Below are 57,821 nucleotides of genomic sequence, written 5' to 3'. Positions count from 1 at the left end.
CTACCCTTGCTCTCCTGGCCTATTACATAACTAGAGGCCAGAGTGTTCTTTCTTAAACAAATATAATAACAATAATAATGATGATGATGATAAAATCAGATCTTGTCACCTCTTGCTCAAATCCTTCCAACAATTTGTCATCACAGTTTCAATCCAATCAAAATTATTTACTGTGGCCTAGCAGACTGCCTGCCTCTGCAACCACACGGCTGTCCTCGCGAGTCTGTTCTAATGGGGCTGGCCTCTCACTCTTCTTCAAGCTGGCCAAGCACATTCTCATCTCAGGGCCATTGCGCGTGTTGTCCTTTCTATCTGGAACATTCTTCCCCAGACGTTTGCTTGGCTCACTCCCTTATTTCTTTCAGGGCTCTGCTTACATGTCACTTTTTCAGTGAGGCATTCCCTAACCAACCCATCTGATCCAGCAGCCCTCCTACATTTCTCCTCCTTTTACCAAACTTTATTTACAGCATGGATCACTTCTGACATATTTAAATATGTGTTGAATGAAGAAATGGATGGTCTAACACGCTTACTAACAACACTAGAAAGTGAATTTTACCATCTGAAGTTGTCCAACTTTCTATGACATTGCATCCTTTCCCTCTGCATACCGTATATATCCCGCAGACACACTTTCCCTGGCAGTAAAAGGAATGCATGCTTTGGAAACCAAGTCCAAACTAATCACACTAACATACAATTTCAAGAACATTGGGCTTCACTATGTCTGCCATTTTCAATTTTCAGAGTCTGTTGACTGTAATCTTGCTGCTTATATATACTTGTGCTTCTATCCGATCCTTGACACCCAGCCTCCTGGACAGACATAAAACTGGATTGCTGGGAGTGTTTTAGAAGTGCACTGGTGAATGGAAGAGGCCTTCTGCCGCAGTGTGCTGTAGAGTGATAGCCTTCAGCATCCTCTTCATACAGTAGCTTGAAAAATACTGCCATCAGATTTCAATATAAAATCCTAACTGCAGAAACTAATGCAAAAGAATAGCCAACTTCATCTCTGAACATTGAATGAGATAAATCCCCAGCTGCTGTCCTCTATTTTGTTAGTGCACCAATGTTCTATACAATTAGGATGTAACCATTTAAATACTCGAAGAGTATAACAATCAATCTCAGTACTGTCGCTACAATATTACCTTCTGCAAATGTCATTTTGTTGTGTCCAATACTAGTTTTTAGTGAGGTATATCTAAATCACGTAGTAAAAAAAAAAGAAATTATCCAAGTCCCTTTCACTGTGATTTGGAAATGATATCTCTGTATAGAATGAGACCTCATATTGGACCAGGGTTTTTACTGAAAAAAAAATTCAACTTGTGTTGATTTAAAAAAAAACCATGAAGGTACAGAACCACCAACCCCGTGATCTCAGAAGGAATGAGAGTAATAACACTGAGTCATAGATTCCCAAAGCATGCAAACATCTTTCCCCTGCAGCAGCAGAATTACAAGATGTTCCGTGTGATATAGTTCAAAGGCTTCCAGGGGTCCTGGGTGGAATAGGCAAAGACTCAGAACTGAGTTACACCTTTGAAAGTGCTGGAATGCTACCAACTGCTCCCCACAAGTCCTGACCTCAGTGAGAACAGGGACACTGGGTGCTTTGGATTCAACATCTCACTCAGTTCATAACAAGGGAGTATGAGTCACACTCCAGAGCCAGGACTAGCAGCTGTTTTAGGGCTGTGTGCATTTACAAGGTGAGAAAATAGGCACTGAAGGAAAAAGTAAAGGGTGGAGAGATGGAAAAGGGAGAGGGGGTGGCAGAATGGGAAAGGAAAAGCAGGAAAGAAAGAAAGGGAAACTTGATGAAGCGGGATAGAGATGGGGGAATAGTAGGTGCGTGTGGGATTCTGTCAGAACTCCCCTCCACCTCCAACTCTGCCCACCCCCTCCCTAATCCTGTGGATGGCCCCAGCTGGGCAGGTTGAGAAGCCAGAGAGCTTGAGGCCATGCCCATGTCCAAGGGGCTTCCTGAGACCTTTTTTGTCTTCACTGTAATTGATGTTCCTATTTCTCCTCTCCTTTTTTATTTCCTCTCTGCATATTCCTTGTCCCCTCCACCTTCCCTCCTCACAAACACATTGGTTTTCAATCATTTGGAATGCCTGCTAAGGAGACAATGTATTTTCTTGCTCCCCGGAAAAATGTATTAACACACAGGATGGACAACTAAGTCTCTGGAGCCACTCTGCTGCAACAGCTGCTGCTTTTCTTTCATCCCAGGTGGCTGGGACGCCCAAAACTACTTCCCTGTGATAGGTGCCTACACTTGCCAGCAAGACCTTTTGCCCAGACCCTTAGTTCTTCTTTCTGTCTCAGCCTGGTCACTTCACTAGGTTTGGGGTTTTTTTCTACCCCAGGGCATTTTGGGCTGGAATGCGGAGCAAACAGTACAACTAGAGCACCAGACAGGCCTGAGATCCAAGGCAAACTGTTAAGTGTCTCCCCCATGCATTCTCTCACCATCAGGAAATGTGGTGTCCTTAAGTATAAGCTCCTCGGTTTACTGTATTCAAATTCCAGTTCTGCCACTTTCTGACTGGACGGATCTTAGGTAAGCTAATTAAATCTGAGTTTCCCCTTCTGGGGAAAAAAAAGGTCAATAATTCCTTCCTCAAGGATTGTTGTGAAGATTAAATGAGATACTTTCTGTAAAGGGCTCAGTGCTACTTCTGGCACAATCAACGTGAGCTATCATTATTGTGCTACTCAGTAAAGGATCGTTGTGAACAACCTTTACGGAACAGTATTCTTGACTGCCGATGGGTGGGTGTAGTTTCTGTTGTTTCTCTTCCAGAGACCTTGACCAGTTTAAAGCCCCAGAAATGTAACCTGTTAGGACTCAGCACAGCTGGGAATCGAGAGACCCCAAGCTCCGCTGATAGGTGAAGGGCTGGTCTGTTACCAGCCAAAAGCAACAAGCGGGGATTGCTACAGTTGTTTTTTTTAGGAGTTCCGCCAGTTCAGATTGTGAAAGCACTGCGTAAGAGGCCGGTGTTTTATAATCAGGTGAGACAATAAAAACACCTTGTTTGTGTACTTTCTTGTTGACTTTGGTGTTGATGGGTCTTCCGGGGTAAAATAACAACAGGGAAGTATTAATGCCTTCTCTGTCTCCAACAGAATTTTAAGATTTCATATATCCTAAAATGTAATATATATTATCTTTCCTTCTGTCAATATTTATCTAATACTGCCTTCTACCCACAATCTGAGATAACGCAGCGCCTAGATAGTTTGGCAGGAGAGTGTGGATTTGATATAATCATCAGCCTGAAGACTCCAGCTATTGTTTAAAGAGGTGGGAAATGGTTTGCCAGGTCTTGTGGAGAAACCCTGTGGTGTTCTAGGGTCAACGATGGGTCGCTGGCCTTCTGGGTCATGCCTGCATCAGGCTAACTGAGGCAGCCTTGGCATTGTAGCCGTGGTGAGGCCTCATCTCTCAGCTCCCTCTAGTCTGCACCACACTCTTCCTGAGCTCCCAGATCTCATTTCTACAGGCCGGGGGCAGCGACAGGGGAGTGGAGGGCAGTGATTTCTTTCTACCTCATTTCTAGAGAGTGGGCTCTTAGCACTCCATTGTATAATAGGTCTGAGAGCCCCCAGGTTACCTAAGTACAAACTATATGTATTGTACTTATGTGTGCAGATGAACAGAGACTAGGAGACAATCCCATCACAGGTTAGAAAGCTCATTTTGTGGATGATTTTCTTTCTTTTTATTTTGTTCTTCTTGTTATGATATTATTTATGAAAAAACATTTAAAACTCAAGAAAAGGGATAAAACCAAATTCTCTCATCTACAATGTATGCTTCTTTTTATAGTGTTCTTTGGAACAGGAATTTTTTTCCCAGAGGCTGTATCTCTATCAGCTTTAGTTAACATGCACTTCTTATTCTCCCTTCTGAGACTGGTGATGAGCCTCTCACTCGGTCAAGCTGATTGGAAGGGTTAGGAAAATTTGGTAACAAGGGTTACACAGGCTGAGCTTCATAAACTCCAGGCTCCAAAAATCAGGCCCTGCTGATAAAGTGAGCCCCTGCTGGTTCAGAAAGGACATTCCAGAAAGAACCTAGGTTTGGGGAACTGAGGACATGAGTCACTAACTTGAAAAATCCAGATAGCTTATAAACAAAACTTCTTAAGAGCAGGACAAAAAAACACTGAGTGGAAAGAAATTTTTCAATTTCAGAATATATGGCACTTCCGAATGGAAATAGCAAAGATTTATTGTTTTTACAATAATAAGATAGTGTCCTCCAAAACAGATGAATAATTGGAATAGTTCATGAAAATGATCTGAAGGACATCATAATAAAGCTGGGAAGTTATTTCCTGTTTTTAGGTGGCTTGGCCTGAGGTCCTCACTGCCATAAAAATGAATGTAATGTCTAACTTTTTATCTAGCTCTCAGAGTCCATTTATGCTATAAACTCATTCCTCTTCAACTCACTCTTACCTAAACCAGATTATTCACAAGGAAGTTTATAGTTGTTGATCTTTCACGGGGTCGATCTTACCATCCACAAATTATTTTTGGATGTTATCATCTTCTATTTCTATTTTACTCATGTGCAACCTGTATTCTCACTGGAGCTGAGAGTTTGCTATTTAATTCTCCCATTTAATTACCTCTCTTCCTTCTTCTCATAAATGTCTGTCAGCTACAATTGCAAGCTCATTCATTCATTCAACAAACATTGTTGAGTAACACTGTTCTGGAGGAGTGTACACTCTGAGAAAGGAAATAATTACATAAATAATTATACACATTACACGAACAATTTAAGGCAGGATGTGGCAAAAGCTAGAGGAATTTTGAAGAGGATTCTTTTCATCTAGGAAATGAGTTGCAAGATGGGAAGAATATACTAAGTAAGAGGAACGATATGAACAAAGTCAGGAGGAAGAAAAGCACAGAATACATTTGGAGTAGGTGGTGAGCCACAGTTGAAGTTTTTGGCCTGAGTAAGGTGCATGCTCAGAGCATCTATTTGGAATTGATAGGGGAACTCAAGAGTTAAAGATTTTAGCTTCAGTCTTAGTTGATAGGCTTAAGTGATTGATGCATGTGGAAGATTGTTATTCTAGGAACTGGAATCCATGACCTACCTCCGTGACTCTAGGAAGTTGACAAACAATTCAACCTTTGTGCTCCAGGGGGTCTGCAAGTGGTGGGGATGGTATCTGAGCCGTTGTGTTCCAGGGAGGGAACTCTAAGATGGAAAGTTTTATGGGAGGGTTTGAAAGAGAAGTGACTTGATCTGATTTGAAATTTGATGGCTACTCTGGCTGGCTGAACAGTTTTTTACTCTAGAGATTTTGACTCAATTGTTTTAAGGAAGGGCCTTAGTTTTTAAAGTGCGCCAGACCCAGAACCGCTCTTCTAGAGCTTGCAGTGTGTTCTTGCATTCAGTACTTTAACTTGAGTCTCTCAACAACCCTATGCAATGTGTAGTTGGAGAAACTAAGCCTCAGAGAGGCTTAAGTGACTTTTAAAGACCCATGGCCTATAAGGGATATATCTAAGACATGCTGGAAAATTGTGGCTCAGCATTAATCATCACTCCTCTCCAGCCGTACAGGGTGGGCGTGGGGTGGGGGGACTGATGACTCATGAAGAGTATTGCTTTAGAGACACCTGATACCTACCTACACCTCCAATAGGGGAAAAAAAGGTGCTTCCCCTTACCTAAAGCTACAGTGAGAGGAGCTTTCAGGGAAGCACTTGGAGAACTTGACACAAGTCACCTGGAGCCTGGGGGAATACCGGGACCTGGGATCTGATACTTCCTGAGAAACCAAAGGTGAACTAGAGAGAGACAGAGACACTGGAAACAGGTTGCATTTTTACCAGTTGTGGGATACATAAATTTTTCCCAGAGGAAGCTGCACTGATGTTGGCAATTTACTTTGTTATGCACCACAAATAAGATGGATGAGTGGGCTGATAGAGGCATGGATAGATATGTTATAAATCCAGTGTGGCTAAATGTTCCCAGGGGCGGTGGGAGAGAATTCTGCCTGAAGTATTTTATTTTATTTTTTAAGGATTTTATTTATTTATTTGGGAAGGGAGGGAGAAAGAAAGACAGAAAAACATCAACGTGTGACTGCCTCTCACACACCCCCAACCTGGGAACCAGATGCAACCCAGGCATGTGCCCCAACCAGGAATTGAACCAGCGATGCCCGGGTTCACAGCCTGGCATTCAACCCACTGAGCAACACCAGCCAGGGCCCTGAAGCTATTTTAAAAGGGAGTCTAGCTAAGAAGGTGGCAGGGCACCCAAGGGATCAAGCAGAGAAGTGAACCCTCAGAGCCCAAGAGCTGAGGGCTAAGGCCACAGGTGGCTTGCCTGGAACGGCCTTCACGCATGTCCTGCGTCTGAGACACCTGAAAAGCTCCACCGCCCTTCCCACCAAACCAGACCTGTAGGAATCTAAACCTTGAATCAGCGAGTAGTTAAGGTGGAGGAGGTGGAGATGGAAAAGGGAAGAGATAAATAAAAGTGGTCTGTGCCTCGACCCCTCTGCAGCCTTCTGGCCTGAAGCAGGACTGAGTTGGGAAAAGGAAAAGCTTTACCTTGGAATAAAGTTGGCATGGCATTCATGAATTTTTACCCAGGATAGAAAAAGAAGTGTCCTCAGAGAATTTGAAGAGACAATGGATTAAATATACAACAAATCTTGTGCTCGCATCCTACTCAAACCCGCTCATCCGGTAACATGCACACGCCTAACAGAACCCATCCCTGAATGAAAGAACCCTGATTTATTGTCATGTCACATGCTCATTTATTCAATAAACACTTGTTGAGCACCCGCTATGTGCCAGGCATTGGTGTAGGTGGTGAGGATATAACAGTGAATCAGACAAACATTTGATATAAGTAGCGAACTTTTAAAAGCCACAGGGGGTAATGGTAACATTCTATATCTTGATTAAGATTTGAGTTACATAGGCACATGCATTTATGAAAGCCAGAGTTCAATATTTATTTACAGTTTTTTCTTTTGAGGTACAATTTACACATAATGACATGCACAAGTCTTAAATATGTGTTTGCTGACTGTTGACAAATGCATGATCATCACACCTCTGCCTCCTTCCATCGTCAGCAGATAACCTTGCCTCCTCCTTTACTGAGAAAATACAAGCCATGAGACAGGCCTTCCCTCAGCTTACAAATGTATGTACAGTCATATTATCCTTCCTTCCTTTTCTTCTGTTATCACGGACAGCATGCTCCTAGTCCCACTGGAGGCCAGTTTCTGCCCCTGGCTTTTATATCCTACCCCCTTCAACCTTTTCAGATGCCTTGCTCTATTGGATTATCCCTCTCATCCTGAACTCACATTTCAAGGAATGAGCTTCTACTTAGACTTACTAATGCTGGATTCTCTCTCTTACCTCAGAGTCCTCACACACACCATTTCCTTTTCTTGGAAACACTTCCTACATCATGTATTATAATTCTTACTCACCCTTCAGGCCTTTGCTTGAATGCTATTTATTTAGATGTGACTTCCCTGACCGTCTCTCCCACAGCATGGTAGAACCTACTGAACTTTCTTTGTCATGACACTCAGCTCACCTGTAATTTCTTGTTCTATGTGTGACTTGCCCACAAGACAAACACTGCCTTGTTAACTGCTGTATCTCCAGTACTTTGCTTAAAGCCTGGCATATTAAATACTTGTTGCTGTTCCCTGGCCGGTGTGGCTCAGCGGTTGAATGCCGGCCTGCCTACCGAAAGATGTTGGTTTGATTCCCAGTTAGGGCACATGCCTGGGTTGCAGGCCATGTCCCCGGTTGGGGGCGCATGAGAGGCAACAGATTGATGTATCCCTCACACATCAATGTTTCTCCCTCTCTTTCTCCCTCCCTCACCCTCCCTCTAAAGTAAATAAGTAAAATCTTCAAAAGAAAATTTATTGCTGAATAAAATAATTAATGAAAATTTAATCATATCATCTGTACCATGTAGTATTTTTTTAAATGCCTTCTTTTTCTTCATAGATTTAAATTTTTTACTCCAGTAGCTATTGCAATCTTTTTAGGGTTGTGTTAAAAAGAAGGGCACTGTAGCATTTTGTTCTTATAATTCTGTTCTTTAAATTTATTATTTATTTTTAAAATTTTTACTTACTGATTTTTAGAGAGAGGGAGGGAGGGAGAGAGAGAAACATTGATTTGTTGCTCCACCTACTCAGGCATTAATTGGTGATTCTTATACGTGCCCTGATGGGGAATTGAACCTGCAACCTTCATGTGTCCAGATGACACTCTAACCAGCTGAGGTACCCAGCCAAGGCTTGTTCTTAAAATTTACATACATGTCCTGCATATAAAAGATTCTCAATAAGAACTATTTCACAATCATAAAAATCCTATTCTGTGGAAAGATCCTATATTTCAATTTCCTCAGGAAGAAAACCAACTACTGCAGCATTTTTGGACTGAACCATTAGTGCATGATGATTATTTATTTACTTCTGCCTAGAGACCACCAGTGGGGAGACATTCTAAAAATTCAGAGTTCTTTCTGTCCGAAAATTGTGAAGGAGGATGATCATCAGTTAGTTTACATGACTAAATCTTATAAAAAGCTTAGTTTTGCTAGGCAAACCTAAATTCATTCAGTATTCATTTATAGACACGAGGGACCTAACATTACATGAATGCTCATGCATGTAACATTCATACATGCATGTACCACTTAAACACATAAAAATGTATACACCTACATCTATAATTTGAGGAGGCAGAAGAGTTAGAAAAATTATTTTAAAATGAGAGATCTCCTTACGAGCAGTCTCTACTGCCAGACTTGATGTAAATCTTGTTGACCAACTACAGCATCTGTCACCAGGTCAAAATACATCATCAACCCAAGTACAGTTAGGGGCTTCACGGACCAGCCTTCTTCTGGAGTTCTGTCCAAATAAAACCAACAACCTAGACTAACTGAAAAGGCAATTCAAGTCTTGACCGATGTCCCCTGAACACAACAAAGCAAACTTCTTAAAATTCTCTTTCCCAGCTTGAATCTCCACATCCATCACTGCCCCAAAGAGGAGAAGCTCCACTCTCCCCCCTCACTTCAGTGTGACTTGGCTTACACGGGGTTTTACGGACCTCCCTCGCCCTGGCGGGGACCCGCAGGCGGGAACTCTTCCGGGGAGGCGTGCGCGCTGGGGGGCGTGCCGGAGGAGACGCGCCCCGGGAGTCCGCCGGCTCGGCCCGCGCGCGCTCTCCGCGCAGTCCCTTTCCCCCAGGGGCCGAGGAACTGCAGATGGAAGGAGCAATGAGTAAGTGCAGTGGGGAAAACAGCAGCCCAGACTATACGTAATTATCTACGGGGCGGTACGGTACCGACTCTAGGTAAAATTAGGGACTGTGAGATAGGCGAGATCCCTACGGAGGTGTGCCTAGGACCTGGGCCCGGGCGAAGAATTATCTAACTGTGGAGCCTTCTGACTAGTGTCGCTCTGCTGGCTGCTCTGTGCTCTTTCCCTTTACAGTCTCGGCTGCCTCTTAGCTGGGTAACGGAAGGACCATTTGTCCAGCGGGCAGATAAAAACTCTTACGACTTTACTAAGAGGTGGTTTGGGATAATGACGTGGTCTCTGAGGTCCCTGAAGACTGGAGCCGGGTGGCCTGGGTCCCAAGTAGTCCGGTACCCCTCCAGTTTGACAGCCCACAGGGGCAGTTAAGTCCCGTGCGAAGCGTTGAGTGGCAAGGGCACCTGCACCCAGGACTGTGCACCTGGCCTCAGTCCCCAGGTGAGCCCGTCGGCTCCGCCAGCGTCCGCTCGGCCGTCAGCAGTGGCTCCGCCCACTGCCCCTCAGGGGGGGCCCCCTGCTCCTGTCCGCCCGCACGCCGCCATTTTAGGCTACGCCTCCCGTTCATTTCGGCTCTTCTCGGCTTCCGTCCCAGATGATCCCTCCCCAAGGGTGCCACCGCCTCCTCCATCTCCCGGAGCTGGAGCCTCCTCCTCGGCCAGTGGCGTAGCCGGACTCTGAGTCGGTGCCAGCAACCCAGGGGCGGAGGTACGGAGCCGGGTGTAGACCCGAGCGGGGGGCCATGGAGAAAGCGGCCCGAGGCGCTCTCCAAACTGACTGAGAGGGCCCGTTGCGGCTGCAGGCGCCATGGACCGAGCCCCAGCAGACCAGGTACGGGCCGGGGGCTAGGGGTCGCCGCTTCCTCCCAGGCGGGCCCTGGTCTCCGAGCGCGGGCCCAGACTGCCGGAGCCCTCGGGTTCTTGAGGGCGCAGACCTGCTTCGCCCGGGAGCCTGGAGGCGCCCGGCTCTCCTGCATTGTTCCAGATGCCGCCTCGGGCTTGGGGACGTTTTTCATCCCTGGTTAGCAGCCCCCACTCTAGGCTGGGAACTCGCTTTTGCCCCTCCTCCCCGGGTTGGGGAAAGGGGCCAGTAGACTCACTCCCGAGTTGTCCGTGCTCTCCCGAGAGGGTTCATAACTTCTAGCGAGTCTACCCCCAGCCCCTCCCCGTCCTCTTCAGTTCTGGAATGTGTTTTTCAGGGTGGAAAGGCTTTTGAGGGCTTCTCACCCAGAGAGACTGTCCGAACGTGCGACAACTACCGAGGAAGAGGGGGTTGTGGACTTCCTAGGTGTACGTTCCATTGAGCGAAGCATTGTTTTTACAATGGTTTGGGGGAGGTGTTCCTTTTAAGATATGAAACAGTACCGTTTCTCCTTGCCTTCCTGCCTAACCACTTTGCAAAAATTAGTGATTTTTAAAAATTAAGCTTATATCTTAAGGGTGTAGGGCCCAAAGCATGAAATCATTTCCGATCCCAAAGTAGTCCCATTAGTGTTCTGTTTTGCTTTTAATTGCACCACCGAATTCTTGATTATCCATGTTAGTAGGTGCTGAAAATCAGGGCTTTTACGTTGTCATCACAACGTAAAAAATAATCTGAGATGATGTTTTATTTCCCCCTAAAAGTTTTAAGTATTTTCCGTTCTTGAGACCTCTGAAATGACGTAAATCGAGGTCGAAGTTTTTTCACTGCATTCCCCTCTACGGTGGAAGGCCTCGTCCAATGGTGAACTAGGCTAACAGATGAAGGAAAAGGAGAGATTAGTGATTTGCCTAATTATTTTACAAATGGATAATTAGCATCTTAATAAATGAGACAGGGTTTCCCAAATTCCTCTGTATGATTGATTATATGTTGCTAATCAGAACCAGTTTTGGTTTTGAAATTGGACTCTTTCTGCAGGCAAAGCAGTTTCCTAGTTGTGTATATTTGTTTTTACAAAAATTCTGATCATAAAAAAGCTTTATGTGAATATGGCTCTGAAAACACAAATAAGTTTATGAAACAATACATGTATTTACCAAGTTTATGAAACAATACATGTATTACCAATACATCAGTTTACCAAAACTGATTGGAGCTTCTTGGCAAATAACATACAGACTTTCCTGTTACCCAGAGTATTCTATATGAAGCCTATATCCAATTTAATGAAAAACAAAATTTTAGGGCATCTATTTAAAATGCCTGAAATTTCAAAGCCTGACAAGTGAATAGGAAGCTTTCTTGAATGATTTTCTCGTATGCATGTCACTAATGAAAGGGTTAAACATTTTACCATGATGCCAGAACTATAACCTGTAAAGCTGCCACCTGTATACTTATGGTTCCTTTCATCCTAGAGGAAATGTAATTAACTATTTAGATGGTAACCTGTGTGTGATTATCTTAACAGCAAGTGCTGTGAGCAGATTATTTGAACTAGACAGCCTCTTCCTTTTTCATTCTATGTTTTCCAAAGTCCACAACCTAATTTAAAATCCTGGAGAAGTTTAAGAATTTAAAAAAAAAGTAGTTTTCCCTTGAAGAATTCTGCCCCCCACCCCAGTACTTCCTGCCTCTTCCCCAGCGTAATGCCAGATAAGAGAAAAATTTCAAATGAGTTTATGAAACCATACCTTGTCTTCCCTTCACACACACTCCCAGGAAACAGATCCAAAAGAGCAGCGCTACTTCGCTTAGTTCATTCTGTAGGCACTTAAGTTAATTCAAGGGTCCCTGGATGGCCTGGAAAGCTGGTGCTTCATTTTATATTAGCATTTTTCTGGGGCAAGACTCTGGTATTTTCATAATGTTCTCAAAGGGATGCATCATTGAAAAAGGGTAAGTCAGTCTACCATTGACTTAATGGTAGATTGAGGTTAGAACTGAGATTTCTCAACTTTGTGGAGTTCTCGATTGTTTCCACTATACCAGAGTAATGTAATGGTTTTCCCAGGTTATTAGAGATATACTTTTATATTTTTTTTTACCAATGAGGTGAATTTAGATGGGTAAAAGTCATGAAAAATGGGTTAATGTGATTATGTGTGAAATTTCCATTTTTCCTCGCAAAAACGTTTGTTTTTTCATTTTAAACCAGTGTTGGTTTATATTCAGAATTCCTGGGACTGCCTACAGCATTATAACTTAACTCATTATAATACTGAAGTGGTTAGCAATTAATATAAATTAGGGGTTTTTTAAAAGTACTTAATTCAAACTTTCTGCACTTCATCTTAATCTGAATGAAACCCCTGGAATATTGCACAGTGTAATTTTTTAAAAAATCTAAGTGTGTTTTGCCTGAAGGTATTCATGTTGCTGTTCTTGGATTACCTCTTTTTAAAAAAAAATATATAAAATCTGTGATTAAAAGGATAAATTGTGTATATTTGGTCAAGATTATAAAAAGTTGATCAAGATTATAAAAACTAAGTTACTAGGAATACTTGCAATAACGACTATGTGAAAGAATCTTATAACCAGAAGAGAATTTCAGGAATAATCTCCTTTAGCAAGACTGTTTTAAATAAAAATAAGTAGCTTATATTTAACTGCCAGAATTAGATGTTCTAAGAACAGATATGACTTGGTATAATACAGTTTTTTGTCCTTTAAAAAAAATGCTGGTGTAAAGGATGTGAAGAATAAATCATGGAGTTCATTTTGTTTATAAAGGCTTTAGTGTTTCTATTTTTAGGAAACTTAAGACAGCGTTCTGAGATTAAAAAAAATAAACAATGGCCTTGGAAGTGACAAAACACTTGAGGTTTATGGCCTCTTTTGTATTATCAAATAGTGTAAACATTGGCTTAATTTTTAGTGTATCCACATTGAATAGGTTTTTTAAAAAATTTACAAAATTGTTGATCACCAATGTCTTTAATTCTTATAAAAGCTAATGTGTAACAAATAGGTATGACTTCACACAAAGTACAATTTACCAATAAATACAAAATTATCTGGCTTATAATTCTTTCCTTTAATGTGTAAACTTCAAATAATATCAGCACTGTAACTAAACATATTCTAAATAAGTTACTACATAATGAGATACATAATACTTATAGTTTGCCTTTATAGATAGAAGCTAGTGATTTGTCTTAACAGATTTTTAAAATACTTTTATAATAAAAAAGGCAGTAAATAATCCTCATTTAGTGAAAATACCACTTGGGAAATTTAAAAGGCATTTTCCCCTAAACCCTTAATTCAAACAGGAATTTACAAAGTAGAACTATATGTTACTGAGAAGGTAATAATATACTACATATGAAAACCTATGGGATGTGGCTGAAGCTATACTCTGAGGCAAATGTATAGTGTTAGACATTTTAAAAGGAAAATACAAATTAAGCATTGAAAGCAAGGAGTTAGGGGGGAGAGGAAAAGCGAAAGAGGAAATAAATGTAAAAACAATAAAGTAGATAATCCAGAACCTAATATTAAATTTAAAAACTTTTTTAGAAAAGTGTCCTCTTATTTTAATAGGTTTAGTTGCAGTCTATTTTAAGAAAGGGGTGAATGTCTGGATAGTGAAGCAACTGGACAGAACCTAAGTTAAATACTTTGATGTCTTGCAAAACATACGTGTAACTGCTGCAGTGTATTTTGGCAAGTGGCTTACCTTCAGTATAAGCCATTCCAATAAGAAAACAATACAGCCAGCAGGTATTTTTTATGCATTAATTTTTTTTTCATTCAGCAGACATTTGTTTTACCATTGGCTGTGAGAGGTAAAATATCTTAATATTTGATATATTTCTACTTTAACATATAATGTAGAAGGTTTCCGTGGTCATATTTTTTTCTGTAGATTTGTGGTACATGTTGGAATTTCAGAGTGTGTTACTTTGTTCTAGTTCAGTTTTGATATTAAGTGGGTGTCATTCTTCTGTTGCTTAATCTAGGAAAATTATTTACTCTCTTTTGGAGGTTCTATCTTAGAGCAGTTTAGTATACATATGAGCTTAGTAGGAATGTTTGCATGTTTTCCCTAAACCTGTCATACAGTGCTCTTTCCAGAATATATGTTCAGTGCATATTTATTGAATTACATAGGCTGTCAGTGATCTGAATGCATTTGTTTAATTAGAAGCTCTTTTAGCCCCGGATGCTGTGGCTAAGTGGCTTGAGTGCTGGCCTGCAAACTGAAAGGTCACCAGTTCTATTCCCAGTCAGGGTGCATTCCTGGGTTGCTGACCTGGTCCCCAGATGGGGGTGTGCAAGAGGCAACCTATCGCTGTATGTCTCATACGTTGGTATTTCTCTCCCTTCCTTTCTCCCTCCTTTCCCCTCTCTCTCAAATAAATAAATGACATATTTTTTAAAAAACTCTTTTAAAGAAGATTTTTATAGTTTCATGTTCGAATAAATTCTTGGATTTTCTAGATTATTCACATCAAAGAGGTTTATTATTGACATTGGTTTTAATATATGCAAAATTTTAATTAGCATGGAACTGTTTTCAAATACATGTTTCTGGGAAATTATGATTTTTCATTGAGAAAAATCTAAAATAATTTCTGAGAAAGATAATTTTACTATGTAGTTTTTTAAAGCAAATAGTACAGCAATTTGTTCTTTGTAGTTTAAACTTATACCATATCTGTGTATTTTTTTTGCTTTAAGAAGACAGCTCCGTGCTATAAAATTTGTGATTCCTAAAAAATAGATTTTGGCAAAGGTAGAGAGACCAAACACTGAAATTGAAACTGAAGAACATTATATGAAGTAACTAGTCTAATTTTCTCATAATGTTTTTGTTTTCTACTGTGTAAGACATTTTTCTTTGATTTTATACTAATAGTTGAAATACTGCCAAAATCTGTTACTTACTTAACGTATTATCTGTATGGGCTTTATTATGTGAAATTTTAAGAATAACTTGGAGTCTTAACAGTACTTTTCAAGCCTGCGATCAGCAGATGCATGTTTTGATGTATGAAACTGAAGGTCCCAAAGTCACAGTAAACAACTTCTAAAAACCATAGAGTTGTAACTATAGAGGAAAGTTTGCCAGTCTGTTCCTGCTAGTGACATCTTCTGTTTGTACAGCTGTTGACTGTACAGCAGCTTCTCTTTTTTGCTGAACACAAAGGATCAGTTTAGTGTTTGTGAATTTTATTGTTGAACTCCCATATCTAGAATTGCACTGAGAATAGAAACCAATACAGACTTTAATATTTAAGGGTGTAGAGAGGTAGACAAAAGTAGGTTTACAGTTTGTGAGTACACGGAACAGCTTATTACCGTATTAGTATTTACTTACTCGTTATTGTATTATTTATTATTACCCTGTTTTTGCCCGCTCCTGTATACTGTATATTTGTAGACATTAGTTATAATTGATGATGACACTTTTAAAACCGTGACTTCCCTAAGTTCCTAAAACTGTTAAATAAAAGTACAGATGAAACTGGGTATTAAAAACTTGGAACTTTTGACTTGAGCAAGAATTTGAATTTGTTGTTACAAAAGTAATTTATGACTTAGTATTTTTTGAGGGGGGTGTCAAGAAAAGTACTATTTAAAATTTTTTATTTCTTTATAATGTTGGTTCTTTTTTCACATTAGACAGAGAACTTGATGTAACCATATTCTTTGCTTTAAAACAAATCAGTGTCTTCTTGTCCAGGTTTATAGAACTGTTCAGAGAGTTCTCATATGTTCAGAAGGAATTTTTGATTTTAAAAAATCCTAAAAAGCTATGTTTTTAGTATAATTAAAGGGTGATTTAAGTTTTCTTATGTATATGTATGAACTACATAAAGCAAGTTTCAGTTATCTGTGCCTTGTTGAAAACTGGCTTTTTTCCTTATTAAGGAAACATTTTTTATCTTGGTTATTTTATGCCTCATATAAATAAGTTTGGTGTTCTTGTGACTATCAGTGAAAATTACTGACTTATTCTCTTAATATTTGAAGTTTTTGCCTCCTGTGTTGACATGCAAGAAGTTGAGTTTAGTTCACAGATATTTGTAAGTACAATTACTGTATCTACTTCAGATAAACGTAGACTTCAAAGTTCAATCAAGTGGGAGGCAGGATAGTGAATTAATACTGCGATATAGTTCAGATGATTTTCTCCCTCCCTCCTTTTTACAAGCACTTCTGAATTTACAGTGGAATCTTTTTAGAGAAAAAATTTTTTGAATTAAGACTATTTATTCAGTATATCAAGTCTTGTCTTTAGATTTTCTTGGATTTTTTTCCTGAGAAACATGCCTGAAATTTATTCTGAGAACCATGCCTTGGTGAGAGCTTCTAATAAATGCCATCCTAGTGTGTTTGTTGGAGAAAAGTTCTTTTTAATGATTACATTTTTAAAATTTGTTGTTATAAATATAACACATGTAGAAAGAAAACTGCCTAAACCCAATGTACAGCTAAGTGAATTATTGTAAGGTAAATACTTTGTAACTGTCACCTAAGTTAGGATATAGAACTTAGCCAGGTACCCCAGAAGCTCTCCAGGAATCTCCTCCCAATCACAGTTCCCTCTTTCCTAACAGTAATTCCTATCCTGATTTATGGATCTTACTTACTTTTCTGAATCATTTTGTCACCCATATGTGCATCCTTAAATACTTCAGTTTTTTAATATATCTTTTAAATCTCTAGATTTATTATAAGATACAGAATAGGCCCTGGCCTGGTAGCTCAACTGGTAGAGCGTCATCTTGATAAGCCAAGGTTGCAGTTTTGACCCCTGGTCACAGCACATAGTAGAATCAACCAATGAATGCATAAATAAGTGGAACAACAAATTGGTCTTCCCTCCCTCCATCCTTTCCTCTCTGTTTCTTAAAATCAATTTCGAAAAAGAAATACAAAATAAACTAAAATGGAGTACATATTCAGAATTATTTTAGTTTGCTCCGTTTGTCTCCTGGGAAACAGAAGTACTTATTTTTTTCCTAGTTTAAGTGTGAACCAGAAGTTTTCTCCCCCTTACGTCTTTTTTTAAAAATTCATCTTAGACATTTTTTTTCCTTTTAATTTAACCGTACTAATGTAATTTCCTAAAATGGGCAGAAAGAGACTATTTTTTAGACTATTCTAACAAACATAATTATCCTTCAGAATGCTGTTTAATCATTTTTCCCCCCATAACAAAATTAGTTAAAAACACATTGTTTCATATCCGAAGGGCTAGATTTCTCACCACCAGCTTTTTTTGGGACTTTGAGGAATGACTGATTTCCTTGTACTCTTGATTGTTTTAACAGCTTTGATTACATAAGATGTAAATTTCATAGAAATGAAGTAACCTTTGATAAATTTTTTCCCTGTTTTATTTAATGACTTTGTCTAATCATATTTAATTACTTTAATTTGTTGCTGTGTTCCTTTAGATGTTTTGTGAGTACTGAGGAGACCTAACTACTGTCTGTAAAGCCTGACTTATATTGTTATACTGTGAATTTATGTTATTTAAGTATTTTGCTCTTTTGTTAATAATGTGTTTTATTTTCTCTTTGAAGAATGTCAAGCTGTCAGCTGAGGTGGAGCCATTTATTCCCCAGAAAAAGAATCCTGATACGTTTATGATCCCTATGGCACTCCCACATGAGAATGGAAGTGTTTCTGGTGTAGAACCAACTCCAATTCCCAGCTACTTGATTACCTGTTATCCATTTGTACAGGAAAACCAGTCCAATAGGTAATTTGTTGATTATTTTCTTTTTTAGTTGGGGGAGAAATGGGTAGGAAATATAGAAGTTGATAAAACACACTGCTTATTTTTTTTCCTTTTGTAACTTGTAAATATGAACCATTTTTCTATTTTTTAAGAGTAAATAAAATCAAATGATGTGGAATTTTGAAATTTATTAACATAGTTTATTTGCTCACTCTTTCAAAGGATGTGGAGTTCTTTGGATATACCATATTTGATGTGTATGACGAACACCCATGGTTTTGTGCACATTATACACGGGGTTATTCTACCCGTGGTACGTAATCACTGTACCTATGTACAGTGCACGTCCTTAGTTTTCCCTCAAAGATTTGGGCAAAAAGCGCGCGTTATACACCGCAAAAAAACAGTATCTCGTAATAAGGAACTTAAATTTGTTTGAAATAAATTGACTTAATGGAGGAATGAATGGCTCAGATAGAGGTAAACAGAAACCCCTTTTTGAGATGAGGCATCTAATCACAATTGCTAAGATAGTTTAGCATAAGAAGAAAATACCAAGCGATAAGTCCTTAACTTTGAAGCTTTTTTGCTTAGTTAGCATATAACTCTAAACTCAGATTCTAGTGCTATAGTCTATAGGATGATTTAGCAAAATGCTTGCAATTCAGGTAACGTGTGACCTAGTAACCACTAGGGCATAGCTTGAGATAGTCACAATAGCCTTTCTAACCCTGCTTAGATTAGCCGACTAGCGCTTCACTGGTGTACTTCGTTTTATGGCTGTATAAAAGTAATTTTAGACTCTTTCAAGTTATATCACACACAGAAAATTGTACCTCTCCTCTAGCACTGTGGAAAAAATGGCTGAGACCTCTGCCTAGCCACCCCTGAGGGCTAAGGCAATCAGTATTTCTTCATGTCTGTAACCCGTTGTGACACACTAGTGTGCTAAGGCACATTCTTTGAGAAATTATGGGTATATGAGATATGAGATCACTAAACAACTTTGTCAGAAATTAAATATTCAAGATAATCTGAAAGTTTAAAAAAATGAATAGATGTTATTTTTTAGAGAAGTTTCAAATTACAGAAAATTGAGCAGATGATAACAGAAAGTTCACATATGTTCCTCCCCACCCCCATAGTTTCATCTGTTACTGACATCTTGGTTGAGTGAGGTACATTTGTTACAACTGATGAACCAAAATTGATTCATTAATAACTAAAGTTGGTAGTCCACATTAGGATTCACTCTTGGTGTTGTACAAGGGGGGACCCAAAAAGACCTCAGAATTTATTTGTAAAAAATTGTGTATCCTCACATGCTTCATTCGCCTTCAAAGTACTCTCTATTTGATGCAGTACACCTATCGAGATATTTTTTCCACTGCTCAAAATAGGTTTTCAACTCATTGATTTTGATGCATTTTAGTCCTTCTGCTGTGTTTTGTTTCACCTCTTCCACATTGGCAAAATTTCCCTTTAAGAACTAGGGTGGGGCATGGAGGTCATGCCATTTTTGGTCAAAAACTGCTAAACACTGTGTGGTATGGGCAGGTGCACTTGTAAATAACCCATCGTGAAGTGGGCAAACATGTTGAGTCTCCAAACACATTCACTAAAGCCGAATACAGCCTCTCACAATAACGCCAGCTGGTACACTGATACAGGTGGGTTCCTAGAACAGTCACCTAGCAGGAGGAGCCTATACGGTTTTTTTGGGTCCCCCTCGTACATCCTGCAGGTTTGGACAAATGTATAATGGCATGTGTCCCCCATTAGAGTTATACAGTATAACATGAAATAGTTGCACTGTCCTAAAAATCCTCTGTTCCACCTAGTCATCCCTCCCCTCCCAGACCCTTGAGACCACTGAACTTTTTACTGACCCCCATAGTTTTGCCCCTCCCACAGTGTGGCATGGTTGGAATCATACGATGTGTAGCCTTTCCAGATTGGTTTTCACTCAGCAATATGCATTTAAGATTCTTGCATATCTTTTCGTGATGTGAGACCTCATTTCTTTTTCTTGGATAATATTCCAGGAAGGGACATTTTTGCATCATATTCATCATCACTCTGGCTGCAGTATGGGCTCATAGAATTCATCCCTTTTGGTGGTTGTGGACCCTGTAATCTGAAACTCTTAATAGTTTTGGGGATTGGACAAATAGTAGAAGCTAAGGGATCTGTCTCAATTAAAAATTCCTTGAGTTATATGGATTGTGTCCAAAGTGATTTGTAAACTAGTAATAGTATTTTTGTATTTGACAAAATGACCAAGTATGTATCATATGGTAAATTTAATTTTACTTTCCTTACCAAATAATCTTTTGAGAATTCATGTGTAAGCCAGCTAGCAGATTATTTAAAATATTTTTAGAATCATGGCAGTGAACATTTTTCCATTTTGCTTTGTCATAGGAATAGTGAGGAAAAGCTCTACGCTCCAGTTCCCCATAACCCTTCATTCGTCAGCAGCAACCTTCTGTGAGGACTGCTGAGACAAGAATCTTGCTGGTGCTTTGTAGGAACTGTGCTAGAGGAAGCTCTAATACTAGGAATAAGATGGCAGGGGATAGGCTTGCCTTTTCTCTTCTTTCCCTTGGATCTGAAGCCTGCTTCCATTGCCAAGGACGGAAGCCAGGAAAAGAGCTGGACTTGGCCAAGTGTCTAGGGGAGTATGGGAGAGGAGTAGGAGATCCTGGGACTGAGCTAAAGAATGAGATGTGGAGGAATCAAATCACCCATTGTAATGATCACCTTACACAATGATCATCTTACCCTGCTCTTTGTAGAAGGCTGTCACAGTTACTAGCATTGGATAGGAACGTAGGACTCTTGGCAGATCCAGCAGGTAGGTGTTTAACTTTTAGGCAGCAATATCTTGAGAATGTTGAAGAGATAGTTACAAATAAGAATGGTATATACTTTTAAAAGTCTAGAATGCAGTAAAACTATTAGGTTGAATTCCTTTATACTATCATTTAAATTGTCTTTACATATATATAATAATCTCTATAGCACAGGTGGCAAACACAAGGCCCATGGGGCGAATCCGGCCCTCCACCTTGTTTTACCCCGCCTGGCACCTTGTTTCTAGCTGGTGGCAGGGGCAAGCTCCTTGCCCCTAGTTAAGGAGTAGTTACATTTATACAGTACTAAAATTACATTCAGCCCTTTGAAGGCAACTGCAAGGCTTATGTGGCCCCTGGTGAAAATGACTTTGATACCCCTGCTCTATAGCAAAGAAATTGATAAGATCACAATTTTATCTCGTTTTTCAGAATTACTATGAAGCCACTATTCTGTTGTGTTTTCTTTATTAAAATGAATGAGTTGAGCCATTGCCAGTGTGGCTCTGTTGGTTGGAGCACCATCCTGTAACCAAAGGGTTGTGGCTTCAGTTCCCATTCAGGGTGCATGTCTAGGTTGCAGGTTCAATCCCTGGTCTGGGTGCATATGATCCCCAGTCCAGGTGCATGCAGGAGGCAAGAAATCGATCTTTGTCACATTGATGTTTCTGTCCCCTTTCCTCTCCCTTCCTGTCTCTCTAAAAAGCAGTGAAAGAATGTCCTCAGGTGTGGATAAAAACAAAATGAGTTGAGATTTTGCTTTAGCATTACTTTCAGAATTGTCAATAGAATTGTTCTCTTTTGATTTGGTTTTACAGACAGTTTCCATTATATAACAATGATATACGATGGCAACAGCCCAATCCGAACCCAGCTGGACCATACCTCGCCTACCCCATTATATCTGCTCAGCCACCTGTTTCTTCAGAGTATACATATTATCAGCTGATGCCAGCACCATGTGCCCAAGTTATGGGTTTCTATCATCCTTTTCCTATACCTTATTCCAACACCTTTCAAGCTGCAAATACTGTAAATACTATAACCACAGAATGCACTGAGCGTCCAAATCAGCTTGGACAAGTCTTCCCATTGTCCACTCATCGAAGCAGAAACAGTAACAGAGGACCAGTGGTACCAAAAGTAAGTGACTGATTTTGATTGGCTTTTATGTTTGATATTTCTGTTGTTAATAATAGTGTAAGTGATCTGCACTTGTATTGGTTAGCTTTTTATGTTGAAATTACTATAAAACATTTCATTCACTATTATAAAATAGTTAAGGGAATAATATTTATAAAATAATTTGTTTTTATTATTTTGTTTCCTCATTCTTAATTGGTGATATGATTTATAGTCTTCAAGTTCCTTCAGAGAGTTTTACAGAAATACAGTGCACAAATACTTCAATTCAGTTATAAAAACCACATAGTGCCACCAGCATTAATATGTGCTTAGTATGGATCCCTTGCTGGCAGTGTTGAATGGCTAATGCACTTCAAGATATTTCAGTCTCCAGAACTTTTGTGATTCTTTAAATCTCTTCAACTTTATTGTTTTTATTCTGTGAATTTTTAGGAGGAATACCATTTAGTTATTCAAAAGGTTGCTTTTCTATTGAGGCCATACTATCAAAGCAAATAGGAAAAATCATCTTTCTTAGCACTTTTGAGCTAATAAAAGGCAGTGTTACTTCTTAGGTGCATCTTCTGTATCATCAAGGAGTTGGTGCTTTGCTAGATTCCACTAGCCCAGCTTGTCCATTGAAAAGTCTTTGCTGTCGTTTGGCATACTCTTTACAAATTAAAGTACAAACAAGCAGTGGAGGTTGTTTTGAAAGGCTTTTAGCCTTCATTAATGGGAATACCCTAGGTCAAGGGAAGTTTTGAGGCACCTCTAAAAATGAAAAGAAATAAGTATTGGGAATAAGATAGTAGTATATCCTTTCAGATGTTGAAGAGACATGATTCTTAGAATGAATTTCCAGCACTTGGAATGTTAACTTCAGAGTTCTATTTTATAAATTGTGATTAGTGATAAATACTCCTATTTTTTAAAAATGAAGGAAAGGATCAGGTTTTAATGTTTTCTTTGTAAACTTCAAAGCAGGAATTTCTTTTATACTTCATGTCTATCATGAAACCAAAATTTAGTCTTTGCATAAGTTACTACCCTTTAATTTATCCTTTTAAATAATAATTTACAATCCCTTTATGACATGACTGTATATCTATAGTTTATTGAGAAAATTAAAAATGCAAGTAAATTAAAAATGAATTTATATTTTATTTGTAGTAGTGTCAATGGATATTTTAAAAATAATGTTTAAAATGTGTGTACAGTACTTTGTTTAGCCTATTATGATCGACTTCAGATAATTTCATGAAATCCTAACATACTAGTCATGTTTCCCCATGAAGTGGGAGCCACTAAGTTGGAGTGTATATTTAGGTATATTATATAATGGATGTGTATTTTATAATGTTTAATACATTGAGTAGAATCTTAATTTTTTTTTTTTAACTTAAATCAGCAACAGCTTTTACAACAGCACATAAAAAGCAAAAGGCCACTGGTGAAAAATGTGGCTACTCAGAAAGAGACAAATGCAGCAGGTCCTGATCATAGGTCAAAAATTGTGCTTCTGGTTGATGCTTCACAGCAAACAGGTAAGGCAGGGGTTCTTACATACAATGTACATCACTGGTCTTTATCTGTTGTCTTGCGTTGACTTTATAATTATGGATTATACCACTTTTCATGATTCTAGACTTTCATCCGTCCATTATCCTGCCACTTTGTTGAAATTCTTCAGGAAGGATAAAACAGTCCATGTCCTTAATGTTCTTTCAACTTGCTTGCTGGCTTATGCACAAACACTGGCTTATTGAGCAGGGTTTCAGGTTTCCTTATAAAGTAGTGGAACAGTTTAGAAATCAGAGATGGAATTTTTCAGAAATTGTAGAAATATGAAAGTCATTTCAGTAGAAATCATAATTCAACATGTTTTTATAACTAGATCAAACCTTTTATAAAATACTCTTTAACATTCCATAATACTTTTTTTAGAAAGAATTAACAAGTTTTCAGTGCATATTCTAGCATAGATCTGAACCAGACCTATGAGCTCAAACAAGTAAAGAAGATTTTTAGAGGATGGTATAAGCATTAAGTAAAAAAGCTTTATCCTGATAATAGATAAGAATTAATAGTCTTAAATATTTGAGCTATTTTCCAGTTTACATCATAAAATTCCACCTGACTGCTATAGAGTAGATAGATGTCTATCACCTCACACCCATTGTCATTGACACTAGTTAAAAAAAAAATCCTTGTTAATGATCCAAAGCCAAGAATTAGATCTGTTCAAAGGCACATTTGCTTTTTACACCTTAGCAGCCTCCACTGAAATGCATTCTGGCTTAAAATGGATTACATGGTGCATACTTTCTTTCCTTTGGGATGTACCTTTTCTTTTGGACTTCTATTCCGTTATCCTTTTTCGACTGCTTAGGTACATTAAGAGTAAGAAAGGAGCTGGGAATCAGTTAAACAGTCTTGCTGACAGTACAGTCATCGTGTGGTTTGTAGGGCATAAAGCAATGAGATCAACAGACTCACAAATGCTGGGGTGCTATGGAAAAGAATCACAGTGTAACATATCACAGAGTTTTCTGTGTTTTGGTTGTCCCTAATCATAGTGACTTATTTGTACATGCTTTCAACCTTGGGACTGCATTTAAAAAGTTTGTGTACTACTTTAGTTTAATCATCGCGACCACAAAATCAGCCTTCTGAAGTATAAGAATTAGAAAATGAAAAGATGAAGATATAATTTGAATAGATTATATCTTTTATTTATATTATTATGCTTTAGTTTATTTTGGAATTCTGAGGATTGTGCATTCTATTTATGTTTGTATTCTTTAGTTTGTTTTTGTTTTCTTAGGATTAATTGGTATCATTCAAAGGTAGAATGAAATACTGTAAAGGAATTTGTAACAGATTTTTACTCTTAAACACAAGCTTTTATTACTTAGTAAGAGTTTAGTGAGGCAGATATAATATAAAAAAGTGAATTATATTTAAGTGTGTTACCAATAAACAAATTTAAGAAAAGATGCCATTTACTGTAGCAACAAAATATAGTTTCTGGCAATGAGCCTTATATAAGATGTATAAAACATTTATGCAGGAAACTATAATTTTATTATAAGACATTTTAAAAAATGTAAATATTAGGCTCTTGCAGGACGATTTGATATTGTAAATGTAATGTTTTCCCTAACTTAGTCTGTAAATTCAGTGCAGTTCCAATCAAAATTCCAATAGACATTTTTGGAGAACTTGACAAACTAATTATAAAGTAAAGGAGTCCTGGTCTAAGAAGACCGAAGACATCCCTGGAAAAGAACTTTTTTTCTAGATTTCAAGACCTAGTAAGCCATTTTAATTCTTAATACTTATACAAAAATTAAACAAAACATAGAGCCCCAAAACAGACTCACAAAAAGTGGAAACACATTCTCAAATATGAGAAATGTCAGAAATAGCATTACAGATTTTAACTTGTACCCCATGCAGATCTATTCCAGATGGATTAAGGACTTAAAGGGGAAAACCACATGCAGAAAAAATGTAAGCAGGTATCTTTATGATCACAGGGAGGAAACTATGAGTAATATTCAGAATTTCTGCTTATTAAAAGTGAGTGAAAGAATAAGCTTCAAACTTGGAAAAGGTTTTTACTGTTCATATAACTGACAAAGAATTAGTATGAGGACATGTAAAGACTTCATATGAATCGATAAGAAAGCAACCCACCTTGCCCTTAGGGCCCCTAGGACATGCTGCCCAGGGGCTAAAACAATTTGACAGAAATACAGGAATTTTTCCTTTGACCTAATTTCCCACTCCTGTGAATGTGTCCAAATAGAATCTCCCCCTAGAAAGAAAAGGGACTTTTTTGACCCAATTTTTCCACTCCAGTGAATGTATCCAAATAGAATCTCCCCCTTAGAAAGAAAAGGAACAACAAAAACACTAAAAACTTCCCAATGTCCAGTAACAGCTGACAAGTCCAAAGAAGTTCAGGATATCTGCTCAGTGGAATAATATGGAGCCTTCTTACATTATAATTATGAAGAACATATACTTTATATTAAACAGCACAACTCAAAAAATATCGAGGCTGTATAAAAGCCTGTTATGTGTGGGTGGAAATGTGGGGAAAAAGAAAATTTATGATTTGTTGTATTGGTAGAAGATTGTTAGTTTTTTGTTTTTTTTTTTAACTCCAGTGATTACAATTTGTGAAATACAAAAATAAGAAAAAGACAACTCAGTAGAAAAATAGGCAGAAGTCAAGCAATCCTAAAGTAAAATTAAAAGATATTTCACAGAAGGGAAAACATGAGTGGCTAAAAGCATCAGTAGAGATCTCAACCTCTTTGAAGCAGGAAAATCCAAATTAAAACTTACAGTGAGCTATCTTTGTATACCAGACAGTTGGTAAAAATTATAGCCTAGAAGACAGTATCAAGTATTTGGTGAATATGTGGATCAGTGGGGCATATTTATATCCTCCTGTTGGACTCTAAACTGTTTTAATCTCCTTTGAAAATGATTTGACATTACCAGGAAAAGTTGAATATATGTATCTCCTAGGCCCAGAAGTATTTACATTAGAGAAACTTTCACATACACACATACGTTCATTTGTCTGTGTGAGAATGTTTATAGCATTATTGTTCTTAATAATAGCAAAACCCTGAAACAACCTAAGTGCCCATCAGTGGTACAGAAGATAAGTACATTACCATATAGTCACACATGGGTATTCTAGATTCCAGGGGCATTAATGAATTACAGCCACATGCATTAGAATTGCAAACCTAGTTGTTGAGGGGATGGTGGGATGGGAAGCAAGACCCAAATATAGGCAGTATAATTTTATTTTTATAAAGTTAAAGTTGCAATGTTACATGATTTATGTTTTAGGAATACAAAAATTCATGGTAAAATTATTTTAAAAAATGAAGGATTAATAAGCCTAGAATTCAGAATTGAAGTAACCTCTGAGGGAGGAAGAGGATGCAGTGGTAGAGAGGGCACACAGTAGACCTCAGAGGACTGGTGATGTTCTCTTTCTTAAATGGGTAATAAAGGTTTGTTTTATTTTATTATTTTATTATTTTATTATTTTGTTTTATTTTAATTATACTAATATTTTATTCTTTTCATGATAAATGCATATTATAAACCAACTTGTCAGGAATATCTTAACTTTTGATGATCTTTTCAAAAAGTTTTCACCATTTACAAAGTTGGATGCCTTTATTTTCTTACAACCTTAATAATAATTTGACAAGAATTTATCAATTTGGCCCTTACAAAAGAGTTGTCACATTTTTCTTGCCTTGTAGATTTCCCGTCAGACATCGCTAACAAGTCTCTCTCAGAGAGCTCTGCCACAGTGCTTTGGAAGTCCAAAGGCAGGAGGAGGAGAGCATCCCACCCTACTGCCGAATCCTCGAGTGAGCAGGGAGCCAGTGAAGCTGACATTGACAGTGACAGTGGCTACTGCAGTCCCAAACACAGCAACAACCAGCCCGCCATGGGGGCTTCACGAACTGATTCTGGCCCCATGAATGTATGTACCATTGCTTTGATTTCTTTATCAGTTATCTGTGTCAGTATTATTCTTGTTACCTCTGCTAAAGTTTAAGTAGCTATTTTCATTAAAAATTCCTATAGTAATATGGTTACAGACATTTTAATGTTTTATTAATACAAAAAATATTTATGAAGAAGTATATTTTTTCTAAGATTGTAATAAGCATCCTTCATACTAGACTAGATTATGAAATATTTGCAAGGTATATGGTATTGAGTATTGATTTTGAAGTGGAATATAATTGTTGTTTTTGTTTCTATTTCTAGAATGTGGAATCATCTGTATGTACAGGTACTTACTTTTCTGCATAGTGTTTTTGCTATACTTTTCTTCTTTGTCCATGTCAAAGTTTTACTTTCAAGCACGAAGCTTGCTGATGTTATAAAAAATTAGAAATCTTCTAAAGAGATTCAAGTTAAATTGAAAGTACAGTCTTACTGATAACATTGAAAAAAATGCCTCCCAGAGGTATTCAGAGGTATGACACTTGAATTACTAAGAACTGGAGTACCACTTAAAGTTTATAGAAACATGTCCACTATTATGTTTATAGTGACTGGATTTCAGCACATAAAGTTAAGGAGCAATTTGGGTTTGGGCATCTTATATAAGGAAATCATATTTTAAATCTTATTTGTTACAGGTGGTGTAAATCGGTCCAATGTAACTTGCCAGGCAACTCAGAAAAAACCTTGGATGGAAAAAATCCAGACATTTTCTAGAGGTGGCAGGCAGACTGAACAAAGAAATAATTCACAGGTAATTTGAATTAGGTTGGACAAATTTGAATACTGTGATATGAATTACTATAAACGATATAATGGTTTTGAAGGTCAGTATCCTTAATTTTTAGAGATGCATATTGAATTACTTAAAAGTAAAATATATCTGTAACTTTAAAATGGCTTAGCCAGTAAAAGTATTATGAAAGAAATGAAACAAAATGGCAAAATGTTGAAAGTAAGTGGTGTATATATGACCACATATTGTACCATTTCCTACTTTTTTAATTTAAGAAATATATTTGAATACTTCATAATTGTAAAATAGAATACCCTTCAGTCGTGCTTCACTTTGCTGACTTATCCATATAAAGAATTTTAATGCCTCAAATATCGATTCTTTGAACTCAGGACTGCAGCAGTGTCCATGTGACTTTGCTTGACTGTAAACACATGAGCCACACTCTGCTAGTTGCAGTGCCATAGTGGTGACTGCCTCTCTGTGCTGTGGCCAGATTGGGCCGCTTCCTGACCTTGGGGGGTAGTGAGGTCTAGCTGCAGTAGGGCTGAGCAAGTTATATACTGTCACAAACTTCTGGTAACTGTCTTCCTGCATTGGTTGCCTTTGAAATCAGGGAGTTGTATATTGGTCAGTATTTTTCCTTCTCAATATTTAGCTACATAGCTGGTTTCCTTAAATCTAGTCAAGGATTTAAGGTTATATGAATAGATCAGTGGATGAACTGAAATAAGAGAGTTATTAACAGATTAATAGACCAAATACTTGCCTATTTTAGCCTCCCTAAAGTGAAGTCATACTTCAGATGTGCCCTGACTTTAGGGTGTCAGGAAAGCAAGTGGAATGATGCCCTCTTCCCCATGGTTGTTGCAGAAGTAAGTCGTTAGTAGCAGGCTTGTGAGGCAGTCTAGCTTTATTTGATTGAAAACAAAAGAGCTAAAACAAGAATTGTTTAAAAAGATTAAACAAAATCTATTAAATGTTTGGTTAAATACTGGAATTTTACATCAAAATTGTATCTTCTACACCTGCCAGTTTTGCAGCCTCAGTACTGTTACTTTTGGTATCAGTAGCCCACTGGAGAGGAGGTAATACTAATGTGGAAAAATATTTTCTCTCTGCCTCAAAAGTGGTGAGAAATGGTGAAAGAACAACAACAGAAAAAAGCCTGTGGAAATACATGTAGTATGTTAAGTTTTGTTTATTTTGTAACTCTCCATTTCATAAGACCTAGAGACAGATGTTGTATATAGTGTTTGCTTTCTTTTCTACTTCTGATGCTTTGTTATATTTTTCTTTAAAAAAATTTTTTTTCAAAGATTTTATTTATTTATTTTTAGAGAGGGGAAGGAAGGCAGTAAGAGAGGGAGGGAAACATCAATGTGTGGTTGTCTCTTGTGTGCCCCCACTGGGGACCTAGCCCACAACCCAGGCATGCGCCCTAGACTGGGAATGGAACCAGCGACCCTTTGATTCACAGGCCTGTGCTCAATCCACTGAGCCACACCAGCCAGGACTGTTATATATTTTAAAGCATGTATTTGTTTCATTTTTGACATGCAGAATCTTTTTTAAGTCAAAATATTCTCTCTTTCCTGATTATTTTTAGACTTAAAACATTTTTCAGAAATCAAATACTCACTTGTATTTTCTGTTTTTGTAGACTGATGTTTCAAGACTTTTTTAAAATCCAAGATTAATAATGTTACAACCCAGATATTGATACAGTCAAGATACAGAACAGATTCATCACTTATGTTGCCCTTTTATAGTCACACTCCCTTCCTTTCCCCAACCCTACCAGGCTCTCCTTAACTCCTAGAATCCAATAGTATGTATCCACTTGTATAGTTTTGTCATTTCAAGAATGTTGTATAGCCCTAACTGGTGTTGCTTAGTGGGTTGAATATCATCCTGCAAATTGAAAGGTTGGTTCAGTTCCCAGTCCAGGTCTCCGGTTGGTTGATGTTTCCCTCACACGTTGATGTGTTTCTCTCTCTCTTTTTCCCTCCCTTTTCCTCTCTCTAAAAATAAATAAAATCATTTGTTTAAAAAAGAATATTGTATAAATGAACTCAACAGTCCTTTTAGGATTGGCTTTCTTTCACTTGCCGGTTCTCTGGAGACTTATCCAGGCTGTTGGATATATTGATAGTTCATCCTTTTTTGTGGCTGACTTCTGTTTTCATAGTGTGGGTGTACCACAGTGAGTTTCACTTTTCCCCAGTGAAGGACATCTCAGTTCTTTCTCGATATTGGCTATTCTGAATAAAACTTATGTAGCTGTTCATGTTTGGGGGCAGGGGGAGTGACATGCATTGTCGCATTTTCATATTTTCCTTATAAAGACCTTATTTCTCAAAACTTTCAAACTTTTATAATTAATTATGCACCTTTTGAAAATTCATTGAGTTGTACACTTCTGTATATTTTTCTGTATGTTATACTTCAATAAAGTGTTTACTTAAAAATAATAAGACATGGTTTTTTTCCCATGTTTTTTTACTTAGGTTGGATTCAGATGCCGAGGACATAGTACGTCCTCAGAAAGAAGACAGAATTTGCAGAAGAGACAAGATAACAAGCAGTTAAACCCCAGTCAATCTCATAGAAGTGACCCAAATTCTGAGTCTTTATATTTTGAGGTATTTTTTCACACTCTTTGAAATCTGTTATAGCAGAGGTTCCCTTTACAAAATTAATTTTCTTCTATTATAATTCCTTTTATGTCTTAACATGTAACTCTGTTAGATTATAAATTACTTAGAAGTATTGACTTTATTTATTTATTTATTTTCAGAGAGAGGGGAAGGGAAGGAGAAAGAGAGGGAGAGAAACATCAATATGTGGTTGCCTCATATGCCTCTAACTGGGGACCTGGCCCACAACCCAGGCATGTGCCCTGCCTGAGAATCAAACGGGTGACCCTTCCGTTTGGAGGCCAGCACTCAATCCACTGAGCCACACCAGCCAGGATTAAAAGTTTTGACTTTTTTTTGTCTTGGTTATATACAGGGTTGGGCAAAAGTAGGTTTATAGTTATAAGTAGGTGAAGCAGTTTATTCTTGTATTATGATGTGTTACTGTATTATTTTCCATACAAAAATAATACAGCTGTAAACCTGTCTTTGCCCTACCCTGTATAGTTAGTCTAACATTAACTTCATTAATTTTACTTCTATAAAGTTTTGCATGGGTATTCATCATTTTGAGATAACATGTAGGGGTAGAACTTGATTTTATATGGATTTCACCTAGTATAAGACTTTCTCCATAGTTTTTGTTATTGTTCAGTCTTTTTGTCAGTTTCTTCAGATTTGAATAAGTCAATCCAGTTCATTTGTGCTGCTTGTTAGGAGAGTCTTAGAGAAGGAAGAAGAAAAGTTATTTTATTTTCTCTAACAGGCAGGAAGTTTATATTCTAATTCCAGTATTTCTGTTTATTCATCTAGCTGAAAGCCTATTTGTATGTGTGAAAGTAAGCTACTCTGAATGATACATTGAAGTGAATAAACGTACTACCCTTACGGAGGTTGCTTTGTAGTAGAGAATGTAGATACATATAGTCCTAAATATTTGCTTGAGTGTGGTTGGAGCTCAAAGGAGAGATGAGTCCCTTTGGACTTACGGCAGGGTAGGAAAAACATTTGGAATAGATTTGAAAGAATGAGTTGTGTCAAGATGCTGAACAACATGCCAGGTAACTCATTTGAGTAAATCATTTTTATTGGGTCATAGTTTCTGTAAAATAGGTTAATAGATGAAGATTAAGCTGAAACATGCTTGAGCCCAGATTCTAGAGATGAATGTTATATTAGATAAGCTTGGTAATTGACCTAAAAGACTTGAGAATGCATCATAATTATTTTATCAAAAACGGTACATGTGGCAGATTTATTATTTGCATTTAACCATATGATTGGTTCCAAACCTACATTTAGTTAAAGATACTAGAAATAATCTTCAGTGTAAAGGAAGACATTGGTTAAGAAATTACTTTGAATGGGAAATTTAAATTTTCTTTATTTTTTTTAACTTTAAACCGCGGTGGGTATCTATAATAATATAGGACAGGTAATATATTAATGAACTTCATATTAAGCCATGTGTTTAAATTTTTTCAAAGTTATCTGAAATGTGATAAGACCCTTTTTGAATTTCTATTACCCTATCGTATCAGGGTAGAATTATTAATAATAAAAATTGAATAGTAGATGAACAAATCCAAAGGATGGATGTGTATGGATATGCACCCATCCTTGAATAACTAAATCAGCTATGTTTAAGACTGTAAATAATTTAATATTAGTACTAAAAAGGTACTTCCTCATTTTTCATTACTCTTCAGCATTATAAAAAGTTTTTCTTAAGAGTTTATTTCTTTGAACTGTTTTTATTTGAAATGTGAAACCTTCAGGATGAAGATGGATTTCAAGAACTAAATGAGAATGGAAATGCTAAAGAAGAGAATATTCAACAGAAACTTTCTTCAAAAGTAGTGAGTGACTTTTTTCAAAAAATATAAGCAAAATATGTGAACATTGTTTGAATTATGGCTATGTTGAAAAAAATGTTACAGGTAAGTATAAGGACGTGAGGCAGCATAGTATATACCAGTACCTTTAGTATTTTAATATTTCTTTTCAACGTAGCCAGAAGAAGACACTTTCTTAGGAAAGTCATGTTTCATTACACATGAGAAAATACCATTAATTAAATGACATCATACAACACACAGTCCATACTGGAACTTCCCCAATTGTTACAGAAGTTCACTTTGGAGTTACTTTGGTTTCAGTCCTGGGTGCAAGACAAGCATCACCTATTGCATTAAGCTGTTTTGTCTTTATTATATCTCAGTCTAGAATGGACCCACCATCTCACTCTGTTCTTTATGACATTGAATTCTTTGAAGAGTCTAGTCCAGTTATTCTGTAGAATATCCTACATTCTTGATTGTCTTTTCTTGTTATTAGACTTTCATGGAGTCACTGACAAATGATTTTCTCTGATTATTATAGTTGGATGACTTACCGGAAAACTCACCAATCAATATAGTTCAGACTCCAATTCCCATTACAACCTCCGTTCCTAAACGTGCAAAAAGTCAGAAGAAGAAAGCTTTAGCAGCAGCCCTTGCCACAGCTCAAGAATATTCAGAAATAAGTATGGAGCAAAAAAAATTACAGGTACACATATTCATTTTTATGAACAAATGCAAGAGTTTATTGAGTAGGCTTGCAGTGATGGAGAGTAGTGACAAATGCAGTCATCTTAAATTGCCACACTTTCATACAAAAAAATAAAAAAAAATTTTGTTCATTTACCTTGCAGGAAGCTTTGTCAAAGGCAGCTGGAAAAAAGAGTAAGACACCTGTGCAGCTAGACTTGGGGGACATGTTAGCAGCTCTGGAAAAACAACAGCAAGCTATGAAAGCACGGCAGATTACTAACACCAGACCTCTGTCATATACAGGTGATACCGTTAGTCTGAGCAGTTTGCTGTTTGGCTTTGGCAATTTATTTTGGATATTGTTCATCTAAATAATATGTATATAAAAAAGTCCAGAGTCCTGTCACCAACTCCTCTCCTGCTACCCTAGTAGCCCCATTGTACTACACTATAGTAGCCTCCTGCTTATCACCGACCTTTCCCCCTAACATCAGTCTCTTTTACAAGGAGTGATCTCTTAAACATAAGCTGGATTTTCCCTGGCCGGTGTGGCTCAATTGGAATGTCATCCTGTAAACTGGTGGGTCACTGGTTCAATTCCCAGTCAGGGCACAGGCCTAGGTTGCCAATTCTGTCCCTCGTAGGGGTGCATATGGGAGGCAACTGACCGATGTTTCTCTCTTAACATTGACATTTCTCTCCCTCCTTCTTCTCTCTCTAAAATCAATAAACATCATCAGGTGAGTATACTGTGTATATATATTACACACACATACACACACACACACAGGATTATATCACTCCATTACTCTTCATCTCACTTGGAGTAAAGCCAGAGCCCTGCTAAGTCCATGTCTTAGTTTATCCTATTATTTTTCTACCCTCATCACCATTCTCTACTGGTATGCTGTTCTAGTCAAGTTAGCTCTCTCACTGTTCCATAGACACGCCCAGCATGCTCCTTGCTCATTATCTTTGTGAGTGCTCTTTTATTCACCTGGAACTCTCTCTCCTCAGATATCAGTATAGTTTGTTCTCTTAGGTATTCCAGGTGTCTGTTCAAATGTCAGTTGATGTATATTTTGAACCAACCAACCAAGTTTGTGTGTTTTTTTAAACATTGAAATAACAAAAGTAATTTGGTTCTCTAAGTTTTAAATTGTGTGTGTGTGCGTGTGTGTGTGAGAGAGAGAGATAATATGAATGAATGAATATGATCTAGCTTGCTCCTGAAACAGTAGCTTATATTTTAGCCAAACCTTGTCAAGTTCAGAGCTCAGCAGCTCTGATGTGCTTCCTCATTTCTTTTGATAGTCTTTGTTTTAGATAGGAGGTATAAGGTAAAGGGAAGGTAAAGGCAACCAACCAAACAACACGGATGCTGAGAGGCATGATGGAATTTTCTGTTTCTTTGAAAAGGATCTATTGGTTTTAGATGAAAAGATAAGTAGCGGTGTATGACTTTAATCCTGTTTGCAAAATGCTTAAATCTATAGTTCGTCACCCATCCAGGTTGAAACTTAGCTTTTAGGAACTGTTAGTAAAAATAATATTGAACACATACTAAGCTTTAGAGTTGCATGTTGTTGAGATGGGGAGTGGTATTAATATCTCCCTAAGAGAAAGGACTGTAAAGAATGGAACTGGTTAGCAGTGCTCTGGAGGCAGTGTGCCTAGTGGCCACAAGCAGGGCTTGAAGTTGAGCTGTGTGGGTTTAAATTCTGTTTTTCCATCTGTTTCTTTGGCAAGTTATTTAACCTTCCTGTACTTCCATTTCCTCACATTAAAATGAAAGTAATGATAGTACCTGCTTCAGGATTGTTTTGAGGAGTAAATGAGATGATATGTAAAGTGCTTAGAAATGTGTGTGGGTTATCATCACTCAGTAAATGTTAACTGATTATTAGGAAGATAAGATTGTTGACCTGTGATACTTCACATGGCTTACTGTTACAACTTTGATTCACTTAGTAAATGTTAATATATTCAGATGTAAAGATCTGCATGCAAGCATGGGGTCAGAAAATGAAATTACAGATATTAAAATACATTTATATTCTTGTCAGTGAGAAAGACATACACAAATGACGAATAAGAAGTAGCTCCTAAGGAAAGATACCAGCAAAGTTTTAGGAACTTTTAGAGGAGAGAGTAATTTATGTCAATAGGAAGGAAGCAGGGGATGTTACATTAAATGACTTCAGCCCTGGCTGATGTGACTGAGTGGATTGAGTGCCAACCTGCGAACCAAAGGGTTGCTGGTTTGATTCCCAGTCAGGGCACATGCCTGGGTAGTGGTCCAGGTCCCCAGTAGGGGGTGTGCGAGAGGCAACCACACATTGACGTTTCTCTCCCTCTCTTTCTCCTTTCCTTCCTTTCTCTCTAAAAATAAATTAAAAAAAATATTTTTAAAAGAAAAGTATATTTTAAAAATAATAAACATAAATGAATTCATATATGATAGCATTTGGACTGGTCCTTGAAAGGGGAGAAGGATTCTTGACCAATAGAAGTGAGGTTAATCTCTAATCTGTCACCAGTGTTTAAATTGGAAAGTGTTAATTACAAAGAAATCAACTTTCTTGGAAGCCCCAAAACAGGATGAGATGATGTTAGAGCTGTGAAAGGATTGTATATTGTTGATAGGTTTTTTTGTTTGATTTTTTTTCCTGATGGAATGAACAAGCATGTCAAAGATGACTCCAAACTCTCTGGCTTGAACAATTGTGATAGTTGTAAAGACTGTAATGATACCTAACAAAAGAAGGATTATGAAACTAGAATTCTGTTGGGAACAACAGACTCTGGCCTTGTTGTATTTGAAGTGCCAGTTAAAGACATCCTGCTGGTTCCCATGTAACTTTTAGTTATGTCTGTATGTGCAGTTTAGATTAGAAGTTAGTGTGTTTCAAATAGAGACAGTTGTAGCTGTGGAAATATTGGTACTTAAGATTGTTGGGGAAATAAAAGTTAGAAAAAAATATCTTCAGGGATAAAGCCTTCTGGAATGCTCAGATCTAAAGGACAAAAGGATGACGAACCAGAGAAATAGGTTTGAGAAGCGTAAGAAAATAGGAGAGTTAGCCTTGGCTGGTGTGGCTCAGCAGACTGAGTGCCAGCCTGTGAACCAAAGGGTTGCTGGTTGGATTCCTAGTCAGGACACATGCCTGGGTTTCGGGCCAGGTCCCCAGTAGGGGGTGCTCAAGAGACAACCACACACTGAAAATAGGAGAGTGTTAAGTTACAGAAGACAGACTTAGAATTTTGGGGAAGGGGATGTCATTTTGGGTACCAAATGGTGAAAAAAACAGGAATAGAATGAAGACTCAAGAGAATGAGATTTGGCAATGGCAAGGTTATATGTGATCTTGACAATAGCAGTTTCAAGAGAGTGGGTAGGACAGAAGCCAGATTGTAATAATTTGGGAAGCGGTGAAGAGAACACAGACCATTGATAATTTTAACAAGGGAGGAAAGGGGAGTGATGGTACCTTAGCTTGAGGGAAGCTAGTCAGGGGAAGGGTTTTACTGATTTACCTGTTTGGTGGTTTTGCTTTTGTTTTGTTTTTTTTTGATAGAAGATATTTTATTTTATTTTTTAAAGATGTTATTTATTTTTAGACTGAGGGGGGCGGTGGGAGAAAGAGAGGTAGAGAAACATTGATTGATTGCCTCTTGTATGCCCCTAACCGAGGGACCTGGCCCACAACTAAGGCATATGCCCTCACCGGGAATTGAACCGGCAACCTTTGAGTTTGTGGAAGGACACCCAACCCACTGACTCACACCAGTCAGGGCAGATAGAGGAGATTTTAGTTTCTTTGGGAGTTAGGGAAAAGAGTTGGGGGTTAATAAGGAACTTGAAAGATGTAAGGGAAAAGGGATGGAGCAAGATCCTGGAGGAATTAATCCTAAAATGGGATTATAAACTCAGGTGGTTGGTGGGTTTTAGACAGGGGTAAGGATGTCTGCTGCCTCTTCTCAGGTGGCTTGTGAGTTTACATTGGATAGTGTTGGGTTGGCCAAAAAGTCCATTAACATTTTTTCTGTAAAATAAAATGTATATTTTTTATTTTCATGGGTAACTTGATTTGGATATTTTGAGCATGTCGGCTTTCTCCCGCTATTGGCTTCTAGTGGGTAGAGGCCAGGGGTGCTGCTAAACATCTTCCAGTGCATCAGACAGCCTCACAGCAAAGAGTTATTTGGCCAAAAGGTCAGTAGTACCAAGAAACTTCACAAACCACTTTTGATGCGATTTAACAGTCACAGCACCTTCTCCATAAACTGCATAAATCTTTTTTTTTTTGCGTTTAAGTTGTATTTACCTTTCTTGAAATAATGAAGTATAATATGCTGGAAATATTGTGTATCTTCTTCCATCTTCAGTATTAAAATGGCTGCACAAAAATTCAACAATTTTGATGTTAGTTTTTTAAATGCACTCTGGTATGACAGCTGTCACAATACAGTCTCACATAATTGTTTCCAATGAAGTTAAAGACAACTATGCACTACTAGAGTCATTGTATGGATAAAACATAACGGACTTTTTTGGCTGATCCAGTATCTTCTCAGAACAGTAGCAGGAAAAGCTTATCTGTTAGAGTGACAGGTTTGAGATTAAAGGTGTAGGACTGCCAAAGGATTTGGGGGTAGCCACTGGAGAATGTAGTGGGGGTAGAGGGGCTCATTCTTCTCTGACAGACTGAAAAGAGGAGAGAGGAGTAAGAGACTACATGTAAGGGTGATTCTTACTGAAGGCAGATTCAGTAAAATGAGGGGACATGCAGGGTTCTCAAATGTCAGGGGTGGAGCGATTCTGATTGGAAACCAGTTGCAAGAATTGAGATGCTTAATGGTTGCTGCAGTAGAGTAGAACTAACAATTTAAATACCCTTACTTTGGATTGCTGAATTAATTAATTGCACTGGCTTTGCCTTGATCATATGGAGACTAAAAGAAGGGGTAAAAGCTGTGCTGAGGGACACCACACGGGCATGTGCTGCTCTGATGATTTGATGTGTTTTTCCACAAGAAGAAGATGTCCTCGTGTTTTAGATTTAGCATTAGAAAATTTCTAAGTATGGAGAGTTGGCTGTAGTAGTAAAACTAATGTTCTTGTTTGTTTTTAGTGGTCACTGCCGCTTCTTTTCACACTAAAGACTCTACTAACAGACAACCTTTAACCAAAAGTCAACCCTGTTTGACATCCTTTAATTCTTTGGACATTACTTCCTCTAAAGCAAAAAAAGGAAAAGAGAAGGAAATTGTAAAACTAAAACGGCCTACTGCACTTAAAAAGGTAAAGCAACATCTGGGATGTTTATTTTACAGGATAAATAAGGGTTTAAGTCTGTTTTGCAAAAGCAATGTTTTAGCCAACAGATTATTGTGAAATGTTTATAGGCATCATCGTAAAGGCCATAACTAGTTAATTTGAGATTCGGGATATGTCATCAGCATCTTGCATATCTTTTTCTGTGTTGAACCAGGGCTCTGGAGAATGAATTTTTTCTATAGGAGGATCTTTTAAAAAGTTAAAACATTTAGCACCCCGAAAACATCAGACCCTAGGAATGAGAAGTTGTGGATTCTAATATTAACTTCAGTGCTTGTTATGTAGTTTTAGGCAAACTTTACCCTCATCATCTTCATCTAAGGTGATAAATAACAACACTGCTCTATTTAACTCAGTGTTGTTATTAAAGGGACGTAATCCTGTAATTGAAGGCTCTCAAATGTAAATCTAAGGGAACTGTATGACCCGGTTTCCAGACTTATTTCATCCATTTTCAGGTAAACTCTCGGTTTTGTGAACCAGTATAAAGACTGAAGTAGATAGGGTAGATAGCTATAGTGTTATGGAGCATAATTGCCTCTCTTTATTTTGGATATAGTACCTCCTTCAGCTATGGTGATTAAAATTACATTTAACTTTTTGCCAGTCAGTTTTTATGTAGCCAACTAAACACATAGCCATCCAAAATCCTCATGTCCATTTTTAAGTGAACCACTGTACCTATGTAATAGTGAACATTTTAATTATTTAGTAAATACTTAAAGAGTGATCAGTAATTAAAGACTGGTAATGACTTTTAGGTTATTTTGAAAGAGAGAGAGGAAAAGAAGGGCCGTTTAACTGTGGACCACAATCTTTTGGGATCTGAGGAACCAATAGAAATGCACTTAGATTTTATTGATGATTTGCCACAGGAGATTGTTTCCCAGGAAGGTAAGATCACCCCTTTTCCCCTTTTTATGGAATGGTATAGAATATTTTGCTTGATAGGTAAGCCATTACCAGTTATTCTCCTAATTGGGGGATTTGCTTTGTATTTAGTTTTGAGAGTGGTTTCTCTTAAAGATGCTTCTATAGGGCTATATGTAAAAAGCAGGGAACGGTGTTATATGGTAGGTTTTGGCATTTTTGAGACTTACATCCTGAGTTTGTTGTAAAACTTCATAATTATAATCTCACCTATGCATCCTCTGCACTGTTGCAGTTCTTTTCATTTTGTCTTCTTGTGTGTCTGGAACACTAGCTCTCCTTCACAGGACTACTTGTAAGTGAATTGTCTTCTTGATTGTCTTTCTTGGCTTTCATGAGTTAATGCGTGTGCCACAATGAGTAGAGAATTGCAAAGCCTGTCATAGTGCACGGTCCAATTGGTCACTAAGATTCTCCCCCCTACAGTTGCCAGCATTTATGATTCTAGTTGAGACCTCAGCAAAACTATAGATTCCTTCTAAAATTACACTACTGTGGAAGAAAGATTTTAGGAAAGACCTGGCAGGTCCCTTTTTCTGCTGTTATATATTTTTTCCTCAACATTTTTCAACCATTCAAATCTGAGTTATATAGAGATTAAGTACCAATGTTCCATTGGGTTTAGACAAATGAATTTACTTCTAAGGATTGTTCAGCTAGGACATATTTGGTTAGGATTCCCCTTTACTCTAAATTAAATGTCATTGCTTTTGTATTTAGGCATATTTACCCATCTGTTCATCCAGAAGGTGTTTATTGAATAGTTGCTGTGTGTACTTCAGTAACAGGGGTGGGAATGGGAAGGTCAGAAAATGTAGTAGACTGGTCTTGCTACAAGAAGCTTATCACGTATGGAGATAAACTATATGTATGACTACTAATTAATGGACTGAATATACAAATACAAACTCATATCCTGACTTTAGGTGTTCAGGAAAGAAGTAGTAACTGACGGAGGCAGTTGAGTTAGGAGGTGGCATCCAAAAATATGGCTGCCTGAGCACAGAAGCAAAGACCAAGAAAGAGAAATAGGGATGGTGGCTGCAGTGGTGTGGAGAGAGTAAGTGAGGTAGAACCTTCATTGCCAGAAGCAATGGGAATATTTATACAGTTTTAACAATGATTTCTAAGAAATAGGTGGGAAAATAGAAATGAAGCAGATAGGTAATAGGATCTTCTGGTATAGAAGCTAATGCCTTGTTCTTCCATTTAAATTCTCTGGGAATATATGTTTTAGATAATTTGGCATTCTCTCTTCTGTGAAGACCTGTAGGCCATGCTTGATTTTTTTTTTTTTTTTTTAGTATATTTTGAGAAGGTAATAGGAAGTATTCTTTTTTGTAGAGTATGTTATATAGAGAAATGTTTACTTGTGATATGAACAATGTCCAACTTGTTAGCTTCTGGAGAATTTAGAAGTGATACAAAATACAACTGCTGTTCTAAGTCGTACTGATTATATTGATTTTAATACAGAGTTTTTCAGTGTTGGAAGTTTCTAAAGTCTTTACTTTCACCCTACGTCTCTGCAGATACTGGACTGAGCATGCCCAGTGACACTTCGCTCTCTCCAGCAAGTCAGAACTCTCCGTACTGTATGACACCTGTGTCACAAGGCTCTCCAGCTAGTTCTGGGATAGGCAGTCCGATGGCGTCTTCAACAATAACCAAAATCCACAGCAAAAGATTTAGAGAGTAAGTATTAGTCTCATTATTGATGTTGAATAGTTTAAGTATCTTCATTGTAGTTCTGAATATAGCATTGTCATTATTACTTGGTAGGTTAAGCAGACAAAACACTAAAGACCTTTACGTTGTTTAAGATACTGTTTAGTAGCTGGTTTCATGATATTTAAAGCATTTGCCTTCCGTCAGCCATCAGTGTTCGTGTGAAAATGAGTGGACTGCAAATAGACTTTTTATGTCAGATTGTGTTTATAGCCTGGAAATTTGGCCTCTTACATCTTATATATAAAATGCCAAACTATGAAGTTTTTCTCTCTCATAGTTTTCACTCTCTAAAGTGCTTCCACTGTTTTATTTATATTACTGGCACTTCAAAAAATAATCATATAAACAATTTGTACCAAGTTTCTAAGACCCTGTTACATGAAGTGAACCTATTACATAAAACTATTTGTTTTTGAGCAAATATTTCTTAAGTTTTCAATTGCCCATCATTGAGAAACCTTGAACTAACAGTTAATGCTCTGAAGGATTTTGGGATTTTAACATTTGTGCAGATGAATTAATTTTACCGTTAAAAATGACATATGAACAAATCTCAGGATGAAAGTAAAATCTGTGTGAATCCAAACCACATTGGTTTTTTCTGTTCTTTTCTTTATACTGTTCTTTTGAGCAAATACTTCTTGTCCTAATTTGGGAAGTTAATAAATGTCAAGTAATAGATGTGAAGCAAAGGAATCTCTCAGAGAATAAAACACTATATATATATGGATAAACAACTTAAAAACAGAATGACAAAAATTGCATTTTTGGTGTTCTGTTCTTTAATTTTGCATACTTTAAGTAGTTAATCTTTCCTCAGTCTGTCTCATTTTATCTTCCCTTCTGAAGTAGTGTCATACTTGTACTTATTTAAACATCTTTCACATAAACATAAAAAGAAAAATCCCAAAGCAGAGCTCCCCCCCACACACACGTACATGCAAAGGGAAGGCCTAGATTTTTCCATTCTATAATGTAATTTACAAGTAGAAATTTGCTTACCTGGTTATTCCTAGATTAAAAATAACACAAATTTTCCTTGGTAAGTACTTGCTAATGGTCAAGATTAGTGATTAGAACTAGAAAAGTAGAGTATATTAAGAACGAATAGCTGTGAACAGTGTGGTTCATTAGGTTCGGCATCATCCAGGAAACCGAAAGGTCGCTGATTGGATTCCTGGACAGGGCACATAATTGGGTTGCAGGTTCGGTCCCTGGTCAGAGTACATATGAGGCAACCAATTGATGTTTCTCCCTCACATTGATGTTTTCTACCTCTTTTTCTCCTTCCCTGCCTCCCTCTCTAAAAATAAATAGAGAAAAGTTTTTTAAAAATATATAAACTTGGATGACTTCCTTATCCCTGAAATTAAGTACTATAGTGGTGTCACAATTATTTCCTTTCTATTTTTTTGCATTGTGGCCATAATATATCACAAAGAGCTTCATTCAGTTGCTTTGCCTCATGTGTTTTGGCTTGAATTTAATCACTGAGTTTATCCCGCATAGCTGTAGATTTTTGGAGTTAGAGGGACCTTTGAGGCCATCTCAGTTAACTCTGTGTGATTTGTTTGAGGAAAACAATGCCTGGAGATTGTGACTTACCTGAGAGTGGAGGATGAATTGTTGGCATTAGGGTATTCAGTAAGCATCTACAAAGTTACATTTTCTTTCCTACTTAGAAGCATCTTTAATATTCATTGAAATGAAATAACCTTATATCTCCTTACCAAAAACATTATTTGTTTTTTTTAATCTAATTCAGCAGGCTAAGATTTGATTTATATCCTTTGGAATTCAATAATTGGGAGTTGGATAGTATTTCCCTGACGTTGATCTATCTGTTATATAAAAGCGAATTTGTTGTAATTCAGAAAAACTCTTCTGTTTTTCTAATTGACTAAAGGAATAAGAAATTTTAAAGATTTAATTTTTTATGAAAACCTCTTACTAGATCTGTTTTCTTCCAAAGTAATTTTATAATCACAGAAAAGTAAATTAGGATAAACTTACTTATTTTTGGTTTCCTTTACAGGTATTGTAATCAGGTTCTTTGTAAAGAGATTGACGAGTGTGTGACTCTGCTTCTCCAAGAGCTTGTCAGTTTCCAGGAGCGCATCTATCAAAAGGACCCTGTGAGAGCAAAAGCAAGGAGACGGCTGGTTATGGGGCTGAGGGAGGTTACCAAACATATGAAGTTAAACAAGATTAAGTGTGTTATAATTTCTCCTAACTGTGAAAAAATCCAGTCCAAAGGTATGAATATTTTACTTGAAATGTTTTGATATTTACTTAGTATAATTGAATTCAAAATTCACATAATTTTGAAGTGGAATTCATATGACTTAGCAGAGTGTAGGTATAAAACATAATATTGAGCATGAAGGAAGAAAATCTGTTTCAGTACGTGAAATTAAGTAATAAAATTGAGATTGGATTGTAAAGAAAACCCCCGCCTGCGGACACTGGTGAAGGGGGTAAGTTGGGCCAAGCTCATGTGCCCTCTTGTAATGAGAGTGGGGACCAGTGAGAGTGCATTTCTTTACTTCTGCAGATACAGTCTCCTTTTTTACATTTTCATGTTACCTTTCTTTGAGGGCCCTCTTTTCTTGGTTATGGTGCAGATTTCCCCCTCAGAAACCTATAGTTAATACAGAGCTTCTTGCATGAGCTGGCAAATAGTACTTTGTACCATATTGTTTACCCTTATTTGTCATTTTTCATGAAATAGCCACTTTGGGTAGGCATGTGCATCAGGTAGTACCAGGCATGTTCTCCATAGGGGAGCAATACCAGTAAAAACAGTAACATATAATATTAATACATATGATAGGTTGCTACTTCCACCGAGAGATTGGCTAAAGGAATCAGCCACTATTAACAATTCTCATGAACTTCTTTTAACAAGTGTTTATTGTATTGAAATTTGATTCCTTCTACACTAAATCCTATGGAGAGACAAAAATACTAGGAATTTGGAATTTAATTGGGGAGAAAGAAAATATGTACGTATGTCCATATGTATGTAGTACAAATTCAAATAGGAGAAGGTGTGGAACAGCGTAAGTGCCACAGGCCTTCATAGAATCCTTTGCTGCTGTGTTTTATGCTTTAACTATTGGGTGCCAAAATAGCACTATTTGGGAAGTAGTAAAACCCCTGTGTGTGTGTTGACTTTCTCAGGTGGCCTGGATGAGGCGCTCTATAATGTTATAGCCATGGCGCGGGAACAAGAAATCCCTTTTGTGTTTGCCCTGGGAAGGAAAGCTCTAGGACGCTGTGTGAACAAGCTGGTTCCTGTCAGTGTAGTGGGAATCTTCAACTACTTTGGTGCCGAGGTAAGACTTTGGAAGGCACATCCTCCTTCACCGCGCCCCTCCCTGACCCTGCCCCCAGATAGTACATTTTCTGTTGACTCGTGCCAGTGCTGTGGTTAAGCATTTGAACAAGTGAGATGATGACTTTCCAAGAATAAGTGGAAAATTCTTGAGTATTGTATTTCCTTTTTTAGTGTTGAAACCTTTACATAAGTTAATCCTACAGTATTTTTAAAAGATTCTTAGCTGTTATTTCTGCCACAGTGTTTTTTTCTTCTGGGTTCAACTATGTAATACTTGATCATTTATTTAGCTTATTAACACAATGCTTTAAGACTTTTTTGTGAAGTTGACTCTACAGTATTTTGTGACAGCACTGATGAACTATTGATAAACTCTACAAGAACTTTTAATATCACATTTAATGATTGAATCAGGAAATGTCCTCAGTCTTGTGAGAATAAAACAAATAATATATGTAATTTGCAGAGTATTTTATAAGGTTCTGTGGTTGCCATACTGTTTGAAATTTGTACTGATTGAAAGTGTATCTAATTCTGAAAAGTGGAGATGTGTATTGCTAAAAATAGGAATAGAAATTGTAACAAAAAATGGACTAGTGAAAATCTCTTTCTTTTTAGAGCCTATTCAGTAAGTTAGTAGAACTCACTGAGGAAGCCAGGAAAGCATATAAAGATATGGTTGCAGCAATGGAGCAAGAGCAGGCGGAGGAAGCCTTAAAGAATGTGAAAAAGGTGCCCCACCACATGGGGCATTCTCGGAACCCCTCGGCAGCCAGCGCCATTTCTTTCTGCAGTGTTATTTCTGAACCCATCTCTGAAGTAAATGAAAAGGAATATGGTAAGTTGTTACATACCATTTTAAATAAGTTCAATTTTGAAATAATTTTTTTCATTAAGATCATTTGAAAATGACTTTCATGCTATCTTAGTGATTATTCAAAGTTTGCTTAAAATTTTAGTTGACAAATTGCAGTAAACTCAGCCTTTAAAAATTAGGAGACTATTTGGGGCTGAGGCTTTCTGTGAGACCCTGAAATTTAGTCATATTTCCATAATCTTCAGAACGAAAGAAAAAAATCCCAAAAGGATTTAAAAAGCAAAATGTACCATACTCATGACCTATAACTTAGTAAATTCTGGGACATTTTATTGTAATATTTTATACTCTATTACTAAAATTTTATTTTTACTAAATAAACAAAAGACCTGACCACTATTCAATGTAAGCTTACAAAACCTAGACATACGACACTCCTGTTAAATCTTACTGTAGTCAGAAAGAAACTAAAAAACATTTATGTGATATGTTTAAAGTAACATTAACTGCCTTCTGTATGTTACCAATTCCCTTGCCTTTGAACTATAATACTTCGTTTCTATCATACTTTCAACTCTTAAATTCTCTCTACTTTCTTGAACTAGTTTCTGTTTTTTTTTCTTCTTAAAGATAGTACAGCCTCCTCTCTCAACTTGGTTTTTCGTCATTTCTTCTTTTCTCTTTTTAATCTATTTGAGAATTTACCAAATAGTTGTTCGCACCTAAAATTTAACATGTAGAAAATCAAGTCGTCATTTTCCTCCTTTCCTCTCACACTCTCATTCCTGGTCTGTCTGTCACTGTAGGGAAATGTTTGGGATGCTTTGACGACACTGCAGACCACAGGCAATATAGCAAGTTACTGTGGGCCCCTAGGAAGCTGTTGGTCCGACAGTGGGTGGGACTGGCTTAGAGGCAGCCGTGTTTCTTTGGTGGAGTGATACTAGTTGAAAATAAAGAAGGTAAAGTGCCAACTTCTTAAATGAGGTCACTTTATATAGTGACATGCCAGATCTCGAGGACAGACTGCAAGATAAATTCATAAAGCTATGGTCTTGGGTAAATGACAGTGATTTTCATTTGGGCACATAGAAAAGTTATGAAAAGAAATCCTCAGGTTTAGGAGATGTTTTCAAAAAACACCAGATTTTAAGTGTTTAATAAGTGAAGCCTCGGCTTTTCACACTCTGCCTGGGGGATTTAGGCATAATTGATTAATTTCTGGGCCTCAGATTCCTTTTTAGTAAAATGAGAGTTTTGTCTAGGTCATCTATAAAATTCCATTCAAAGTGGGAACTGTGAGCTAATGGTTGAATCCTAAGAAAGGATTTAGAACCTTAAAGATGAGCTGATTTATCAGGACACTAACAACATTGAGTGAAAGTAATCATAATAACATTTAGACAAAGCATAAAGTTATTCTATCTGTATTGAATGCATTCAGCAACAAACAAAAACCACTGATGTGGCTTAAGAAATTAGAATATTGAATTATGTAGCAATGTCATCAAGATCTCTGGATCTGTCCTTCCTTCTGTTCTTTCATTCTCAGTCTGTGGGTTCTTATGCTTATCATCTCATGCTCAAAACAGCTGCTGCACAACAGTAGTCAAAAGCAGAGGCTCTGGCAGTATGCTCCTAATATCAGTGAAGGAAAAATTTACAAAAGACTTCCCCTTTTGTTTTATTTGGCTAGAGCTAATCATGTCACTACGTTTAACTGCAAGCAAGGGAGACTTGGGCAAGAGAATATTTGGCAAAGGGGAATGGGACAACCATGATGGTATAGGAACTATTTTAGTTCATTCCCTGGGACTGGGTTCAAGTCCATTCCAAGTTTGGGAGTTCCGTCAGCCAGAAAGAAAATGGGTAATGACTGTTCAGTAGATAGCAGGCAGTGTCTTCTTGTCGTCCTGGTGCAAAATTTCTAAAATGTGTTCTGTTGATTTCCATGTTTTAAAGTAAAAAATCTGGGAAAGAGGTGCTAATCATTGGTGGAATAGAAAGGCCTCTATGATAATCTAGTCTTGCTGTCCTTTTCGTACCCCTGGTTTTCTTTGCTTATCTTTTCCTTCCACCTGAGTTGAGTTTACTTATGTGAAACAAAGTTTCAAACATAAATCCCAAATAAACTCAGTTCTTTGAGAACAGGAACTTGGTACATAATAGGCACTTGATATATGAGGTCTGTCCAGAAGGTATTCGGCCATGTAACATGAAAAATAGAGTTATTTATTGAAGAAGATAAAAGAAACACTGTATATAGGACAATGACACCTCATTCCCCTTCAAAGTGGGCACCTTGGGACCTCACACAGTTTTCTCCCAGTTACCATCAGCTGCCCCATCGTATTTTCCTGAATCTCATTGACAGTCTGAAACCTCTTCCCTTTCAAAGGTGATTTTAGTTTTGGGAAAAGGCAGGAGCTGCAGGGCACCAAGTCTGTGCTGTAGGGGTGCTGAGTCACCTGGGGGATTTGATGTTTTGCTAAAAAAACTCTGCATAAGATTCAATGTATGAGCGAGCGCGTTGTCATGATGAAGCTGCCGATCACCAGTTGCCCACAGCTATGGCTTCTGAATCATCTGAATAGTTTCCACGGAGGAATGTTCAAGTTTAATGCAAAATTTGATGCAGATTTGTTGTTCTCCCTTGGTCATTTTGAATGCTACGGCCACACAGTACATACACTCACTCAGCGGCATCTGCTGCCCCCACTGACTAGTACAAGTGAAATCGCTGTTCACACAGGTGTGTTCCAGTCCACTGTCCTTGGCTGCCAGGTTACATTGATGTTGCACAAATCGTTCTTGTTACATTAACAATGCTCGAATTTTTCCAGACAGACCTTGTATAATAATAGCTCACTTACTAAATTCTTACCATGTGCTAGGCACTTTGTCAGCGCTTCACACTTATTAAGGCATTTAATCCTCTGAACAACCTTATGAGATAAATACTATATCACATTGTATAGATGAGGAAGCTAAGACAAAGGGAGATGAATAGCTTGTCACAGTAGTAAGTCTGACTCTGGAACCTGCACTGTTATCCACTCTGATGTTCATTTCCTGCCTGTTGAATGAGTTCTCAGTAGGACCAAACAGTAGGTATTCAGTAAGCAGTTACGAGGGGAGGACAACTTCAGTGTCTAGGCCATTCATCCTGAGTTTCCTGCTCATTCTGTGCCACCGCTTCTTCCTCTGTAGGCTCTTGAACTCACTTGCTTGTTCCTCTACCGTATACAGTTCTGTAAGATGGACGGCTTGCTTGCGCGTGCTGACTGAAGGGAGAGATACACACCTTATCCTCTGACAGACCCACTAATGACTGGAAAGGTTTTAAAAAAGATAATATCACAAAGCACCAGTAAACAGAATAGAAAAGCATAGAAGGGGTTAATAAGCAAAGAAGAGCTTTACTGAATAAATTTTACTAAAATAAAACATTCAGAAGCAGGGTAGGTTTGGATCAGTACTATTTCCAGATTTATTGAGGTTGTTGATTCTGCCTTCAACTTGCTTCCTAGTCTCTTTTTCAAAGGGGAACTTCTAGATGTTCTCTTCTGGCTTTACATTGCATTCAGCACTTCTTTGTGCCTCCACCTTTATCCTCCAGTCAGATTGCTCCTGTCCCCTAGAGAAAGATGGCACTCTTACACCTGCTATGCTTCTCCCTCCCATGTTTATATGTTTGCGTGTTCATTGATTGTTGATCAAGCTCCACCTAATACTCTGAGGTGGGAGCCTTGGCTTTCCCCTGTGTGTATGTAATCTCAGTGGCTCTTTGATCACTGGGACAAGACTCTTGATGGCTAATTGCAGGGTTCCTTATCTCTGTTTTTGAGGCTCTATCTCCCTTTCCTCTCCAAAGGTGGCTTTCTGCTTAACCTACCTAGTAGGTAAATGCTCAAGACTAAGTCTTGAGAAAGGGCAGCCCTGCTCAGTCTACTGACCTCTTTCATTTTTCCTGTTCCTTGACTCATTGTCAGGGAGGAGGTGGGACTTTTCCAAGACCCCAAGGGAATTCTTTCAGTACTTTTGAAGGAGGATAAAATTGTTGGAAGGGTGTATAAATGTGCAGCTGAAGTTATTAAAAATGTTATGCCTTTTAAAAGTTTTTTTTTTGCATAATTCACATGTGAAAATTTTTGTTTAGTCTTCCCCACCCATCCCAGCACTTACTATATGCCAACCATAGGGACACACCAATGAATGAGCAGGAGTGGGAATGAGGAGGGACGAAGGGGCGCACAGCAAACACAAGACAAGTGCTTTGAACTGTATGTGCAAAAAGTGTTGTCAGAGTCCAAGGTAGTGACTGTCTCTTGTAGGAAAGTCAGGAAAGGCTTCACAAAGGAACTGACATTTAAGTGTGGTTATCAGGGATGAGTGGGAATCTGAAAGGTAAAGGAGCAAAAATATCTCATATGGAAAGAGTAGCTTATACAAAGCAGAGAATTGTAAATAGAAAGAGTATGACTTCTGGGAGCAGAGAGAGATCAGTGTGATCCTGAGCATGGAATGCATGGCTGGGGGCCAGAATGAATGGGGCCACAAAGATAGATTAGGGTTACACATGAAGGACTTGGCTACGGCCAGCAAAGGAGTTTGGGGGTAAAAGAAAGCCTGTTAGACAGTGGTGTGATCAATTCACAAAACCAGTTAGGAAGATACTGTAGATGTACAGCAAGGGAAAGAAGACTTAAGCTAAGGCAGAAGTGACCAAGTTTAGTAGTTTTTCAGCTAGAAGTGACATGGTACAGTTATGAGTTTAGTGGAATGAAGGCATATCGTAAGGGAGAAAGGTAGGATGAAGGATTACCGTAAGATTTCTTCTGCTTTGAGACTGTGAAAAAGATAATGTTATTAACTGACAATGAACATGTAGGAGGAGATTTTGTTTTTCATGAGGTAGGAGAGAGAGTGGAAAGGATCTGTTTTACACTTTGAAGTAGCTGCAGAAAAGGATGTTCCAAACCACGTGCCCTGATTTCAAGTATGGAAAGTGTGTTCTGTATTATATAGTTGATAGAGGACAATCAAGTTGAATATATTAATTAATATGAATGGGCTTGTGTTATCACTATGGCTGGATCACTATACCTGTGAAATGTAACAGCAGCTATAATGCAAATGATGGGGATTTTTATTTAAAAAAAAATAAAAATAAACAAGTCGAAAACAAAAATAAACAAGTGGAACTACAAAAAGCTGCACAGCAAAGGAAATTAGCCACCTGCAAAATGAAAAGGCAACCTGCTGAATATTTGCAAATCATATGTCCAGTAAGGGGTTAGTAATTCAAAAAATAAAAAGATCTCATAAGCAATTCAATTGCCAAAAAAAAAAAAGACTAAAAATATTGGGTAGAGGATCTGGACGGACGTTTTTCAAGAAAAGACATACAGATGGTTACCAGGTACATCAAAGGTGCTCACCATCAGCCCTGGCTGGTGTGGCTCAGAGGATTAAGCATAGGACTGCGAAGCAAAGGATCACTGGTTCGATTCCCCGTCAGGGCACATGCCTGGATTGCAGGCCAGGTCCCCAGTAGGGAATGTGTGAGAGGCAACCACACATTGATGTTTCTCTCCCTCTCTTTCTCCCTCCGTTCTCCTCTCTCTAAAAATAAATTTTAAAAACAAAAAGATACCATTATCAGTCATCAGGGAAATGCAAATCAAAACCACAACGAGATTATCACCTCATACCTGTCAGAATGGGTATTGTCAAAAAGACAAAAAATAACAAATGTTGGTGAGGATGTGGAGCAAAGGAACAAAGGGAATCCTTTGTAAATTGTAACGAAGGTAAATTGGTACAGCCAGTATGGAAAATAGTATGGAGGTTCCTCAAAATATTAAAAATAGAACTTTCATATGATCCAGCTATTCCACTTCTGAGTATTTATCCAAAGAATACAAAAAACTAACAAAATGATATATGCACCCACATGTTCATTGCTTCATTATTTACATAGTTGAGATAAGGAAACAACCTAAGTGTCCATCTTTGGGTGAATTGTTAAAGAAGATGTAGTATATTTATATATACAATGGGATACTCGGCCATAAAAAAGAATGGCTGAAGTGAAGCCTTGATGTTTGCAGCAACGTGGATGGACCTGGAGAACATTATGCTAAGTGAAATACACCAGACAGAAAAAGATAAATACAATATGATCTCACTTATATGTGGAATTGAAAAAAAAAAAACAAAAAAAATAACCCCACCAGAGAAGGGGGTTGGGTGAAGTATATAAAGGGGGTCCAAAAGCACAGGCTTCTAGTGAGAAATGAGCCATGGGGATATAACTTATAGCGTGGTGAATATAGTTAATAATACTGTGTTGCGTATTTGAAAGTCGCTAAAAGTAGGTTTTTAAGAGCCCTCATCACAAGAAAGACAATTTTGTAATTATGTCTGGTGATAGAAGTTAACTGGACTTACTGTGGTGATCATTTTGCAGTCTATACAAATACCAAATCATAATGTTGTACACCTGAAACTAATATAATGTTATATATCAATTATATTTCAATAATAAATAAAATGGAAAAATATAAAATGGGGTAAAAAGAAAATAAAGAGGGGTAGGAGAGCTGTCCTTTGTCTTCTGATTCCTAGTACATACATTTTTAGTTCTAAACTGACCTACTGTCATTAAAAATAATTTAGACTTATCGCACTATATTATAGATAATAATACTTTTTTTTGTTTGTTTCTCAAAGTCACTTGGTAAGTCAAGCACCATATATTATGAAACAAATTTTTACAAATGTTAGAAATGCATGGATGGCTTCTGTGCTTGTAAGGGGAAACACTAGTCCAGTTTCAGGCCAAAAGATAGTTCTTAGGTAACTTGCTAAGGGAGCACAGTACAAGTCTGTCAGATCGGAACTGTTTCCGCTGGACATCTTGGCTCTGCCTTCTGTGACTTGTGGATCCTTGAGCCCAGTACACTCAAGGCCAAAAAATAAGTTAGGCACTCATTGATTTTCATGAATACAGGAATGTGGTACACGAGTGTCAGTGAGCTCCTGTTGATAGATCTTCTGCAGTCTCAGACATTAATATACTTGATTTTTGCCTCCTTGTTTTTTATCTTCAGTGTACACTTTTGAGAATTCTTCTCTCGCCCTGGCTGGTGTGGCTTAGTGGATTGAGTGCCGGCCTGCTAACCAAAAGGTCACTGGTTCTATTCCTAGTCTGGGCACAGGCCTGGGTTGCAGCCCAGGTCCCTAGTTGGGGGTGTGCAAGAGGCAACTGATCGATGTATCTCTTGCACATCATTGGGGTTTTTTGCCTCTTTTTCTTCCTTTCTTTCCCTCTCTCTAAAAATAAATAAAATCTTTTAAAAAATAAAAGAATTGTTTTCCCTTTATAACATTTAAACTGGTACTAGAACAATTTTAAGTTTTTAGTTTTTCCAATCAGTTGATGAGCCGGTAAATTTCTTCCCTCTTTTACAGGTTGCATGGTTATGAAACAGTGTTCTGGTTTTTTAAAAATGTGTTTGATATTTGCAGAAACAAATTGGAGAAACATGGTGGAAACTTCAGATGGACTGGAAGCATCAGAAAATGAGAGAGAGGTTCCCTGTAAACACAGCTCATCTGAAAAGTCCAGTAAACTTCCATTTGAGACAGCCCCTGTTGGTAAGCAGCCCCCGATCCTGGCTGCAGGCAGTACTACCTCAGCTCCAAACCCTGGGAAATCGGCAGTGAGTGATAAAGAGGAAGGGAAGCCAGATGACCTGGAATGGGCCTCCCAGCAGAGCACCGAAACTGGCTCTCTGGATGGCAGTTGCCGAGATATTCTGAATTCCTCCATCACTAGCACCACCAGCACTCTTGTACCTGGCATGCTTGAAGAAGAGGAGGATGAAGAGGAGGAGGAGGAGGAAGATTATACTCATGAACCCATATCTGTAGAAGTACAGCTCACTAGTAGAATTGAGTCTTGGGTTTCCGAGACCCAGAGAACGATGGAGACTCTTCAGCTTGGGAAAACCCTTAACGGTTCTGAGGAAGACAATGTAGATGAGAGTGGGGAAGAGGAAGCAGAGGTGCCTGAGGTGCTGGAGCCAGGGATGGACAGTGAGGCCTGGACTACTGACCACCAAGTCAGTGCAGAGCAGCAGAAGCCCAGCAACTGCAGCTCTCTGGACAGCCAGCACTCCGGTTCTAATTATGCGCCCCCAAATCTTTAACTCAGGAAACGTCAGCCTTCTATCTCCAGCTGTGTAAGGGTTACAGCCATTATCTTATATGCTTCATCTCAACATTTTGCACTGTCCAATATTTAATATATGTATTTAATTCCTGACAGAAATATTTTTGTAGCTGTCTTTTACTTGATTTGTTATGACCTACAGCTTAGCTTTTAATTAGCATCTCAGTGTCTTTCTGAGAACTGTGTGGAAAATTCAGAATTGTTTCAGCTTATATTGTTATGGAAAATAATGATTTAAAAAAGAACAAGACCAAGTTTTAAAGAAAAGAAGTTTAAAATACTTACTGAGAGTCGTTTTGAAAGGTAAAGATCAAGGTTCCAAGGACAGGAGCGGTTACCAGTGTTTGCTTCCAGACTGCTTTCGCTCTAGCCAGTCTGGCCACGACGTTTGGTCGTCTGTCAAAGAACTGGTGGTAGAATTAGAAAATTAAAACAGCGTCTGAGCAGAGCTTAAGTTCACAAGGTGTCTGGTGTTAAGGATTGATGCAACTTTTTTTTGGCCCACGAATGCTTGTTTCAGAAGTCACTGGTCATTGTAATCCACCAAAGTTGGGATGGGCCAAAACGGAACCTCCAATACGCAGGCTAGTGAAGGGGCGGCCATGATTAGAGCTGGCCTTTCTAGCGGGGCGTGACAGGTGGTGTTTTAACAGTGAAACGTCACCCGTGGTAGGACCTTCCAGGTTTTGTCTCACATTTGCTTCTTACCTCAGGAATGCTTTTGTACATACTCATATTTACATAAAGTTAGGCTGATTTTTGACATTAAATAACTGATTGTATGACTGCAGCTCTTACATGTAAATGATCCAGAAACAAAGTCTTATACTGGTGTATTCTCTTGCATGCTCATGATTCCGGACTTTCACTTTGAGACATGGATTTGATGGGGTATCCAAATTTGTCCTGAGGGGAAAACTGTTTCACCTTTAAATATATATATATATATATTTTTTTTTTTTTTTGCCCCTTGCCTCAAGCACTTGCCATGTAGCACTAACCATAGTTACTGATAGGAGGTCAGGGAAAGGAACTTCACATAATGTGTCATGGTATCCTGATAATCAAGGGTTGGAAAAGGAAGTTTTGAAGAAAAGAGCAAGTTGTTCTAATTGTGCTGAAACTATCAGATGATTTAGAGTATGCAGCTATATACACAGGTATTGATACTTGATCCCTGTTACTTATCCCTGCCCTTCTCTAGGAATGTGTATACCTACTTGGGGGAAATACTGAGCTAAATGTTTTATTCACTAGTCAGTCACCACCTGGTAGTGAGTGGCCTTTACAAGTTTACGTAACAGTGGGAGAATTACAAATTACCTGTTTTCCTGTCTTCTATACGACTCCACCCCCAACTGACCAACACACGCACAGACACTGCAGCCTTACGCTTACAAGCTCCCATCACCAGGCACAGGATTGAGGAGGGAGGGCTATCTTTCCCTGCCCTGGTTTTATAGGGCAGGCTTTGCCTCACAGAGGCAGGAGGGAAGAATTGGGCGGATTCTTTACTGAACTCATTGGAACTACTGTGCTATTTTTGATGTTTTATAATCTTGGTGTTTAATTACTGGAGATCAGTTCTTGATTGATGATTTAGTATTTGTGAATTGTGGAAGTTTGGGGATTGCTGTGTAGAAAACATCGGTTTGTCAACTTGTTAGTGTGCTGGAAGGAGATGTTACCATGCTGTCTTGTCTGACCTGTTCTCTGGAGCAGACGCCATGGGCACGAAGCGTCCAGTACTGACAGGAACATGGGGTGTGAGAATGAAGCCTCAGACATAATAATCATGGGTTTGTATGCGGCAGATCTTACTGTCTCTACACATTTGGAAATGTTAGTTGGTTTAAAGAAATGATAGAGTTTTTGAACTACTGACAATCTTAAAAGTAAACTTAAAAGTTTTTCCTACTTTTTAATGGTGTAAATTTCCTTTGGTGTCAGTGATTCAATAACTCTTGATCAAGGCAGTGGCTTTGCAGAGGTTTCTTATATTTTATATCTTTTCTGAATGAGAATTGTCATTGTAGATTTTTGACATTTGTATTGAAAGAGAAGTTGAGGAAATCTTCGAAACACCCATAACCTTTCTTTGGCTATAGACTTTAGAAATGTTTAATTATGTGTTCATTAACATTCTTGTACGGGCAGTACCCCTGCCAGCAAACCCAAGGGACCACAGCCTTTTGATGCAAGACAGGCCACCTCCAGAGGAAAGCCCAAAATTTATTAAAGGAAATGTTACTGTTTTGAAATACGCTAAGTAAATATTAATAATGTCTTTGTAATTTGTTTCCTTTAGATAAATTCTGGAACGTGTGTATGTTATATACAGGAGAAAGTGTGAAGATTAAGGAAGTGTGTATTTTTTTGTTTCTTTTTGGGGGTGTGGTCTGAGGTCAGTGCCTCTTTGGACCTAGAGAGAGATCTAATGGTAAGAGTAGGGTTCATCATCTCAAAAATAAAAACCATAGTGATTTTTTTCTTAGTGTGTAGAGGTGGTCTTACTGGCAATAATTAATACTAGATTTCTCTTTCAGTACATAAGTGTCTGAATTACAATATGAATTGCACTCCCAGAACTAGATTTCTGCTTCAGTAGGTTTGTTTACTGTGAAGATCACTTCTCAAAAGACAAAGGTTCATATTAGCTTAAGTTTTGGTTTCAATATATTTGTAAATGATGTAATATATTGCTTTTGACTAAACATGGGGAAAATAATCTGTTATACATTGAGAAGTTTTTAATGGCTTTGAACGGAGGTCATTTTTTGCAGAGATGGTATTTTATATGCTTTCAGTATTTGGAAAAGAATTAGTCAAAAGGAATTTACATAGTTTAAATATTGAGAAATTAATATCTGAATAATGTACTTGTCTGATTTCTTAATAAGCTGGGGGAGGTGGGTTGTGTGGTAATTGTAATGTGCAAATGAATAATGAATTCTACATTCATTTTTCAGCTGTTTAACAGAAAACTGTTAAATCTTAACACATTGTTACTTTAATATATGTATAAATAAGTATTACTGTTTGTAAAGCTGCTGTTTGCTTTAAAAACCTGTCATTTAAGTATTTCCTGTATGTTGTGCCAACAGGTTAAAACATTAACTTTTCTGTTTAAAAACTTAATCATTTTTTGATTTAAAAAAGTTTTTCTGTGAAATAAGTTATTTACAGGCATCTTTTCCCTCACCCCTTCCAACCATTATATACATCACAGAATCAACCAAACTGTTTGGCTGCTCTAATACCTGAATCCTAAGTAATCACAGATTTTAAACTTGGTTGGCACATCACACCTTCAAAGTATTTGTATTGTTTTGTAATTTAATTTCTAAATATACCACATAAATTTATAATTTAATGTGTTAATTGTAATGCTCTAATAAAAAACTAGCAAAATTAGTACGAACCATAACATAAAGGGATTTTCATCTTGTTCTTTTGCTTATGAAGGATAATTGTTATATCACATTTTAGGGGTAATAACAGCTTTTTTGCACTATGTAAATACTAGTGAAGATTCTTCTGTAACTAATAAAATGATTATTGAAATACTGCCTCTCATTTGAGAATAGGTATTTAAGGAATTCATGATTTGCCCAACGTGTAGGAGAAAGAAGAAAAGCCAAGCCTCTAGTATTGCTTGGTGTTCTCGTGGGTTTGCCAGAGAAGGTTGGAGAATCTGCAGGAAGGAGTTATTAGTAAAAATCTCCATTTGGGATGGTTGGTGTGATCTGGGGCGGAGCCTCGCTGTGGAGCCAGAACCTGTCCTAGTGTTAGGAAAGGCGCCTGCCGCTTCCTTTCTGTGCTTGTTACTCTGTGACAAGCATTTTTCTAAGCCTTTTCTGAGCATTAACTTGTTTCATTCTCTCAACAGCTCTTTGAGGGAATACTGTGAATCACGTTTTTGATGAAACAGTCATGGAGGTGTTAGGTCACTTACCCGAGACCCTGCAGCCAGTACAT

General features: G+C 37.8%; 1 protein-coding gene and 1 pseudogene across 4 annotated transcripts; both read left to right on the top strand.

The window, feature by feature from the left end:
- The first annotated feature begins 726 nt into the window (after window positions 1-726).
- On the top strand, window positions 727-939 carry LOC112311163 (protein kish-A pseudogene; annotated as a pseudogene).
- Window positions 940-9,210: 8,271 nt separating this feature from the next.
- On the top strand, window positions 9,211-57,409 carry SECISBP2L (SECIS binding protein 2 like). 4 transcript variants are annotated; one of them, XM_053927960.1, is made up of 19 exons: window positions 9,237-9,341; window positions 9,970-10,082; window positions 17,843-18,021; window positions 21,674-21,998; window positions 23,389-23,524; window positions 27,281-27,507; window positions 27,798-27,822; window positions 28,175-28,290; window positions 30,783-30,917; window positions 32,690-32,770; window positions 33,294-33,461; window positions 33,607-33,748; window positions 38,581-38,750; window positions 39,548-39,680; window positions 41,249-41,411; window positions 43,483-43,703; window positions 44,631-44,785; window positions 45,406-45,625; window positions 53,138-57,409. In XM_053927960.1, the coding sequence occupies exons 3-19, from the start codon at window positions 17,906-17,908 to the stop codon at window positions 53,818-53,820; spliced, it is 3,216 nt and encodes a 1,071-aa protein (XP_053783935.1). In that variant the 5' UTR covers window positions 9,237-9,341; window positions 9,970-10,082; window positions 17,843-17,905; the 3' UTR covers window positions 53,821-57,409. The 4 variants fall into 4 exon arrangements, with proteins under 4 accessions (XP_045057331.2, XP_053783936.1, XP_053783935.1 ...); XM_053927959.1 differs by having other exon boundaries at window positions 9,970-10,205; XM_045201396.2 differs by lacking the exon at window positions 9,970-10,082 and having other exon boundaries at window positions 9,211-9,341.
- Window positions 57,410-57,821: the final 412 nt, after the last annotated feature.

This window comes from Desmodus rotundus, chromosome 7 (assembly GCF_022682495.2).
Source record: "Desmodus rotundus isolate HL8 chromosome 7, HLdesRot8A.1, whole genome shotgun sequence".
Lineage (NCBI taxonomy): Eukaryota > Metazoa > Chordata > Mammalia > Chiroptera > Phyllostomidae > Desmodus > Desmodus rotundus.
This window is presented reverse-complemented; position numbering and strand designations above follow the sequence as displayed.

Bases quoted from the DNA above. Each gene is read 5' to 3' on its own strand.
- SECISBP2L (XM_053927959.1), top strand. From the start codon at position 10,182: ATGGACCGAGCCCCAGCAGACCAG. The intron at 39,681-41,248 runs GTAAGATCACCC...ACGTCTCTGCAG, and splicing joins GGAGATTGTTTCCCAGGAAG to ATACTGGACTGAGCATGCCC. The intron at 44,786-45,405 runs GTAAGACTTTGG...CTTTCTTTTTAG, and splicing joins TCAACTACTTTGGTGCCGAG to AGCCTATTCAGTAAGTTAGT.